This window comes from Salmo salar, chromosome 18 (assembly GCF_965601325.2).
Source record: "Salmo salar chromosome 18, fSalSal1, whole genome shotgun sequence".
Lineage (NCBI taxonomy): Eukaryota > Metazoa > Chordata > Actinopteri > Salmoniformes > Salmonidae > Salmo > Salmo salar.
Window position 1 is genome coordinate 96,858,411 of NC_138308.1, and position 70,658 is coordinate 96,929,068.

The window sequence follows — 70,658 nt, forward strand, 5'->3', positions numbered from 1 at the left end:
TAGTGTGTATTAGAGTGTATTAGTGTATATCAGTGTGTATTAGAGTGTATTAGTTTATATTAGTGTGTATTAGAGTGTATTAGTGTATATTAGTGTGTATTAGTGTGTATTAGTGTGTATTAGTCACGTACATCACCTGTGTGTCTGTCTGTGTTTGTCTACACAGGTACACCTTTGGGTCTCAAACAGTGTACGTTTTAGGATGGGAATTTCATCCAGTACCTTTCAGTACACAACAGCATTATCAAAACAATGACTGTTAACTCTGACGGAGTCCAGGTGTCTGTAGGTACAGAATACTGTCTACTGAATGGTTTTAGGAGCACCACGGAATACAGATATGCTGCCTTCTTTACCCGTCACCCTTTCATCCTTTCTTTCTCTCTTCTTTCTTTCTTTCTTTCTTTCTTTCTTTCTTTCTTTCTTTCTTTCTTTCTTTCTTTCTTTCTTTCTTTCTTTCTTTCTTTCTTTCTTTCTTTCTTTCTTTCTTTCTCTCTCTCTCCCCCACCCCTTGTCTCTCTCTCTCTCTCTCTCTCTCCCCCACCCCTGTCTCTCTCTCGCTCTCTCTCTCACTCCCCCCTACCCCTGTCTCTCTCTCTCTCCCCTACCCCTGTCTCTCTCTCCCCCACCCACTGTCTTTCTCTTACTCCCCCACCCTCTCTCTCTCTGCCACACCGTCTCTCTCTCTTGCTCCCACCCACCCCATCTCTCTCTTTCTCACTCTCTCTCTCTTCCCCACCCCCCTCTCTCTGTCTCCCACACCCCCCCTCTCTCTGTCTCCCACACCCCCTGTATCTTTCTCTCTCTCGTTCCCACCCAACTCTCTATTTCTCTCACCCCGCTCTCTCTTTCTGTCCCCCACCCCCTCTCTCTCCCTACCCCGTCTCTCACTTTCCCTCTCTCTCACTCCCTCACCCCCAGTCTCTCTTTCTCCCCCCACCCCCTGTCTCTCTCTCTCCCCACCCTCTCTCTCTCTCCCCACCCCCTCTCTCTCTCCCCCTCCCCCTGTCTCTCTCTCACTCCTTCACCCCCTGTCTCTCTCTCCCCCACCCCCTTTCTCTCTCTCTCCCCCCTGCATTCTCTGTCTCTCTTTCTCCCCCTCCCCATGTCTCTAACAGCTATCTATCTCTCTCTCTCTGGGACTGGCATACTGGTTATAACTTCCAGCGTGTGGCGATGCAGGGATCTACAGATCTTCACCTGTACAATCAGAGAGCAGGCTGATCACCCGCAGACAAAAACATTAAGATCTATAAGGATAGTTGACTGGTTGGTTGACTGTCTCTCTGCCTGACTGGCTGCCTGAGAGGCGGTGTGCATCATAAACAAAGTCATTAAAGCCTATCATTTCACTTCCCCTAGCTGTGAGAACATCTAACATCTACTTGTTATTTCTCCACTCCATGTGGAAATCACCACAGTGTCGTCCCCCCCCCCCCAATTTGTTAATATCTATTAGCAGCCTGCGTCATTCTACAAGGAGGAAACCTAAAGAACATATTCTGCAATAAGGACAGAAATAGGGGTGGCATTGCCCTCTGGTGGAGGGCCTTTTAACATGTACTATTTTCACACCAATGAGATTGACAGATTGACAGAAATATCTATATGCTCGTCAGACTTCATATCGAATGACTGATTGATCCATTGACCCCATTTGTAAATAGTGACAGTTGTTTCACCCCCCCCCCCCCCCCCCCCCGAAAGTAGATTTGTCTTTCTTGATACACTAAATCCTTGTTATAGTGGTAGGGTACTATATTGTAGTATCATAGCATAGTTGAAAGTGTAGAAGGAGCATGTATCTATATGAAGTTTGTCAAAAATATTATATTGTCATTCTAAAGAGAATAAGTTCCAAGAGGATGTCATGTCTCTATACAAAGCGTTGTTCTTATGCCCCCTCCCTGGTTTAAACTGGTATTGACTTGGTGTCAAGTACACCGTTATCGATTTATGTATTTATTTAACCTTTATTTAACTGGGCAAGTCAGCTAAAGAACAAATTCTTATTTACAGTGACGGCTTTTACAATAACAATAACAATATACTGTTTTGTGAAATGTTGACTATAGTCGCCTGGAAATACAAAGACATCACTAACATAGACAAATAATTATTAGAAAACAACTTTGACATCATGCACTGTCGGAGAAAATATTTATTGTTGATGGGTATTATATGCTAATATATGCACATTTAAGTAGTTATTATTTATAGTGCAGACCAGAGAAAGACCAGAGCCAGTGTGAGCCAGACCTAGCTAGTCACACCCAGGACCAGAGCTAGTGTGAGCCAGACCTAGCTAGCCACGCCCAGGACCAGAGCTAGTGTGAGCCAGACCTAGCTAGCCACACCCAGGACCAGAGCTAGTGTGAGACAGACCTAGCTAGCCACACCCAGGACCAGAGCTAGTGTGAGCCAGACCTAGCTAGCCATGCCCAGGACCAAAGCTAGTGTGAGACAGACCTAGCTAGCCACACCCAGGACCAGAGCTAGTGTGAGCCAGACCCTAGCTAGCCATGCCCAGGACCAAAGCTAGTGTGAGACAGACCTAGCTAGCCACGCCCAGGACCAGAGCTAGTGTGAGCCAGACCTAGCTAGCCACGCCCAGGACCAGAGCTAGTGTGAGCCAAACCTAGCTAGCCACACCCAGGACCAGAGCTAGTGTGAGCCAGACCTCACTAGCCACGCCCAGGACCAGAGCTAGTGTGAGCCAGACCTAGCTAGCCACGCCCAGGACCAGAGCTAGTTTGAGCCAGACCTAGCTAGCCATGCCCAGGACCAGAGCTAGTGTGAGCCAGACCTAGCTAGCCACACCCAGGACCAGAGCTAGTGTGAGCCAGACCTCACTAGCCACGCCCAGGACCAGAGCTAGTGTGAGCCAGACCTAGCTAGCCATGCCCAGGACCAGAGCTAGTGTGAGCCAGACCTTGCTAGCTACACCCAGGACCAGAGCTAGTGTGAGCCAGACCCTAGCTAGCCATGCCCAGGACCAGAGCTAGTGTGAGCCAGACCCTAGATAGCCATGCCCAGGACCAGAGCTAGTGTGAGACAGACCTAGCTAGCCATGCCCAGGACCAGAGCTAGTGTGAGCCAGACCCTAGCCTCTTACAGCTCCTTAAGGATAGGGGGCAGTATTGACCATTTTGGAAAAAATATGTGCCCATATTAAACTGCCTCCTACTCAAACTCAGAAGCTAGGATATGCATATTATTAGTAGATTTGGATAGAAAACACTCTGAAGTTTCTAAAACCGTTTGAATGGTGTCTGTGAGTATAACAGAACTCATATGGCAAGCAAAAACCTGAGAGAAATCCTACCAGGAAGTGGAAATCTGGATGCATGGGCTCTCTTCAAGTCGTTTCCTATTGAATACACAGTGATGTAGCACTTCCTACAGCTTCCACTAGATGTCGACAGTCTTTACAAAGTTGTTTGAAGCTTCTACGATGAACAGAGCCCGAATGACAAGGAGGGGAAGTTGTTGAGGCAGGGGGTGACATCACTTCTTGGAGCGCATTCATGAGGATGGATCCCTCCCGTTCCAAAACCTTTTTCAAGACACAGGAACCATCCGGTTGAAATATTATTGAATCTTCACGTTCTGAAGGCCCTAAAGATTGATGTTTTACAACGTTTGACATGTTTGAACGAACGTAAATACAACTTTTTTTTACTTTTCGTCGCGACATCGTCCACGCGCTTTCTACACTTGGAGTAGCTTACTGGATGCACGAACAACAAGGAGTTATTTGGACATAAATCATGGACTTTATCGAACAAAACAACATTTGTTGTGGACCTGGGATTCCTGGAAGTGCCTTCTGATGAAGATGATCAAAGGTAAGGGGATATTTCTAATGCAATGTATGATTTTAGTTGACTCCAAGATGGCGGCTATCTGTATAGCCTAGTGCATTTTTCTGAGCTCAGTACTCAGATTATTGCAAAGAGTGCTTTCCTCGTGAAGCTTTTTTGAAATCTTTCATAGCGTTTGCATAAAGGAGATGTTCATCTATAATTCTTTGAATGACAATTTAATTTTGTATCAATGTTTATGACAAGTATTTTTGTAAATTGTGGCGCTGATCACCGGCAGTATTTGAGGGAAAATATTTTCTGAACGTCACACGCCGATGTAAAATGCTGTTTTTATATATAAATATGAACTTTATCGAACAAAAAATGCATGTATTGTGTAACATGATGTCCTAGGAGTGTCATCTGATGAAAATCGTCAAAGGTTAGTGCTGCATTTAGCTGTGTTTTGGGTATTTGTGATGCATGCTAGTTGCTAGGAAAATGGCTGTGTGGTTGTTTTTGTCGATGTACTCTCCTAACATAATCTAATGTTTTGCTTTCGCTGTAAAGCCTTTTTGAAATCGGACAACGTGGTTTGATTCAGGAGAAGTGTATCTATAAAATGGTGTAAAATAGTCCTATGTTTGAGAAACAGAAATTATTAGATTTGGTTTTGAATATGGCGCTCTGATTTTTTCGCTGGCTGTTGATCCCGGTTACGGGATCCGTGCGGCAAGAGGCTCTAGCTAGCCATGCCCAGGACCAGAGCTAGTGTGAGCCAGACCTCGCTAGCCACACCCAGGAGCGCCCTTCAGGCAAAATAGCCAGTTTAGTTATTTAGCATGGGGCACGATCCCGAGAAGAAGAATGAAGCTATTGAGCATTATACAACTTATTTAGACCGGGGAAACATTAGACATCTAAATGTTTGGTCAGAAACAGATTCACAAATCATGGGAATTTGCTGCCTTATGAAGACGTTGTCTCGCTTCGAGGCATGTGTTGCTATGCAACGGTTGCCTTGGCAACCCTGCTCTCTCCATGACTAAAACCCGGTGTCAGAAACATGCTAACAAACGTTTGTGCTACGAAACTAAATAAATAATGCACTCTGACCCACAAAACCTATTTGCTAGATTCATGTTAGTGTTTTAGACAAAGCAAGGAATGTGATGTAGTTTTATTGGAATTGCAGCTGTTGTTGGTAAGTATTGAATCTGACAGCTTGTGACATGACTTACTGCATCTATAAAGAAAGCAGTTGAAGGGTGTCACGGCTGTAGGCGTAGCGGGTATATCGTTCCACATTTTATTGTAACAGTGAAACTATGCAAGACATATAAATAAACTAAATAAACACAACAACAAACCGTGACAAAGGGTTGCACCATACACTAACTCAAAACAATCTCCCACAAAACCTAGTGGGAAAAACAACTTAAATATGATCCCCAATTAGAGACGACGATGACCAGCTGCCTCTATTTGGAGATCATCCTCCCCCCTAAAAAATATAGAAATACAGAAACTAGAAACCCCACATAGAAATACAAAACTAGACAAAACCCCCACCATAGAAAAAAGAAACTAGAACCAACATAGACATAAATAAACTAGACAAAACCCCCTGTCATGCCCTGACCCACTCTACCATAGAAAATAAAAGTTTTCTATGGTCAGGACGTGACAATGGGTTACTAAAACAGCTATATTTATTGATTGGTAAAAGCTTTTCCTAATCCTTTGAAAAGCAAAGAAGTAGAGGAACATTTTTGTCTGACTTATTGGGGGAGTGGTCAAAATGGCATTTGCTTGGGAAAAGTTGGAGGAAAAACGTGTTTACTAAAATTGTTGCATTGTTAGATCCGTAGCATATGTTGTTCCGATAACAGATGTGATTAGCAGAGAAATAGATGAAGATGTCTTAATTTTTAACATTTTGTCAAACTTGTTGGGAAAATGGTCAAAATTGATGTTGTTTAAAAAAAGTTTGAGGAAATGTCTTTGATGCGGTTCATTCAACAGCTGTATCGTTTGATTGTTATAAGATATTTTTGTTTTCCCCGAGTTCAGATTTGAAAAGCAGAGGGATATTTCATACACTCTAACTTGCAGTCCTTGTTGTTGGCAAAGAGGTGACATTTTGCTGATTTGTGCCAAAAGTTGAATTGTTGTATTTACAGTGAATGGAATGTTTGAAGTGAGGATGTTACAATGTTGACAACACCAGAGACGGTCTACCATCTTTGCAGACACATGCAAAGCTAGCTAGCATCATACGAAAGTGGCTCACTTTTTAGCCAAGTAAATTTCCATGGCAACAAATCCAGCAGAACTAACCTGCTCTGGGGCAGGCTAACTCAGGGCTAACTCCACTTACCCTGAATTAATTGACTGAGCCATGCCTGACAGATGATATGAGTTGTTGTGGTTGCAGTACTCTCTCCTTCCCTTCCCCCTTTCTGTCTATCCTCCTCTAGAAATACTTTACTGGATTAAATTCTTGTGGGAGTGGACGGCCCAGTCAGAAATGGCAATCTATTCCTTATTTACTGCGCTACTTTAGGGAATAGTGGTGCACTATATAGGGAACAGAGAGAGAGAGAGAGGGGACAGAAAGAGACATAGAGACAGAGAGACACAGAGAGAGACACAGAGAGAGAGAGGATGAGAGAGAGAGAGAGAGAGAGAGAGAGAGAGAGAGAGAGAGAGAGAGAGAGAGAGAGAGAGAGAGACACACCTATGGCCTAGTCAGAAATTGTGACCTCGTCAGAAATAGTGGCCTAGTCAGAAATTGTGACCTCGTCAGAAATAGTGGCAGCCTGATCCTCGATCAGGCAGATCCCAGGTGAGGAGAGTGATTGATTGGCAGCAGGACTAAATATACTGAACAAAAATATAAAACGCATCACGTAAAGTGTTGGTCCCATGTTTCATGAGCTCAAATAAAAGATCCCAGAACTTTTCCATTCGCACAAAAAGCCTATTTCTCAAAAATTGCACACATTTGTTTATGGCCCTGTTAGTGAACATTTCTCCTTTGCCAAGTTAATCCATCAAGAAGATGATTAAACAGCATGATCATTACGTGATCAATGGGACCAATTGAGGAGCTGATTGTGGACTACAGGAAAAGGAGGGACGACCACGTCCCCATTCACATGGACGGGGCTGTAGTGGTGCGGGTCGAGAGCTTTAACCTTTTGGGGATAGGGGGCAGTATTTGTACAGAGATCTCATTCAACTTTCTGGCGCCTTCAGAGAGCCTATGGGAGTCTTAGAAATTGTCACGTTATAGCAGATATCCTGTATTTTCGACAGAAATGCCACAGAAGCACAAGAAATGGTCAGAGAGGGCACTTCCTGTATGGAATCTTCTCAGGTTTTGGCCTGCCATATGAGTTCTGTTATACTCACAGACACTTTAGAGTGTTTTCTATCCAAATCTACCAATTATATGCATATTCTCGTTTCTGGAAAAGAGTAGTAACCAGTTTAAATCGGGTACGTTTTTAATCCGGCCGTGAAAATACTGCCCCCTACCCTAGAGAGGTTAACAAGAAGTGTATCTTTAAAATGGGATAGCGTCCCACATACCCCAGAGAAGTTAACCTGTTATGGCTAGGGGGCAGTATTTTCACGGCTGGATAAAAAACGTACCCGATTTAATCTGATTATTACTCCTGCCCAGAAACTAGAATATGCATATAATTATTAGCTTTGGATAGAAAACACTCCAAAGTTTCTAAAACTGTTTGAATGGTGTCTGTGAGTATAACATAACTCATTTGGCAGGCCAAAACCTGAGAAGATTCTGTACAGGAAGTACCCTGTCTGACCATTTCTTGGCCTTCTTTGTCATCTCTATCCATTACAAAGGATCTCTGCTGTTACGTGACACTTCCTACGGCTCCAATGGGCTCTCAGAGCCCGGGAAAAAGATGAATGACGTAATTCAAAGCCCTGGCTGAAACACATTATCGCGTTTGTCAAGTGGCCGATCAGGGGACAGTGGGTTTAGGCGCGTGCACTGGCCGCCCCCGTCTTTCTGTTTTTCCCTCTATTTACCGAAACGCAGATTCCCGGTCGGAATATTATCGCTTTTTTATGAGAAAAATGGCATAAAAATTGATTTTAAACAGCGGTTGACATGCTTCGAAGTACGGTAATGGAATATTTAGAAATCTTTTGTCACGAATTGCGCCATGCTCGTAACCCTGATTTACCATTTCGGATAGTGTCTAGAACGCACGAACAAAACGCCGCTGTTTGGATATAACGATGGATTATTTGGGACCAAACCAACATTTGTTATTGAAGTAGCAGTCCTGGGAGTGCATTCTGACGAAGACAACAAAGGTAATCAAACTTTTGTAATAGTAAATCGGAGTTTGGTCAGGGCTAAACTTGGTCGGTGTCTAAATGGCTAGGCGTGATGGCTGGGCTATCTACTGAGAATATTGCAAAATGTGCTTTCACCGAAAAGCTATTTTAAAATCGGACATATCGAGTGCATAGAGGAGTTCTGTATCTATAATTCTTAAAATAATTGTTATGTTTTTTGTGAACGTTTATCGTGAGTAATTTAGTAAATTCACCGGATGTTTGCGGGGTGTATGCTAGTTCTGAACGTCACATGCTAATGTAAAAAAGCTGGTTTTTGATATAAATATGAACTTGATTGAACAAAACATGCATGCATTGTATAACATAATGTCTTAGGGTTGTCATCTGATGAAGATCATCAAAGGTCACTGCTGCATTTAGCTGTGGTTTTGTTTTTTGTGACATTATATGCTAGCTTGAAAAATGGGTGTCTGATTATTTCTGGCTGGGTACTCTGCTGACATAATCTAATGTTTTGCTTTCGCTGTAAAGCCTTTTTGAAATCGGACAGTGTGGTTAGATAAAGGAGAGTCTTGTCTTTAAAATGCTGTAAAATAGTAATATGTTTGAAAAATTGAAGTTTTTGTATTTTTGAGGAATTTGTAATTCGCGCCACGCCTATCATTGGATATTGGAGCAGGTGTTCCGCTAGCGGAACGTCTAGATGTAAGAGGTTAACCTCGGGATCGGTGTCCCCCCTGCGGGATGGTTGAGCTAATGTGATTATCATGAGGTTGTAAGTAACAAGAACATTTACCAGGACATAATGTCTTTTTCGGGCAGAAAGCTTAACTTATTGTTAATCAAACTGCACTGTCCAATTTACAGTAGCTGTTACAGTGAAAAAATGCCATGCTATTGTTTGAGGAGAGTGTACAGTTATCTACTTAAATGTATATATTGACCAATTAGGCACATTTGGGCAGACTTTATACAACATTTTGAATAGAAATGCAAAACGTTGCACATACACTGCTGCCATCTAGTAGCCAAAATATAAATTGCGCCTAGAGTCCTAAGTCAGATAATGTTCATTAATACACAAATTAGGCCCATTTGGGAAGTGTTGATACAACATTTTGAACAGAAATGAAATGGTTCATTGGATCAGCTTAAAACTTTGCACATACACTGCTCCCATCTAGCCAAAATCTAAATTCACCTGGGCTGGAATAATACATTATGGACCCTGTTTCGAGACAGATGCATGATAATTGTCCATTCTAAATCAAAACAAATTTCACACATTTAGTACATTTAAAGACAATATTAAATCAAGAATAGTCTGGTGGGTGACACTATTAGCCCATCAGTTGTGAATGATGCACAGTGTAATTCAAGAAACAGCACATACCTTTTTTTTGGCTACTTTTTCAAAACATTGTGCCACACCTCATGTAGCTGAGCCCATAGGCCTATATTTTACCTTTATTTAACTAGGCAAGTCATTTAAAGGGATAGTGCAGTATTTTGGCAATTAAAACCTTTTTCTTCTAACCCAGAGTCAGATTTTTTCTCTGCATGCAATTTGAAGGACTTTGAAGGTAGTTTTTCCAGTGATCACTAACTAGCGTCAGCGCAATGACTAGAAGTCTTTGGGATCTGCTCTCATAGCTAGCAATTGTGCTGAAGCTACAGTAGTTAATGAAAAAACGTCCTTCAAACTAAAGAAAGAGGGCTAAATAGACCAAAATCTCACAATATCCCTTTAATAACACCTTGACCGGTCATCTTTCCTCCTCTCTTCTTCTCACCTAACCTCTCCTCTCTCATATACCTCTCTTCCCTCCTCCTCTCCTCCCCTAACCTCTCCACTCTCATATACCTCTCTCCCCTACTCCTCTCCTCCCCTCTCCCATACCTCTCTCCCCTCCTCCTCTCCTAACAACACAAACCCTGGTCCTACTTTCACTCTCCCTCCTCCAGACCTTCAGCTTTAAACATTTTGTCGACATTTAGAAAGTTTGCATAGAAAAAAGATGTGACAATTGCCTGCTACAGTGAGATTCTGTTGAACTGTCTTGTGTCGATAAAAACAACTGGACGTAATAACTTCACCCCCACCCGCAAAAAGAAACATACCTAGAGTGTGGAATAAACAAGCGGTCTGTGCCAACGTACCGCCATGGTCTGTGCGAATGTATCATCATGGTCCGTGCCATGGTGGAACTTGCATTGTATGTCTGAAATAATTGTATGGTGAAACTTGCATCGAGCCTACCAGAAAAGCAAGGTGAAGCAATTCAGGCATTCTTGAAAGTCACAATAATCCTTGTCCTGAAAATTTTTTTTTTTATATTTGATAATAAAAAAATGCATGCAGTGGGCATAATAAAAGTCAAAATAAAACACTTTGCTTTTATAATTAAAGGATTGAATATTTATAGTTACGTGATAACATCCCGTACCCCAACAAACAACGATTAATCAGACTCATTTTCCACAACAATTTGAACCCCTTTTTGTTCCATTCTTGGACTCTACTGTTGTCCACTCATCTTTCTCGCTAACTGTACTCAACATACTTTCAACTTCAAATGACACTTTTGCTTCCGCCATCTCCACCAAACTCCTCACATAACTCGAGAGGGAGGGGTCTGACTCGATCTGTCCATAAAAAGGAGAGGAGGTAGAGGTAGAACTCAATTTCAGCCAAAGGGAGAGTGTGGTGTCTAATTTCTGCATTACCAAATGAGGGGAGGTACAAACACACCAGTCTCAGTTAAACTACATATTTAATAATTAAGATACTTTTGCAAAAGTACTTTCACCTTCAATAATGCACTCTCTCGAATGAACCAGGAAGGTCCCAACACAATGGCTACTGAGATATTTTATACCCAAGAACCACCTCTTCAACGTACATTGACGAACCACAAATCTTAGGAACAGTTCACAAAGTTTAAGTTTTGTATGAAAATACATCTATAAAACACAGCAGACAGCAACTGCTATCTCAACAGTGTTTATTATATAGACGAGTGTCTGGTCTTCCTAGAACTGTCCCTCCCTGGTACGGTATAGTACAAAACCATTAGCTCATGTCGTCTGGAATGCTTTCTAGGCATTCTTATCAAAATATACCATAAATCTCCTCTGTCAGTGCTATCTCATAGAGGCCCATCCTCAGTAAAACACCTCTTGTTCCCACTCCTGGACAAGCTCACTGAGGGGAGTGACTTGCGCCCAGACAATGTGGAGACAAATAATTGGTTCCCCATTAATCACGCCATCCCTTCACATGGTTTAAGAATAGGTAAAGACACATTCACATATGAAGACAATGTTTCATTCTGTCCTCCTCTCTTGCTGATATTCTGCATAGCAACAGAGACATGTAAAAAACAAGTCTGACCTCTCCCCTCTCTGGGCCCCAAGTGACTGAGCCCCAGCTAAGGGAAATGTGCAACAGTATCTCACATAAGCATATTATACTAATGAAACATCTTAATTATCTGTTACCCAACTAATTCTGATTCATCCACCACAAGAGTTAGAACTCAACTCACAGGCAGGATTTCAGAAGGTGAGATTTCAACGTCTGTTCATCTAATACTGTATGTGACAGTATCCCAAATAGCCCTCAATTGCCTATGAAGTGCACTACTTTTGACCAGAGCCCGTAGTGAATATGTGGCCCTGCATTTGTTTTGAAGGATAATGCTAATTCCACAAACTCCCAATTACCCTCTGGACACGCCCCTCTCCTGCTAACTCACCACACCTGAACTCTCTCTGCAAATCACCAATTCCTATTCCATTCCTTTGGTATAAAAGCAGCTTGTTCTACCTGGGTTTGTTCAGTAGTTGTGGTGTCCCAGTTCCTTTATTGGTCTGTTGTTGTTTGGCTAAAGTAAGTTCCTGCTATTGAAAAATGTATAGGGTTTTAATTTCCTGCGTTGTGGCATAATGTCCTGTTCGTCCTAGCCCAGTATTAGACCTTTAATTTAACTGTAAGGGACTTGTTACAGCTTGTGAGATGAGACATGGTCCAATGATGGTACCTGCTAGCAGAATGAGTCTTACATCTATAATCCTGTAGACTGTTCTGCTCGGTTGCCTTTTGCACTGCGTCTCAGTGAACAACAAACTGAAATGCTGTTTTTACTTTCACCCCCCCCCCCCCATCAAAACCTTAAATGGATTTCATGTTGTGCTCAGCTGTCTAGCTAATCCACCTCACCATATGGGCACCATGCAGGGCCATATTGGAAATAGAAGAAACATGGATGTGCAAAGCCAGAACGCAACATAGGCAGCCAAATTTGGATGGGTAGTGTATAAATTTGATTTAGTTATTGATCAGTGCTGTAAATGGTGACTTATCAGAACCATGTAATGTATTATGGATGGCTCTTCAGAGGTGGGACCCATGCTGCTAGCAGGTACCTCATAGAACCATGTCTAGCAAGCTGTTGCTATGGAATGACCTTATACCTTGATTCATTAATTGGTATAATATTGGGCTGTGGTGTAGCTTACTGGTCAGTCGTATGGTAATGTGGAGTATTCGATCCAGCACCACATGTTATCACAGCCTTTCCTGATGGCCATTTCACCTTACCTACTGGTGTTATAAGCCACTAAGCCTTATCTGCCAGCCTTTAATATTATGCTTTTATTTTTTGTTGGATAATAAAAGAACCAGAATTGAATATGGTTCAATAGCCAAAGCTGCAGGGCATTTCTACATTTGGAATCTAGGCCTCTATTACTCCTGTATGAGTGGAGAGAAATACCTGCCCAGATATTCTCCTCAGCCCTGCTTAGGGAATAGGATGGCATTTAGAAAAGCAGACATATTCCTGTTCTAATCTACTGCATGTGGATGATACCTGGTATTCCTTAGATTAAATTAATGAAGGGCTGTGACTAGTACTGGAATGCATCTAACAAGTGGAATTCTGGGGTACTCTCCTACACACTGAAGTACTCTGAATTGGTTTGGATGGCTTCACTCTGTTTCTCTCAGGAGATTCTCCATGACCATGTTGACTAGTCTTCTGCTTCTTAGTGCTGCCTTTGCTCTGGCAGATGCAAGTAAGAGTCCACTTTTCTTGACTCATTCTGTATTTTCTTGTAGCAGAGATGACTGACTGATCTACAAATAATAGATCTGTCTCCAATAGCCTTTAAAGCCACATGTAACTTCTCACAGCTTCATTGCTAGAGGAAGACTTGTGTCCTTCCGGTTGGACCAAATATGGACCACGCTGCTTCATGTTTGTCAAGACTACAAGGAGCTGGCCTGAAGCAGAGGTATCACGCTTTCCATCTACTGTGAATCTAAAGGGGAAGTTGACTTGAAGTCAACTTTTTTTACATTACCTTAAAGGTGATAACTTAAACCGGCAACACATGGTTCATGTAAAATACTGAACTTCCCCTTAAGATTGTCTAATTGGCATTTTCTATAAGCTTTGAATATTTAATATTGAGTTGTGCCTCCTCTATATTGGAAACCACAGGGCATAGCTTAAGACGGAGGTAAACAAATAGCTTTAAGAGCATATTTTAAAAGGGAATTCGTTGACGGTCAATATTTGGTTGAATCCAGAAGATAAACTGTCACACAGGCTGGCAGACTGAGTAATACATTGTCTTTGTACCTGTCTACTGCTTCCTCTAGCGGCACTGCGTGTCCCTTGGTGATAAACTGGTGTCTGTACCCAACGTTGTGAAGTACCTTGGCGCAAACCTGGCATCTGTACACAGCTTCGCTGAGGAGCAATTTCTACAGATGATGGTCTTGGTCAACACTGGTGGTTTCCCTCTTACCTGGATTGGTGGATTTGATGCAGTTCAGTCTAAGGTGGGACAAGGAAGCCTGCATTACTATATAGAGCAGTTCCTTTATGGGATTGTTTTCATGGGACTCTGTTCTGTCATGTTGTTTCTAGCTTCAACAGTTGTAGACTAGTTATGGTCATTCAATCACATTTATTTATGAAGCCCTTCTTACATCAGTTGATATATCAAAGTGCTGTAAAGAAACCCAGCTTAAAACCCCAAACAGCAAGCAATGCAGGTGTAGAAGCACATTTGTTGCTCATTGGAATGATTGCAAATGTGAGGAGGTGGTGCCTACATTTTTCTTTACAAGCAACAGTTCCAGTCTGAGGGTTTTGATGGTAGCTTAAACTGGTTTGGTATTTCCGGTGATAGAAATACAATACTTTGGTTTTATTCTGAAACCTCACCTTTTTTCCCATCAGGACAGGCTATGGCTCTGGAGCGACGGTTCTAACTTTGATCACCGGAACTTGGCAAAAGGACGGCCCGATGCTGGTGCCAGAGAGACATGTATTCATATGAATTTTGGAGGTACGGTAAGCCCAGTATCATTCACTGATCCAGTCATCAAATTATACCATATTCTAGTTAATTTAACTATTTAATCTCACGTAGACTGTCCTACTGTTGAGTCTGTAAAGCTGAAATATTTCTGTGTTTTGTCTTCAGGTCAACAGCGCTGGAACAATGCTTTATGTGGAAGGAGCTTGCCCTCGGTGTGCTCCCTGAGACTCCTGCCGCTTCGCCAGACTATACATTAAAAGCAGCAATGCTATTCCGTAGTGTCTGCACCCTCAATACTTCATGGTAAAGTCAAATACTTTGAAACTTCATTTAGCAGCAACAGTTACTACACAATTGTTTGCAGCCAATAAAATGTGTACACTATTTGTCTCATGAGTTATTGAACATGAATGATACGTTGTAGTTAGTACTTTTTCTTACTGGTCCCTTGTGGGACTCAAACCCACAACCCCAATGTTGCAAGTGCCATGCTTGACTGTGCCACCGGACATATTTACATTTAAGTCATTTAGCAGACATATAACTGTCATTGTGCCTAATTTTATGTAAATGTAGACCTTGAAATGACGCAGTATGTTTAGGATACTGAAGGTTCAAAAGACATGTTTAACCTGTCATGATGTGCTTTTGATTATAAATACTTCTTAAGTTGTGTGTTAAAGAACTGAGAAGGTCATTAAGCGTCAAGCCTGTGTTATGCCTGTCCTTTGTCACCACTCTAAAAAGAGGTGGTTTTATTCACCTAAGCAAGTCCACTTTGTTGTTTACCATGACAAACTACTCCGGACGGCTCTGGGCAAACTGTGCGCCGTCCTATAGGACTCCAAATCATGGCTGAATGTGCTACAGCCTGGCGCTGAACCAGGTACTGTAATGACTCCTCTTGCATTGATATGCAGTGCCTTTGACTGCTGTGCTGCGCAGGTTCCTGCAGTATCCTTTAGTGTTTCTTCAAATTGTATCTAGGGGGAACCCCTATGTTCAAAGAACCCCTTTTTAAGTATCCTTGAAGAGAAAATAAAATCATGAGGTGAAATGACAGCAGCCCTTCAAGTCCAGTGTTTAATATCTGGGGTGTTGCTGCACTGCAAAACAGGATTTCGGTTATATTCATTAGCGGTGTAGGGAGGTTGAACACTGAACATTTTTATTATACAGATTAACAACAAGCTCACGACAATCATACCTTGGTTTTTCTGGTGACAGATCATTTGCTAATAGTTTTCATACCTTGTCCATAATGTAGAGGCCTACATGGTATTCATTGAGTTACAGGATGGTAAATGTGATCTGCATAACATGCCTCGTCTATAGCTGCAGACAAGGGAGCAGTTCAGTCTTCTGCACGCAATACAGCTAACATTACCTTGCCTCTTATCCGTTGTATTGGGTCCATTTTCTGTTTGACACATTTGAAAATAGATGGTATCATATAAGGGACAAACCTCAACTTGATCTTTCCATTTTTCAGTTAACCTCTATGGGCTAGGTGGGACGTTAGCGTCCCACTCTATTCAACAGCCAGTGGAATCGCGTGGTGCGAAATAGAAAAACCTCAAATGCTATAACTTGAATTTCTCAAACATATGACTATTTTACACCATGTGAAAGAAGACTCGTTAATCCAACCACATTGTCCAATTTCAAAAAGGCTTTACAGCGAAAGCAAAAAAGATTGTCAGGATAGTACCCTGCCAAAAATAATCACACAGCCATTTTCAAAGCAAGCAAGCAAAAACCCAAACCACAGCTAAATGCAGCACTAACCTTTGATCGTCATCAGATGACACTCCTAGGACATTGTTATACAATACATGCATGTTTTGTTCAATCAAGTTCATATTTATATCAAAAACCAGCTTTTTACATTAGCATGTGACGTTCAGAACTAGCATACCCCCCCGCAAACTTCCGGGGAATTTACTAACAATTTACTAAATTACTCACGATAAACATTCACAAAAAGCATAACAATTATTTTAAGAATTATAGATACAGAACTCCGCTATGCACTCGATATGTCCGATTTTAAAATAGCTTTTCAGATGAAGCACATTTTGCAATATTCTGAGTAGATAGCCCGGCATCACAGGGCTAGCTATTTAGACACCCACCAAGTTTAGCCTTCAGCAAAATCACATTTACTATTAGAAAAGTTTGATTACCTTTCCTGTTCTTCGTCAGAATGCACTCCCAGGACTTCTACCTCAATAACAAATGTAGGTTTGGTCCAAAATAATCCATAGTTATGTTCCAACAGCGTCATTTTGTTCGTGCGTTCTAGACATTATCCCAATGGTAAATAACGGTCGTGCGCACGGCGCATTTCGTGACAAAAGATTTCTAAATATTTCATTACCGTACTTCGAAGCATGTCAACCGCTGTTTAAAATCAATTTTTATGCCATTTTTCTCGTAAAAAAGCGATAATATTCCGACCGGGAATCTGCAATTAGGTAAACAGCCGAAGGAAAATATATCACTGGGTCGAATCGGGCACGCGCCTAATTCCATTGTCCTCTGATGGGCCACTTGGCAAAGGCGATAATGTATTTCAGCCTGAGGCTGCCTCGTCATCGTTCAGGTTTTTCCCGGGCTCTGAGAGCCTATTGGAGCCGAAGGAAATGTCACGTTACAGCTAAGATCCTGACTCTTCAATAAACAGAAGCAAGAACAACAACACCTTGTCAGACAGGCCACTTCCTGCATGAAACCTTCTCAGGTTTTTGCCTGCCAAATGAGTTCTGTTATACTCACAGACACCATTCAAACAGTTTTAGAAACTTTAGGGTGTTTTCTATCCAAAGCCAATAATTATATTCATATTCTAGTTACTGGGCAGGAGTAGTAACCAGATTAAATCGGGTACGTTTTTTTATCCGGATGTGAAAATACTGCCCACTAGCCCAAAGAAGTTAATTCCAGTGAAGAACAATCTTACCGGTGCTGCATACAATGACATTGTAGACGATTCTGTGCTTCCAACTTGTGGAATAGGTTTGGGGAAGGCCTTTTCCTGTTTCAGCATGACAATCCCCCCGTGCATGTTTATCGAGATTGGTGTGGAAGAACTCGACTGGCCTGCACAGAGCCCTGACCTCAACCCCATTCAATACTTTTGGGATGAATTGTAACTCCAACTGTGAGCCAGGCCTAATCACCTAAAATCAGTGCCCGACCTCTAATGCGCGTGGCAGAATTGAAGCACGTCCCCCACAGCAATGTTCCAACATCTAGTGCAAAGCCTTCCTAGAAGAGTGGAGGCTGTTATAACAAAAGGAGACCAACTCCATGATTTTGGAATGAGATGTTTGACGAGCAGGTGTCCACAAACTTCTGGTCATGTGGTGTGTGTTTTAGTTATAAAATTGCGTAGTTAGCAAATTATAGGCTGAACATTTCCTTACCCCTCTCAAGTTATTATTTCCCCTTCACCTAGGGCAATGATGTGGATCACCCATACTTTCATGCTAGCTAATACTGTACTAACCATGTTCATTTTCTGGCAAGTTTCCGCCAAGTACCCTAACCATGAATAGATTATAGTCTGGCCCTAAAAGATCAGAAGGAAGCAAATGTAAAAAAACAAGGAGATAAGAATCATCATTCATCAAGTCATCCTACAATTGCAAATACAACATTCACTCATGTAAAGACCAAGAACATATACTTCATTTTACAGGATAGAATGCATGAAGCAAACAATGGAATTATTTAGTGAAATGTGAAGATGTAGATTCAGTAAAGGGGTCTTTCATCCCTCAGTGGCCTGGAACAATTCTTCAGCCTCAGAGTAGCATGGTTCTGATTGTGGACTCTGCTGAACTCCTGTATATATTGGAATGACATGTTGATGTCTATAGAGAATGAAAGCTGCCATATAAAGACAAATCCACAAAGGAAATACTGACAGATTTGATTCCACAGTCCAAGTCCTCCAATCAGAGTTAGGATGCTAATATTTGTAAACTCTTTCAGTTGTGTTGTGGGTGTCACTGAGTAAGCTGATGCCCCATATCATGGACCCAAGAGCCATAGGCATTAAAAAGGCCTTGCCTGTGTACATGACTAACCTCACAACCCCCTTAACGGCTGTCCAACTTTTGTCAGAGTGATTAGAGGGACAGTAGAGTGCTGAGTACCAGGCAGTTAGCAAGTGTGGTAGGCTACTAATGACCATCACCAGCATCAGAGCTTGGAGAAGCCTAACTACTACATGGTCACGTGGAATTTGACTGTCTTCATGTCCTGTAACCGCCGGTGTGGTGGTAATACAGTCCTACTCCTTCCTCTATTTCCCAGAAATGGACTGGTTCAGATAAATTGTTCAGCATATCACACCAACAATAAAGTAAGTAAATCAACAGTTTAATCTCTGGATTCCATCATGCATTTATTTGTATGGAATGTGAATCAGTTCCTGTAGAACAGTAAAGACAACTGTCAGTCTTCTACATCTTTAGTTCCAACACCTTTCATCTACAATTAGACACATGAAGAACCAGCTGCAAAGAAGTAACATTTAGTGAATGATTATATACACACACCTTGGTGGAACAGTTGCTAGCAGTTGCTAGCAGTGCCTGGTGGGGTCTCTGTACCCTGGATCTTCTGTCCGTAGCTGGTCACACACCAACAGTAACCTACCAGAAATAGACATGTTGCATATACAATATATACACATTGAATTATCACATTCAAGTGAATTTCGTGTGCATGTGCGTCACTGTTAACCTGTAGAGCCCGAACATTGCTCAGGGGTGTATTGTCCATTGTCGTCACACGTGGGGACGTAGGCTCCAGGTGGGCCATGTTTAGCGGCATCTCTAGCATCCTCACAGGGTCGTATCATAGCATCTGGACACAGGTAACATACATTGTAATGTGGACATCACATTACAGGAAAATGTACGGACAGAATATACATTTCTGGAATCTCGGGTTGCGTCCCATATGGGCCCTGGTCAGAAGAAGTTCATACGGAATAGGGTTCCGTTTCAGATGCAACCTAAATATTGAAGTTCTGCTACTTGTTTAAAAGCCCTGTGCAGTCAATTCTGTTTCTGTGTTCCATATAACAGCTGATGATACTAAGACTGGAAATTGTATCAGTGTTATTTCCTGATAGTTGCTAAACAAACCTATCGTAAATCCAGTTGAATGATCAAACCATTCATATCAGTATACCTCAGTCCAGCATCTAGACGCCAATATACATCTCTGGAAGTAGAGGAGTGGCAGGTAGCCTAGCAGTTAGAGAGTTGGGCCAGTAGGTCAAGTCAGTGAGCTGACAAGTTCATATATCCGTCTATGTTCCCTTCAGCAAGGCACAACCTTCATTTCTCCAGTGTCAAGGTTGATAATGGCTGACCCCTCATAGGGTGTCCCATGGAGAACCGGTTATGAATATTAACGCATTTCCAATTCACACCTGCGTATTAATACCTACATGTGTGTGAAGTAGGACAGAGCAACACCAACTAATGTTTATATTAAAATGTGGTGAGTAGGTGTGAGCTACGTCACTCTTACCTCCCAGAGCAAAAGCTGTGCTGACAAGCACAATGATGGTCAATATCGCCATGGTGATAGTCTCCTGAGAGAGAGACCAAGAGCGAGATTAGTTGAGCATTTTAAATCTGGAATGGCTGTGGGTACTAGAGGAGAGGTTAAGGAAACCCACTGTTACTGTCAAAACTTAATCAACTGCCAAAGCAGAATTTTCTAAACCCAGTACTGAGGACCCCAAGAACCAAGTACGGGCAACACGGTGCTACTAGTCTTCTGCCAAAACACATGTATCATTTCTTCAACCACACAATAGATTAGCCTGGCACACAGGAATATGCATCCTTCCCAAATGGCTCCTCACTCCTTATGTAGTGAACTACCTTTGATGAGGGCCTACAATGCACTACATAGGGAATGGGAAGCATTATAGATATTGTCAGAGACTACCCATTTACTGCAAAGGTACAGATAAGTCTATGCTCTTAAATTCAGGGGGCCGCTCCACAAAATGGCACAACTATATAGTGCACTACTTTTGACAAGGGCCACATAACATTAAGGTAGAATTTGAGATGCAGATCGTCTATTAAATAACGATGCACTCTCACAAGGGATTCACTGGGTGTCTCTGAGTTACGGTCTACTTCTTCCAACAGGACCTGTCACAGGTGTGACTAGTTGCCTCATTAACCCAATGAGCGGTCCCGTTGTCGGGCCGTTAGTTAGTGGTGTAAAGAACTTATTTAAAAATACTTTAAAGTAGTACTTAAGTCATTTTTTGGGTGTCTCTTTACTATTTATATTTTTGACAACTTTCACTTTACATTATTTTCAATGAGGTACCTGCTAGCAGCATGGGTCCCACCTCTGAAGAGCCATCCATAATGCACTAGATGGTTCTAGTAAGTCACCATTTACAGCACTGATCAATAACTAAATCTAGTTTATACACTACCCATCCAAATATGGCTGCCAATGTTTTGTTCTGGCTTTGCACATCCATGTTTCCTCTACTTCCGTTCTGGCCCAGCACGGTGCCCATATGGTGAGGTGGATTGGCTAGATAACTGAGTACAACATGGAATCCATTTTTGATTTGAAAGTAAAAATAGCATTTCATCGTTTCTAGTTCACTGAGACGCAGTGCAAATGGCAACCAATCAGAACAGTCTACAGGATTATAGATGTAAGACACATTCTGCTAGCAGGTAACATCATTGTATCTTGTCTCATCTCACAAGCTGTAACAATTTCCTTACACTTAAATTAAAGGTTTAATACTGGACTAGCAACACCATAACAATACACAAGTTAGGATGAACAGGATATTATGCCACAATGCAGGAAATGAAAATCATAGAGCCGTTTCAATAGCAGGAACTTACTTTAGCCAACCAACAGGCCCAATAAAGGAACGGGGACACCACAAACTCTGAGCAACCCCAGACAAAACAAGCTGCTTATATACCAAAGGAATGGAAGAGGAATTGGTGATTAGCAGAGTGAGTTCAGGTGTGGTGAGTTAGCAGGAGAGGGGCGTGTCCAGAGGGTAATTGGGAGTTTGTGGAATTAGCATTATCCTTCAAAACAAGTGCAGGGCCACATATTCACTATGGGCTCTGGTCAAAAGTAGTGCACTTCATAGGCAATTGAGGGCTATTCGAGATACGGTCACATACAGTATTAGATGAACAGATGTTGAAATCTCACTTTCTGAAATCCTGCCTGTGAGTTGAGTTCTAAGTCTCCCTCCTCTCCTTTTTAAGGACCCATCCAGTCAGACCCCTCCCTCTCAATTTTTGTGCGGAGGATGGTGGAGATGGCGGAAACAAAAGTGTCGTTTGAAGTTGAAAGCAGATTGAGTACAGTTAGCGAGAATTGAGTCTGATTAGTCGTTGTTTGTTGGGGTACGTGATGTCATCACATAACTATAAAGATTCAACCCTTTAATTATAAAAGCAAAGTGTTTTATTTTAACTTTTATTATGCCCACTGCATGCAATATTTTTTTTATATCCAAACAAACACGTATACAAAACACAGGGCTGAAACTTGAGTACCTCGAATAAATACACGGGACGAGACTCGTAATCATCTATGCACAAAGCTAACACAACAAGGCACAGGTACTCACACGACCAACTACCAATGGACATTGGAACAATAAATCAATTGAGAACAAAGGGCAAACTTATACAATTACTAATCAGGGGAGAATATGGGGACCAGGTGTGAGTAATGACAGTTCAGTTCCTAGAGGCCGGTGACGTAGAACTCCGAAACTGGTGCACAGAAAGAGCAACAGTACCGGAGGGATCCGTGACAGAGAGGTTAAGGAAACCCTGTGTTAGCTGCAAAAATGATGCAACTGCTAAGGCAGCATTTTCTCAACTCGGTCCTGGTCATCCCAGGTATCATCTCTTCAACCACAGACAATAGATTCTCCTAGCACACAGGAACATGGATGCTTCCCAAATGGCTTCTTATCCCCCATGTAGTGCACTACTTTGGACCAGGACCCACAGTGAACTAAATAGAGAATAGCTCAGGGCCACAAAGGTAATATGGACCCTAGTCTAAAGTAGCTCACTACATAGGGAATAGGAGGTCAGTTGGGACACAGACAGGGACAGTATTAGATGAAAAGATGTAAAAATCTCACCTTCTGAAGTCTTCAGTTGTAGCTTCACTTCTTCAGAGATCTTCAAAGGTCTTCACTGGGTCTCTCTCTGTCCTGCCTGTGAGTTGAGTTCTACCTCTCCCTCCTCTCCTTTTTAAGGACCCGTCCAGTCAGACTCCTCCCTCTTTTTTTCTCAATCTCTCTCTCATCCTTCAAACCTCTGCATACTTTCTGTCCAGCCCAACACCTGCTGGACCTGTCCAACATCTACCGGTTTGACAGGGTTGGGGTCAATTCAAAGTGAAGGTATTCAACTTTTGTAACACATTCATGTGTTGCATATTGGGTCACAATATGGTTATGAAGATACTTAATTCTACCTAATTGAAGCTGAGGAAGATGTAGTCTGAAGTGCATTATAATGTCTTGGAAACACAATGACATTTCAGAATGAGATAAATAATGAGCAGGAAAACCTTTTGTCATCGTTGTGATGTCACCAGATAGACTTTAGATGCAACTTTAACTATAAGCTCTGGAATGTTACATTCATTTTAATTAACTGCCAACCCTGCTGTCTGTCTTATTGACCTTTTGCCCCAGAATGTTGGGCATCTGATCGTAGAGCTCCAATGAATAGCACTGTCGTCAAGTGTCAACACCTTGGACAAGCTCATGTTTAAAACACATGAAATCCATTGAGATGATTACAAAAAGGTAGAGTTCTCATTGAAAAACAAATTGTTTAAAATGGCTAAATATTTCAACAGTGCACCAGGGATACTTGCTACTGTGATTCCTGAAATGCAGAGTCTGTTGGGTATTTTTTCAAATACGAAATTATTATTTTGTTTGCTGGCTCAGCTGGTTAGCGAGCTCTGTCTCATTGACAACCCAATGTTGCTGATGGCCAGCTATCTATCCTGTTAAAATAACTTGTTTTGTTAGCTAGGTAATGTTAGCTAGGTCATGTTAGCTAGGTAAGTTAGCCATGTTATGAACACAAGTCTCATCTGCTGTCGACATAAGGATTCCATTTGAGAGCACTAGCTAGTTAGCTCCAAAAGTGGTTGGTAACATTTTGGCTGCATGCTGACAGTGCATTCAGAGCCATTAATTTATATAAATCGACTTGTATTTTTTTCCAGAGTTTCCTGCTCTTTGCATTAAGAAGATATTAATTTCCAACATCTTTCAGACCCTTGAAAAAAAAATAAAAATAAAAAAAAGATGACCGGCACAGCCTGCCCCACCACTCCCAATGATTCTCAACTAGCGGTGGCTAATGTTAGCAGACGTTTGTAGTACGTTTTTACATAATCGTAGTGCAAAAGTATTGTGCAAGAAATACCACAATCTCAGTGTGATTTAATTTCAAACAGTCTGCAAGATGAGAGGTGATAGATCAATGTCTTAAGGCTAAAGTATTGGAAGAGAGATAGGACCAACAGCATTCCTTTGTGAGGAGGAGAGAAGGTGGGAGAGGGTGAATAGCTAGCGTGCCTTTCCTTTGTGAGGGTCAAGCCTCTCTTTCACCAAACCTTGTCATCAAGGTGACTTTCTGTATTTCTGGAAGAACACGACAATGGATGAGTTATGTCCCAAATAGAACCCTGTTCCCTACATAGTGGACTAGTTGTGACCCTATAGGCCCTGGTCAAAAGAAGTGTACTATGTAGGGTATATCTTGCAATAGGATTCTTGTGTAAGATGGTTCTTATTGTACCCCTGTGGCAAAATATGTTGTCTTAAAATTTTTATTTAAAAGAGTCCTACTCCTTCCTTCATTTCCCAGAAATGGATGGGTTCAGATAAATTGTTCAGCATATCAAACCGACAATAAAGATGTCACGTCCTGACCAGTAAAGGGGTTATTTGTTATTGTAGTTTGGTCAGGACGTGGCAGAGGGTATTTGTTTAGAGTGTTTAGGGGTTTATTAGATTATGTGTTTATGTAGAGGGTATTTGTTTAGAGTGTTTCGGGGTTTGGTGGTTTATGTGTCTAAGTAGAGAGGGTATTGGTTTAGAGTGTTTCGGTGTTGTCGGGTTGTGTGTAGGTTAGATCTAGGTGATATAGTTCTATGTGCAGTTTTGATTTGACCTTCAATTAGAGGCAGCTGTTCCTCATTGCCTCTGATTGAAGGTCCTATGTATAGGGGTAATTTAGAATGGGGTATTGTGGGTAGTTGTGGTTGCATAGCTTTGTGTTTAGCCTGCAATCCTGTTTGTCCATACAGTTTCTTGTTTTGTAAAGTGTTTGTGGTTTTTTGTAATAAAACGTAAAAATGAGCACTCAACCCGCTGGTCCACTATCTACGACGGTCGTGATAAAATGGACAGTTTAATCGCTGGATTTCTTCATTTATTTTAATGGAATGTGAATCAGTTCCTGTAGTACAGTAAAGACAACTGTCAGTCTTTTCAACATCTTCTTTCCAACGGTTTTCATCTACGCTCACATCTACAATTACAGACAGAAACAGCATTCAGAATCTGCTGTAAAGATTTAACATTTAGTGAATGTGTGTGTGTACTTAGGTGAAACAGTTGATCTTGGTGGAGTATTAGTACCCTGGATCTTCTGTCCAGTAGCGGTCACACACCAACAGTAACCTACCAGAAATGGACATGTTAAAAACATGTTACTTATAAACTCAGCAAAAAAAAGAAACGTCCTCTCACTGTCAAATGCGTTTATTTTCAGCAAACTCAACATGTGTAAATATTTGTATGAACATAAGATTCAACAACAGAGACATAAACGGAACAAGTTCCACAGACATGTGACTAGCAGAAATGGAATAATGTGTCCCTGAACAAAGGGGGGGGGGGGGGGGGTCAAAATCAAAAGAAACAGTCAGTATCTGGTGTGGCCACCAGCTGCATTAAGAAATGCAGTGCACTCCTCCTCATGTACTGCACCAGATTTGCTCGTTCTTGCTGTGAGATGTTACCCCTCTCTTCCACCAAAGCACTTGCAAGATTCCGGACATTTCTGGGGGGAACGGCCCTAGCCCTCACCCTCCGATCCAACAGGTCCCAGACGTGCTCAATAGGATTGAGACCCGGCTCTTCGCTGGCCATGGCAGAATACTGACATGTGATTGTATCCCAAATAGCCCTCTATTCCCTATGAAATTCACTACTTTTGACCAGAGCCCATAGTGAATATGTTGCCCTGGACAAATGTAGTGCACTTGTTTTAAAGGCTAATGCTAATTCCACAAACTCCCAATTACCCTCTGGACACGCCCCTCTCCTGCTAACTCACCACACCTGAACTCACTCTGCTAATCACCAATTCCTCTTCCGTTCTTCTGGTATAAAAGCAGCTTGTTCTACCTGGGTTTGTTCTGCATTTGTGCTGTCCCAGTTCCTTTACTGGTATTGTTGTTGGTTGGCTAAAGTACGTTCCTGCTATTGAAACATTTAAAGGGTTTTAATTTCCTGCATAGTGGCATAATATCCTGTTCATCCTGGCTTGTGTAGCATTATGGTGTTGCTAGCCCAGTATTAGACCTTAAATTTAACCTCTATGGGCTAGGTGGGACGCTTGCGTCCCACCTACTCAACAGCCAGTGGAATCCCGTGGCGCGTTATTCAAATACCTTAGAAATGCTATTACTTCAATTACTCAAACATATGACTATTTTACAGCATTTTAAAGACAAGACTCTCGTTAATCTAACCACACTGTCCGATTTCAAAAAGGCTTTACAACGAAAGCAAAACATTAGATTATGTCAGCAGAGTACCCAGCCAGAAATAATCAGACACCCATTTTTCAAGCTAGCATATAATGTCACATAAACCCAAACCACAGCTAAATGCAGCAATAACCTTTGATGATCTTCATCAGATGACAATCTTTCGGACATTATTATACAATACATGCATGTTTTGTTCAATCAAGTTCATATTTATATCAAAAACCAGCTTTTTACATTAGCATGTGACTAGCATTCCCACCGAACACTTCTGGTGAATTTACTAAATTACTCACGATAAACGTTCACAAAAAACATAAATTATTTTAAGAATTATAGATACAGAACTCCTTTATGCACTCGCTATGTCCGATTTTAAAATAGCTTTTTGGTGAAAGCACATTTTGCAATATTCTAAGTAGATAGCCCAGCCATCACAGGCTAGCTATTTCGACACCAACCAAGTGTAGCCCTCACCAAACTCCGATTTACTATTAGAAAGTTTGATTACCTTTGGTGTTCTTCGTCAGAATGCACTCCCAGGACTTCTACTTCAATAACAAATGTTGGTTTGGTCCCAAATAATCCATAGTTATATCCAAATAGCGGCGTTTTGTTCGTGCGTTCAAGACACTATCCGAAGGGTAAATAAGGGTCACGCGCCCGACGCGTTTCGTGACAAAAAAATTCTAAATATTTTATTACCATACTTCGAAGCATGTCAAACGCTGTTTAAAATCAATTTATGCCATTTTTCTCATAAAAAAGTGATAATATTCCGACCGGGAATCTGCGTTTAGGTAAACAGACGAAAGAAAATAAAGCATTCGGTCGACTCGGGCACGCGCCTAAGCCCATAGTACTCTGATCGGCCACTTGCCAAAAGCGATAATGTGTTTCAGCCAGAGGCTGCCTCGATATCGTTCAGCTTTTTCCCAGGCTCTGAGAGCCTATGGGAGCCGTAGGAAGTGTCACGTTAGAGCAAAGATGCTCAGTCTTCAATAAAAGAGCCAAGATGAAACACAACTTCTCAGACACACCACTTCCTGCATGGAATCTTCTCAGGTTTTGGCCTGCCATTTGAGTTCTGTTATACTCAGACACCATTCAAACAGTTTTAGAAATTTTAGGGTGTTTTCTATCCAAAGCCAATAATTATACGCATATTCTAGTTACTGGGCAGGAGTAGTAACCAGATTAAATTGGGTACGTTTTTTATCCAGCCGTGAAAATACAGCCCCCTAGCCCTAACAGGTTAAGTGTATACACGTTGTGTAATTTGTTAGATATTACTGCGCTGTCGGAGCTAGAAGCACAAGCATTTTGCTACACCCACAACATCTGCATGTGACCAATAGTTGATCTGCAATTACATTTGCATTGATGTCAGTGATTAGAGGGCAATAAAGTGCTAAGTATAGTAGGCTACTAATGACCATCAGCAGCATCATAGCTTGGAAAAGCCTAATTACCATGACCAAGTGGTCACATGGAATTGACTGCCTTCATGACCACAGGTGTGGTGGTAAGACGGTCACCATAGCCTTATTCCTTCCATTTCCCAGAAATGGTCTGGTTCAGCATATAACACCAACAATAAAGGAAGTGAAGCAACAATTTTAGCTCTGGATTTATTCATATAGAATGTGAATCAACGCCCATAGTACTGTAAAGACAAGCATCAAAGTAATTCCAATGTTTTTGCAAAGTCTTCTCAACGTCTTGGTTCCAATGCCTCTCATCAGCGAGCGCCACTATAATTAAACAAAAAACAAATATTAACACTCAGAACAAGCTGCAAAGAATGAACATTTAGTGAATGAGTGTACCTGCATGCACATTTGACAGAAGCAGTGCCTGGTGGAGTCTCAGTACCCGGGATCTTTTGTCCAGTTCTGGTAACACACCAAGAGGAACCTACCAGAAGTGGACATGTTAAAAAGCTGTTGCATAAGTCTTATTTTGTTAGTCCCCATGAGGTCAAATGCTATTTCCAAGGGGGTTAAGGTTAGAATTACAGGTACGGTTTTTGTGTTAAGGGTAGGGGAAATAGGATTTTAAATGGGACTGAATTGTGTGTCCCCACAAGGTTAGCTGTACAAGACTGGGTGAGCATTAACCTGTAGATCCCCAGTGTTGCTCAGGGGTGTATTCTCCCTGGCAGTCACACGTGGGGACGTAGACTCCAGGCGGGCCATTTATCACAGCATCTCTAGCACGCTCACAAGGGGTCTTGGGTCGTTTCATAGCATCTGGACACACAGGTAACATACATTGTAACGTAGACATAACATTCTGGAAGCTTGGGCTGCATGTGGAATCTTGGGTTGCCTCCCGTGTGGGACCCTACTCAGAAGTAGTTTATACGGAATAGAGTTCCATTTCAGATGCAACCTAGGGACTTCCTGGCTAAAAATGGAAATTCTGCTACTTGTTTAAAGGGCCCACACAGTCAATTCAGTTTCTGTGTTTGTATCATATTGTATAACTGCTGATGAAAAAAAAAAAGACTGTAAAAGTGGGGGTAAATTCTATCAAGAAGTGACACTGATACTTGCTAGACAAGCCAGTCATACATACAGTTGAATGATTAAACCAATCATATCAGAACACCTCAGTCCAGCATCTAGACACCGATATACATCTCTGGAACTAGAGGAGTGGCAGGTAGCCTTGCCGTTAGAGCGTTGGGCCAGTAGTTCATATCAGTGTACTGACAAGTTGATATATCCATCCATGTTCCCTTCAGCAAGGCACAACCTTGATTATTCCAGTGTCAGAGGGTGTCCCATGGAGAACCGGTTATGAAAACATTTCCAAGTCACACCTGCATGTGTGAAATAGGGCAGAGCAACACCCACTAATGTTTATTAAAATGCAGGTGTGAGGTATGTAACTCCTACCTCCCAGAGCAAAAACCGTGCTGACAAGCAGAATGATGGTCAATGTCGCCATGATGATAGGTCTCCTGAGAGGAGAGAGAGAGAGAGAGAGAGGATTAGTTGAGAATTTTAATCAGCTGTGATAGTACTGGAATATTCCAAGTCAGTGGAATGGCTGGTGGAACTAGAGGAGAGGTTAAGGAAACCCTCTGTTAATTACAACACTTAAGCAACTGCTAAGGCAGCCTTTCCTAAATCCAGTCCTGAGGACCCCAAGAACCGAGTATTGGCAACACGGTGCTACTAGTCTCCTGCCAAAACTCAGGTATCAGCTCTTCAACCACATACAATAGATAAGCCTGGCACACAGGAATATGTATCCTTCACAAATGGCTCCTCATTTCTTATGTAGTGAACCATCTTTGACGAGGGCCCATAATGCACTACATAGGGATTGGGAAGCAGCCTAGATCTAGTCAGAGACTACCCATTTACTGCAAAGGTAACTATTAGTCTATGCTCTTAAATGCAGGGGGGTCACTCCACAAAATGGCACCCTATATAGTGCACTACATTTGACCAGGGACACATAAGATTAAGGTGCCATTTGAGATGCAGATAGTCTATTAAATAATGACACAATCTCACCTTCTGCACTCTTCCAAGGGATTCACTGGGAGTGCTCTCTCTCTCTGTTGTCTGTGAGTTATGGTCTACCTCTTCTACCTCTCATTTTAAAGGACCTGTCACAGGTGTGACTAGTTGCCTCATTAACCCAACGAGAGATCCCGATGTCGGGCCATTAGCCGGTGGTGTAAACAACTTAAGTAGAAATACTTTAAAGTAGTACTTAAGTCATTTTTTGGGGGTATCTTTACCTTACTATTTATATTTTTGACAACTTTCACTTCACTACATTCCTAAAGAAAATAATGTACTTTTTACTCCATACATTTTCCCTGACACCCAAAAGTACTCGTTACATTTTGAATGATTAGCAGGACAGAAAAATGGTCCAATTCACGCACTTATCAAGAGAATGTCCATGGTCATCCCTGCTGCCTCTGACCTGTCAGACTCACTAAACACAAATGCTTTGTTTGTAAATTGTGACTGAGTGTTGGAGTATGCCCCTGGCTATCCGTAATTATATTTAAAAAAAACAAGAAAATGGTGCGGTCTGGTTTGCTTAATGTAAGGAATTTGAAATGATTTATACTTTTGCATTGATACTTAAGTATAATTGATGAATTACATTTAATGTTGATACTTCAGTATATTTAAAACCGAATAATTTTAAACCTTTACTCAAGTAATATTTTACTGGGTGACTTTCACTTTTACTTGAGTCATTTTCTTTGAAGGTATCTTCATAGGCAGTAAAGAGAGTAGTAGAGGAAGATGGCTCCAGTATCGAGGGATCCTGAGAGGCTCCCTGTGAGTATGCCGTTGCCAATAGAGAGTGATAGGAATAACATGTGTTTCAGTAAGGTTGGTTTCTTAGCATTCATAGCCATGGTTATCAACTGTACCACAGAAATGGAACATAAATCACAGAAAATAGATGTTGTGGTGGTAGCTGCAGAGAACTCGTTGGGTTATGAGATTTTACAGCAGAAGTGTTACAAGGTGTGATGAACGATAGTGTCCCGTTCTCCCAGGCTGCCGGCCTGCTGTAGGATCAGATAGGGCCAAGTAGTGGAATAGTGGTGAGGTTTTGATGGGTCTAGGATCACACACAAGCACGAGTGCGCGCACACACACACACATACTAAATTCTCCAATTTTAGTTAACCTCGGGATCGGTGTCCCCCATGCGGGACGGTTGAGCTAACGTAGGCTTATGTGATTAGCATGAGGTTGTAAGTAACAAGAACCTTTCCCAGGACATAGACATGTCTTATTCGGTCAGAAAGCTTAACTTCTTGTTAATCAAACTGCACTGTCCAATTTACAGTAGCTATTACAGTGAAAAAATGTCATGCTATTGTTTGAGGAGAGTGTACAGTTATCTACTTGAAAATGTATATATTGATCAATTAGGCACATTCAAGCAGACTTGATACAACATTTTGAATAGAAATGCAAAACTTGCCATCTAGTAGCCAAAATATAAATTGCGCCTAGAGTCCTAAGTCAGATAATCTTCATTAATAAACACGTTTGTTGATGCAACATTTTGAACAGAAATTAAATGGTTCATTGGATCAGCGTAAAACTTTGCACATACACTGCTCCCATCTAGCCAAAATCTAAATTCACCTGGGCAGGAATAATACATTATGGCCCCTGTTTCGAGACAGGTGTATTATAATTGTCCATTCTAAATCAAAACAAATTTCACACATTTAGTACATGTAAAGACAAGATTAAATCAAGAATAGTCTGATGGGTGACAATATTACCCTATAAATTGTGAATGATATATTATCACTTATGCATGATGCCCAGTGTAATTCAAGAAACAGCACATAACTTTTTTGGGCTACTTTTTCAAATCATAGTGTTTTTATACTCATTTTGTTTTTATACTGCTCCAAAAAATAAAGGGAACACTTAAACAACACATCCTAGATCTGAATGAAAGAAATAATCTTATTAAATACTTTTTTCTTTACATAGTTGAATGTACTGACAACAAAATCACACAAAAATAATCAATGGAAATCCAATTTATCAACCCATGGAGGTCTGGATTTGGAGTCACACTCAAAATGAAAGTGGAAAACCACACTACAGGCTGATCCAACTTTGATGTAATGTCCTTAAAACAAGTCAAAATGAGGCTCAGTAGTGTGTGTGGCCTCCACGTGCCTGTATGACCTCCCTACAACGCCTGGGCATGCTCCTGATGAGGTGGCGGATGGTCTGCTGAGGGATCTCCTCCTAGACCTGGACTAGAGCATCCGCCAACTCCTGGACAGTCTGTGGTGCAACGTGGCGTTGGTGGATGGAGCGAGACATGATGTCCCAGATGTGCTCAATTGGATTCAGGTCTGGGGAACGGGCGGGCCAGTCCATAGCATCAATGCCTTCCTCTTGCAGGAACTGCTGACACACTCCAGCCACATGAGGTCTAGCATTGTCTTGCATTAGGAGGAACCCAGGGCCAACCGCACCAGCATATGGTCTCACAAGGGGTCTGAGGATCTCATCTCGGTACCTAATGGCAGTCAGGCTACCTCTGGCGAGCACGTGGAGGGCTGTGCGGCCCCCCAAAGAAATGCCACCCCACACCATGACTGACCCACCGCCAAACCGGTCATGCTGGAGGATGTTGCAGGCATCAGAACGTTCTCCACGGCGTCTCCAGTCTCTGTCACGTGCTCAGTGTGAACCTGCTTTCATCTGTGAAGAGCACAGGGCGCCAGTGGCGAATTTGCCAATCTTGGTGTTCTCTGGCAAATGCCAAACGTCCTGCACGGTGTTGGACTGTAAGCACAACCCCCACCTGTGGACGTCGGGCCCTCATACCACGCTCATGGAGTCTGTTTCTGACCGTTTGAGCAGACACATGCACATTTGTGGCCTGCTGGAGGTCATTTTGCAGGGCTCTGGCAGTGCTTCTCCTGCTCCTCCTTGCACAAAGGCGGAGGTAGCGGTCCTGCTGCTGGGTTGTTGCCCTCCTACGGCCTCCTCCACGTCTCCTGATGTACTGGCCTGTCTCCTGGTAGTGCCTCCATGCTCTGGACACTACGCTGGCAGACACAGCAAACCTTCTTGCCACAGCTCGCATTGATGTGCCATCCTGGATGAGCTGCACTACCTGAGCCACTTGTGTGGGTTGGAAACTCCGTCTCATGCTACCACTAGAGTGGAAGCATTCAAAAGTGACCAAAACATCAGCCAGGAAGCATAGGAACTGAGAAGTGGTCTGTGGTCCCCACCTGCAGAACCACTCCTTTATTGGGGGTGTCTTGCTAATTGCCTATAATTTCCACCTGTTGTCTATTCCATTTGCACAACAGCATGTGAAATTTATTGTCAATCAGTGTTGCTTCCTAAGTGGACAGTTTGATTTCACAGAAGTGTGATTGACTTGGAGTTACATTGTGTTGTTTAAGTGTTCCCTTAATTTTTTTGAGCAGTATATTTTACTAGGCAAGTCAAATAAGAACACATTCTTATTGTCAATGACGGCCTAGGAACAGTGGGTTAACTGCCTTGTTCAGGGGGAGAACGACAGATTTGTACCTTGTCAGCTCGGAGAATCGATCTTACAACCTTTCGTTTACTAGTCCAACGCTCTAACCAATAGGCTATCCTGTCGCCCGATATGTTTTGATAAGGTTTGTGTCACAACGAAAGTGGCCAAATAACTTCTTAAAAATGAAGCACATTAATCCCCTTTACAATGGGTGTAGAGCCTAACTGGAATACATTTGCAGCGCGTGAGTTTCTCATTTAGGGAAAATCATTTTCACTAAAAAATGCAGTTTGATAATAAAAGCAAAATGAAAAGCTGAAAAGTCTTGAGTCAGTAAGTATTCAACCTCTTTGTTACGGCAAACCTAAACAAGTTCAGGAGTAAAGATTTTCTTATAAAGTCACATTATAAGTTGCATGGACTCACTCTGTGTTCAATAATAATGTTTGACATGATTTTTGAATGACTACCTCATCTCTGTACCCCACACATATAATTATCTGTAAGTTCCCTCAGTCGAGCAATGCATTTCATACACACAGATTCAACAGCAAAGAGCAGGGAGTTTTCCAATGCCTTGCAACGAAGGGCACCTATTGATAGATGGGTCAAAATAAAAAAAAGCAGGACATTGCAACATGTGGTCAATTATCCATTTAATTGTGGATTTTGATGTGTGCTTGGGGTTATTGTCTTGCTTGAAGATCCACTTGCGGCCAATGTCAGCATTCTGGCAGAGAGAACTCGTTTTTTTGGGACTATAATGTCCTGGTACTTGGTCAAGTTTATGATGCCGTTGACCTTAAAAAGGGCCACAGAACCAGCAGAAGCAAAATAGCTTCATAAACGTTAAAGATGCAGAACCATATTTTACTGTAGGTATGAGGTACTTCTCTGCACGTGCTTCTGTTTTTCCACACCAAAACCACCACTGATGTTCATAACTAAAGAGCTCTATTTTCATGTCATCTGACCATAGCACTGCCTGGAGTCTTTTGATAAATGGCACTTGGATTGGAACCGGTGCTATTTCCTCCTTAAAGGGATAGTGCAATATTTTGGCAATTATTAAAACCTTTTTCTTCTTACCCAGAGTCAGATTTTGTCTCTGCATGCAATTTGAAGGACTTTGAAGGTAGTTTTTCCATCGATCGCTAACTAGCGTCAGCGCAATGACTAGAAGTCTTTGGGATCTGCTCTCATAGTTAGCAATTGTGCTGAAGCTAGAGTAGTTAATTAAAAAAACTTCCTTCAAACTAAAGAAACAGGGCTAAATTGCCAAAATCTCACAATATCCATTTAACACCTTGACCGGTCATCTTTCCTCCTCTCTTCTCCTCACCTAACATCTCCTCTTTCATATACCTCTCTTCCCTCCTCCTCTCCTCCCCTAACCTCTCCTGTCTCATACACCTCTCTCCCCTCCTTCTCTAACCACTCCTCTCTCCTATACCTCTCTCCCCTCCTCCTCCTCTTCTCCCCTCTCCCATACCTCTCTCCCCTCCTCCTCTCCTAACAACATAAATCCTGGTCCTACTCTCCCTCCTCCAGACCTTCAGCTTTAAACATTTTGTAGACATTTAGAAAGTTTGCATAGAAAAAAGATGTGACAATTGCCTGCTACAGTGAGATTCCGTTGAACTGTCTTGTGTCGATAAAAACAACTGGACGTTATAACTTCAACCCCCCCCCCCAAAAGAAACATACCTAGAGTGTGGAATAAACAAGCGGTCTGTGCCAACGTAGCGCCATGGTCTGTGCCAATGTATCATCATGGTCCGTGCCATGGTGGAACTTGCATTGTATGTCTGAAATAATTGTATGGTGAAACTTGCATCGAGCCTACCAGAAAAGCAAGGTGAAGCAATTCAGGCATTCTTGAAAGTCACAATAATCCTTGTCCTGAAAAAATGATTTTTATTTGATTATAATAAAAAAACTGCATGCAGTGGGCATAATAAAAGTCAAAATAAAACACTGCTTTTATAATTAACGTGTTAGGGCTAGGGGGCAGTATTGACACGGCCGGATAAAAAACGTACCCGATTTAATCTGGTTACTATTCCTGCCCAGTAACTAGAATATGCATATACTTATTGGCTTTGGATAGAAAACACCCTAAAGTTTCTAAAACTGTTTGAATGGTGTCTGTGAGTATAACAGAAATCATATGGCAGGCCAAAACCTGAGAAGATTCCATGCAGGAAGTGGCCTGTCTGAGAAGTTGTGTTTCATCTTGGCTCTTTTTATTGAAGACTGAGGATCTTTGCAATAACGTGACACTTCCTACGGCTCCCATAGGCTCTCAGAGCCCGGGAAAAAGCTGAACGATATCGAGGCAGGCTCTGGCTGAAACACTTTATCGCTATTGGCAAGTGGCCGATCAGAGTACTATGGGCTTAGGCGCGTGCCCGAGTCGACCCGAATGCTTTATTTTCTTTTGTCTGTTTACCTAAACGCAGATTCCCGGTCGGAATATTATCGCTTTTTTATGAGAAAAATGGCATAAAAATTGATTTTAAACAGCGGTTGACATGCTTCGAAGTACAGTAATGGAATATTTAGACATTTTTTGTCACGAATTGCGCCATGCTCGTCACCCTTATTTACCCTTTCGGATAGTGTCTTGAACTCACGAACAAAACGCCGCTGTTTGGATATAACTATGGATTATTTTGAACCAAACCAACATTTGTTATTGATGTAGAAGTCCTGGGAGTGCATTCTGACGAAGACAGCAAAGGTAATAACATTTTTCTTATAGTAAATCTGACTTTGATGAGTGCTAAACTTGCTGGGTGTCTAAATAGCTAGCCCTGTGATGCCGGGCTATCTACTGAGAATATTGCAAAATGTGCTTTCACCGAAAAGCTATTTTAAAATCGGACATATCGAGTGCATAGAGGAGTTCTGTATCTATAATTCTTAAAATAATTGTTATGCTTTTTGTGAACGTTAATGACTGATGTGAAATAATGAACATCCCTTTAAGATGGGTGGTTTCTATACATTTTAAATATTTTAATGTGGAGTCGTGCCTCCTTTATTTTGGAACCCACAGGACATGGCCTGAGGCGGCGATAAACTGTTATCTTTAAGAATGTTTTAAAAGGGAATTAGTTTTGGTGATCAATATTTGGTTGAGAGTCCAGAGGACAAATTGTCAGCAATGCCCACTGACTGATACATGAAATGTCTTTCTTCCCATCTACTGCTTGGCTGTCATTGTAGATAATTTTCTTAATTGACTTGCCTCGTTAAATAAATACTTTCTTCTCTAGCGGCACTGTGTGTCCCTTGGTGATAAACTGGTGTCTGTACCCAATGTTGTGAAGTACCTTGGCGCAAACCTGGCATCTGTGCACAGCTCCGAGGAGGATAAGTTTCTACAGGCGTTGGTCTTGGTCAAGACTGTTGGTTTCCCTCCTACCTGGATTGGCGGATTTTATTCTGTTAAGGTGGGACCATTAAGCACAGTGTTATATAGAGCCATTACTGCAAGGAACTCCGTTCCATCTCATATTGCTCAAGTGAAGAGCAAACCTGGATTCAAAAAATAAACGTGAGGTGTGGCATGTAGGCACCTGTAATTATTTTTCGTAGTTCTGTGTTAGTTGTTTAATGCTATTTTGTGTGGACCCCAGGAAGAGGAGCAGCTGCTTGTTAACAGCTACTGTAATGGGTTCCATACAAAATATCAAGAGTAGCCGTTAAGACCATGGGGCCAATAAAGGCAAGGCTGCTAGTTTGAATCCCAGAGCTCACTCCGTGAAATCTGATGTGCCCTTGAGCAACGCCCTTAACCTAATTGATCCTGTAAGTCCTTCTAGATGAGACTCTACTAAATTACATTTAACTGTCAACTTCAGTAGGAGGCTTTTATACACATGTGAAACGGTTCTAGTTAAGTATAAATGTGATCAATTCCAGACAGTCTTCTTGTAAACATGTGTGTGGTCTTTGAAATGCATTGGGATGATTGCGGATGTGAGGATTAGGCTCCACGTTGTTCGTTACACAAGCAACAGTCCCAGTCGGAGGGTTTTGAAGTAGTGGTAGCTTTAACTGTTTTGTTGTTTCAGGTGGTAGAGGAAGGACTACATTTAGTTTGTATTCTGAAATCCCACTTTCCCCCCTCAGGACAGGCGGTGGTTCTGGAGCGATGGCTCCGACTTTGATCACCAGAACTGGGCAAAAGGAAGGCCTGATGCTGGTGCCAGAGAGGCCTGTATTCATATCAACTTTGGAGGTACAGTAATCCCAGTATCATTCATTGATCCAGTCATCAAATTAAACTTTATTCCCAGTTCATTCAACAATTGAATCTCATGTAGACTTTCCTACTGTTGTGTGTCTGTGTACAGCTGACTATTTTGGTTCTGTGTTTCATCTTCAGGTCAAAAGCGCTGGAACAATGCTTTATGTGGAAGGAGCTTGCCCTCGGTGTGCTCCCTGAGACTCCTGCCGCTTCGCCAGACTATACATTAAAAGCAGCAATGCTATTCCGTAGTGTCTGCATCCTTAATACTTCATGGTAAAGTCAAATATTGTTGCTGCTAAATGAAGTTTCAGTTACTACACAAATGTTGGAGTTGTCTGCAGCCAATAAAATGTGTACACTATTTTGTCTCATGAGTTATTGAACATGAATGATTGATTCGTTGTAGTTAGTACCTTTTCTTACTGGTCACCTGTGGGACTCAACTCACAACCCTGGCAAGTGCCATGCTTGACTGCGCCAAGTTCTTTTGATTATAAATGTTTCTTAAGTTGTGTGTTAAAGAACTGAGAAGGTCATTAAGTGTTATGCCTGTCCTTTGTCACCACTCAGCAGTGCCTTTGACTGCTGTGCCACTCAGGTGCAGGTTCCTGGAGTATCGTTTAGGAGTTCCCCCTAGTTACAATTTGAAGTAACCCTATGTTCAAAGAACCCCTTGTAAGTGATCCTTGGAGAGAAAATAAAATCATGAGGTGACATGCAAGTCCAAAATTTGATATCTGGGGTGTTGCTGTTCTCTATCCATAGCCAGAATGCTCACCGTGCACTGCAGAACAGGATTACCGTTATATTCGAAGTCTGAGCATTTATTATACAGACTCACAAGCACATGACAGAATTCATGCCTTGATTTTTGTGGTGACAGAACTTTTGCTAATAGTTTTCATACCTTGTCCATAACGTGGAGTCCTACATGATATTTGAGTGGAAGGATGGTAAATGTGATCTGAATAACATACCATTTGACATGCCTCATCTGTATACCTGCAGACAAGTGAGCAGTTCAGTCTTCTGCACGCAATACAGCTAACCTTATCTTACCTCATGATTATCCATTGAATTGTGTCCAATCTCTGTTTAAGATGAACACAAAGGAAAATGGTATCAAACTATATTTAGATCATACAAGGGACAAAGCTCACCTTGATCTTTCCATTTTTCAGTTAAGCGCCTGCTACTGTCCATTAAATCAAAATGTTTTGGGCAGGTAGGTTCCTGCAACGCCCCCCCCCACACAGCTAAGGAGGTTCCTTGATGAACCCCACTTTCTATGGGGTTCTTGGACAAACCTTTCTGGGGCTATTTTCAGTGCCAAGAACCGTAAGGTTGTTCAAAGAACTGCGGACCTTAGAACTCTAGTTAAACCCCACATTTTTATTGTACTCTGACTAGGATTCAAAAGGCACTCGCACATCTATTTGCAGGTGCATGGTTTTGAATAAGACGAGGAAGAACACCGAACACTATGCTAGTCTGACTGCTCTAAAGCTGTACGTATCGCCCTCGTCAGAGCTTTCAGTGTTCACAACCTGCACCTCTATGTAGACATTGCTCCAACCACATCCGTTCAATGCATCCAATGGGGTTGGAGTATGAGAGAAAATAAGTGTTACCCAAAAATAACTGTGCGTTTCATGAGTATTCTAATAAAGTGTGAACATAACGTGTCAAACAAGACTAAAATCACAGAGAGGACATAGGTCTATCAAGTAAGTTTCCGGACAAGAATAAAACATGAGTAAACTAAAGTGGCAGCATTAATTCATGTTCACATTTACAACATAAATAGGCATTTCATCATTAAGACCTTTTGGGAATAATGAGGGTGAAAATCCCTAAACATTCTTCAAAAGACACTGATATGACCCCACCATGAAAATATAAAATGGCGGTTGTTTTGCTTTTCACACAAGCCTCACAAGACTCATCTGAAGGTAGACCAGTTTAAATAAAAGACATGTACACCCATCTAATACTGGGTTGGATCCCCCCCATTGCCTCCAGAAAAGCTTGAGTTCTTCAGGGCTTGGAAACATTGCTCATTTGGTATCAAGGGACTTAACGTGTACCAGGGAAACATTACACCTCCGCCACCAGCCTGTACCGTTGACACCAGGCAGGATGTGGCCGTGGACTGATGCTGCTTAGAGATTCATCGGGCCAGGCGATGTTTTCCACTCAATTGTCCAGCTTGCATGATACCTGACATTTTCTTTCATCAACTTGCTGTTTTCGCCCTAAAGTACTGCCACTGATTGGATGTTTTTTGTTTGTCGCAACATTCCCCTTGCTGACAGGTGTATAAAATCGAGCACCCGGCCATGCAATCCCCATAGACAAACATTGGCAGTAGAATTGCCTTACAGAAGAGCTCAGTGACTTTCAATGTGGCACCGTCATAGGAAGCCACCTTTTCAACAAGTTAGTTTGTAAATGTAAGTGCTGTTATTGTGAAGTGGAAAAGTCTAGGACCAACAACGGCTCAGCCACGAAGTGGTAAGTCACACAAGCTCACAGAATTGGACTGTCGAGTGCTGAAGCGCGTAACGCCTAAGTAAAAATCGTCTGTCCTCGGTTGCAACGCTCACTACCGAGTTTAGAACAGCCCGCTAGAAGCAATGTCAGCACAAGAACTGTTTGTCGGGAGCTTCACGAAATGGGTTTCCATGGCCGAGCAGCCGCACACAACCCTAAGATCACCATGCGCAACGGCAAGAGTCGACTGGAGCGGTGTGTATCTCACCGCAATTGGACTCTGGAGCAGTGGAAACGCGTTCTCTGGAGTGATGAGTCACGCGTCACCATCTGGCAGTCCGACGGACACATCTTGATTTGGCAGATGCCAGGAGAATGCTACCTGCCTGAATGCATAGTGCCAACTGTAAAGTTTGGTGGAGGAATAATGGTCTGCTGCAGCATACAATGACATTGTAGACGATTCTGTGCTTCAAACTTTGTGGCATCAGTTTGGGGAAGGCCCTTTCCTGTTTCAGCATGACAGTCCCCCCCCCCGTGCAGGTTTATACATAAATGGTTTGTCGAGATTAGTGTAGAAGAACTTGACTCAACCCCATCGAGTACTTTTGGGATGAATTGGAACGCCAACTACGAGCCAGGCCTAATTGCCTAAAATCAGTGCCCGACCTCACTAATGCTCTTGTGGCTGAATGGAAGCACGTCCCCCACAGCAATGTTCCCGACATCTAGTGCAAAGCCTTCCCAGAAGAGTGGAGGCTGTTATAGCAAAAGGGGACCAACTCCATGATTTTGGAATGAGATGTTTGACGAGCAGTTGCCCACATTGTTCTGGTCATGTGTGTTTTAGTTATAAAATAAACTAGTTAGAAAATTATAGGCTGAACATTTACTTAACCCTCTGAAGTTATTCATTTCACTTCTTGGATGTCCTGTTCATATAGGGAAATGACGTGAATAACCGATACTTTAATGCTAGCTAATACTGTACATTTGTCATTTACATTTATTTTCTTCTCATACTGGCCCCCCGTGGGAATCGAACCCACAACAACCCTGGCGTTGCAAACACCTGTTGCAAACACCATCCTCTACCAACTGAGCCACCATTTTCATACAAGTTACTTCCCTGCCTCCAAATATTGGCATGACGTACCCTAACCATTAATAGATCAGTCTGGCCCTAAAAGATCAGATGGCAGCAAATGACGAAGAGCATGTCATTTATTTTACAGGATGATAGAATGCATGAAGCAAACAACGCAATGATTTAGTGAAATGTGAAGATGTAGATTCAGTAAAAGGGTCTTTCATCCGTCAGTGGCCTGGAACAATTCTTCAGCCTCAGAGTAGCATGGTTCTGATTGTGGACTCTGCTGAACTCCTGTATATATTGGAATGACATGATGTCTATAGAGAATGAAAGCTGCCATATAAAGACAAATCCACAAAGGAAATACTGACAGATTTGATTCCACAGTCCAAGTCCTCCAATCAGAGTTAGGATGCTAATATTTGTCAACTCTTTCAATTGTGTTCTGTGGGTGTCACTGAGTAAGCTGATGCCCCATATCATGGACCCAAGAGCCATAGGCATTAAAAAGGCCTTGCCTGTGTAAACTAACCCCACAACCCCCTTAACGGCTGTCCAACTTTTGTCAGAGTGATTAGAGGGACAATAGAGTGCTGAGTACCAGGCAACTAATGACCATCACCAGCATCAGAGCTTGGAGAAGCCTAATTACTAAATGGTCACGTGGAATTTGACTGCCTTCATTTCTTGTAACTGCCGGTAATACAGTCCTACTCCTTCCTCCATTTCCCAGAAATGGACTGGTTCAGATAATCACACCAACAATAAAGTAAGTAAATCAACAGTTTAATCTCTGGATTTCTTCATGCATTTATATGGGGCGTGAATCAGTTCCTGTCGTACAGTAAAGACAACTGTCCGTCTTTTCAAAGACTTCATTCCAACGCCTTTCATCTACAATTAGACAAAAAACATTAACATCCAGAATCAGCTGCAAAGAAATAACATTTAGTGAATGAGTATGTATATACACACACACCTTGGTGGAACAGTTGCTAGCAGTTGATAGCAGTGCCTGGTGGAGTCTCCGTACCCTGAATCTTCTGTCCAGTAGTGGTCACACACCAACAGTAACCTACCAGAAATAGACATGTTGCACATACAATATTTACTGTAACATTCAACTGAATTGGAGAATTTAGTGTGTGTATATGTGCGTCCGTGTTAACCTGTAGAGCCCGAACATTGCTTAGGGGTGTATCGTCCAGCGGCGTCACACGTGGGGATGTAGGCTCCAATTGGGCCATGTGTCGCGGCATATCTAGCACGCTCACAGGGGGTCATGGGTCGTAACGTAGCATCTGGACACAGGTAACATAGATTGATTGTAATGTGGACATAACATTGCAGCACATGCATGCCGGAATCTTGGGTTGCGTCCCATATGGGCCCTGGTCAGAAGTATTTTATACGGAATATGTTCCATTTCAGATGTAACCTAGGTACTTCCTGGCTAAATACTGAAATTGCGCTACTTGTTTAAAAGCCCTGTGCAGTCAATTCAGTTTCTGTCTTTTGTATAACAGCTGATGAAACTAAGACTGAAAGTGGGGGTAAGTTGTGTCAGTGTTACTTCCTGACAATCCAATCATACATCCAGTTGAATGATCAAACCATTCATATCAGAATACCTCAGTCCAGCATCTAGACACCAATATACATCTCTGGAACAAGAGGAGTGGCAGGTAGCCTAGCGGTTAGAGAGTTGGGCCAGTAACACAAAGGTTCCTAGTTTTAATTAATCCCTGAATGTCAAGTTAAAATATCTGTCTATGTGCCCTTGAGCAAGACAACCTTCTCTCCAGTGTCACGGTTGATAATGGCTGCCCAAGGGACAACTGGTTATGAAACAAAACATGAATACGTACGTGTGTGAATAGGACAGATCAACACCCACTAACGTTTTTATTCAAATGTTGGTGAGTAAGTGTGAGGTACATCACTCTTACCTCCCAGAGCAAAAGCTGTGCTAACAAGCAGAATGATGGTCAATATCGCCATGGTGATAGTCTCCTGAGAGGGCGAGAGAGAGAGAGAGAGCGAACAAGAGCGAGATTAGTTGAGCATTTTAAATCATCTGGAATGGCTGTGGGTACTAGAGGAGAGGTTGAGGAAACCCTGTGTTAAGTACAAAACTTATGCAACAATTGCTAAACCCAGTCCTGAGGACCCCAACAAGCGAGTATCGGCAACACGGCGCGCTACGATTCTTCCACTAAAATTCAGGTATCATCTAATCTATTGTATGTGGTTGAAGAGCCTGGCACACAGGAATATGAATCCTTCCCAAATGGCTCCTCATTCCTTATGTAGTGAACCACCTTTGACGAGGGCCCACAGTGCACTACGCAGTGAAGGGGAAGCAGACTAGATCTTGACAGAGACTTCTATTCACTACAAAGGTAACTATTAGTCTATGCTCTTAAATTCAGGGGGGTCATATATAGTGCACTACACTTGACCAGGGCCACATAAGATTAACGTGCCATTTGAGAGGCAGCAAGTCTACTAAATAATATCACAAGCTCACCTTCTGCACTCTTCCAAGGGATTCACTGGTTGTCTCTCTGTTGTCTGTGAGTTATGGTCTACCTCTTCCACCTCTCCTTTTAAAGGATCTGTCACAGGTGTGACTAGTTGCCTCATTAACCCAACAAGAGATCCCGATGTCGGCCATTAGCTGGTGGTGTAAAGTACTTATGTAAAAATTCTTTAAAGTACTACTTAAGTAGTATTTTGGGGTATCTTTACTTTACTACTTCTATTTATTTCAACTTTCACTTCACTACATTCCTAAAGAAAATAATGTACTTTTTACTCCATACATTTTCCCCGACACCCAAAAGTACTCGTTAGATTTTGAATGATTAGCAGGACAGAAAAAATGGTCTAATTCACACACTTATCAAGAGAACATCCCTGGTCATCCCTACTGCCTCTGATCTAACAGACTCACTAAACACAAATGCTTCCTTTGCAAATTATGTCTGAGAGTTGGTGTGACACTGGCTATCCGTAATCAAATAAAAAAACAAGAAAATGGTGCCGTCTGGTTTGCTTAATATAATGAATTTGAAATGATTTATACTTTTACTTTTGAACTTAAGTATATTTTATCAATTACATTTCATGTTGATACTTCAGTATATTTGCTGAAACTTTTAAAACTTTACTCAAGTAATATTTACTGGGTGATTTACACTTTTACTTGAGTCATTTTCTCTGAAGGAATCTTCATAGGCAGTGAAGAGAGTAGTAGAGGAAGATGGGTCCAGTTTCAAGGGATCCTGAGAGGCTCCCTGTGAGTATGCCGAGGCCAATAGAGAGTGATAGGAATAACATGTGTTTCAGTAAGGTTGGTTTCTTAGCATTCATAGCCATGGTTATCAACTGTACCGCAGAAATGGAACATAAATCACTGAAAATATATGTTGTGGCGGTAGCTGCAGATAACTCGTTGGGTTATGAGATTTTACCGCAGAAGAGTTATAAGGTGTGATGAATGATAGTGTCCCGTTTTCCCAGGCTGCCGGCCTGCTGTAGGACAAAGCCCATGCGGTAGAACTCAGCTCACGTAGACTTGCATCCTAGCCCATGTAGACTTGCATCTTCAGAGCGTAGCTGGATTGTGCGTCACATGCAATCAATCGAATCAATCAAATTGATTGATAAAGCCCATCTTACGTCAGCTGATGTCACAAAGTGCTGTACAGAAACCCAGCCTAAAACCCCAAACAGCAAGCATTGCAGGTGTAGAAGCACGGTGGATAGGAAAAACTCCCTAGAAAGGCCAGAACCTAGGAAGAAACCTAGAGAGGAACCAGGCTATGAGGGGTGGCCAGTCCTCTTCTGGCTGTGCCAGGTGGAGATTATAACAGAACATGGCTAAGATGTTCAAATGTTCATAGATGACCAGCAGGGTCAAATAATAATAATCACAGTTGTCGTCGATCATTCAGAGTATCTCTATCGCTCCTGCTGTCTCTAGAGAGTTGAAAACAGCAGGTCTGGGACAGGTAGCACGTCCGGTGAACAGGTCAGGGCTCGATAGCCGCAGCAGAACAGTTGAAACTGGAGCATCAGCATGGCCAGGTGGACTGGGGACCACCCATATCTTGTTGTTGGGGACCACCACCCATAAAAAAACAGTTTCTGGCTAAAGAGACAAGACTAACAAGGGAAATCCATGAACTAATAGTACAGGTAGATAGCAATAAAAAAATATACTACAGAGGTACAAAATAAGTTAGAGAAAAAACAAATCGAACATGTGGAACTTATTCAAGAACAATCTAATGTAATCTATTACAAAAATAAAGCAAAGTGTATGGAATATGGAGAAAAATGCAGCAATTATTCCTGAATCTCCCATACAGGAACGCTAACAAAAATGATTTGCATAAAATCGTTACTGAAGACGGAGTCATCTATGATTCTCCCAATGATATTTTAGAAGAGGAAGCTAATTATTTTCGGCAGATGTTCACTTTTCCGTCTCATCCTTTCCCACTGAATGAAGATTGTACATTTACATTTAAATTTGAACATTTAGCAGATGCTCTTATCCAGAGCGACTTACAGTAGTGAATGCATGCATTTCGTACATTTCATACATTTTTTTTCCCGTATTATGGTAAGCAATTCTTTCCAAATAATATAAAAACTGGAAAATTAACAAATGTACAGAAAGATCAGTGCGAAGACCAAATTACAGAAGAAAAACGTTTTGAAACTATTAAATCCTTTCAGTCTGGGAAAATCCCAGGGCTTGATGGCATACCGGTAGAGGTATATCAAGTGTTTTTTTTATATACTAAAAGCTCCATTGTTAGATTTGTTTTAAGTCCGCAAGCTAGATCTCTGCAATGTGTCATTGAAGATCTAGATAACTTTTCTGTACTCTCTGGACATAAACCTAATTATGATAAGTGTTCAATATTATGTATTGAATCCTTCAAAAATTTGACTTTTACATTATCCTGCAGTTTACCCATAAAATGGGCTGATGGTGAAGTAGACATACTCAGTATTCATATCACAAAAGATATAAATAAGCTCTACACAATGAATTTCAAAATAGAATGTGCCCATCTATATAATGAATATGAATTGGGTGGGTTGAGATTATTCAACATAAAAGCACTAAACCTCTCTCTAAAAGCTTCACCCATTCAAAGGTTTTACTTGAACCCTATATGGTTCTCAAGTAGATTACTAAGAAAAGCTCATCCATTGTTTAAAAATGGCCATTTTGCCTTTGTGCAGATTGCCATGTCTCATTTTCGATTAATTGAAAATGATACTTTTTTCAAAGTATCTCTCTTTTTCAAACAAGCATTGCAGAGCTGGCTACAATTTCTATGTCACCCCCCTGAAAAGATAAAACAAATATTACAACACATATTATGGCTGAAGTCAAATGTGCTGGTTGATAAAATACCTGTATTTATGGGAAATATGTTTGAACAGGGTATTTTGTTCATAAATGATATTGTAAATTGGAATGGTAGAATTATGGCCTTCATGGAGTTATCAGAACTGTAAGGAAAGGTCTGCTCAATCCAAGAGTACAACCAATTGATTACAGCATTACCCCAAAAATGGAGGAGGCAAGTGGCAGCGGGAGGAGGTAGGGAACTGGTCTGTCTGCCCAACATAAAGGATCAAAATTTGCGGAGGAATAAAAATAGCATAAATAGGAAAGTATACCAGTTTCATTTGAGGACCAGGATGTTGACAACTGCGCCATACAGATTGCAAAATAGTTGGGAAGAGATTTGAGGTGATACATAAAACGCAAGATTCAAGACTTCGTGCTTTTCAGCTAAAATGATTATATAGAATTCTTGCTACCAACAAAATGCTGAATATTTGGGTAATAAAATCATCGAAGCTCTGCAGATTTTGTTGTGAGGATACAGAATCAATAGACCATTTGTTTTGGTATTGCCCTCAGGTAGCCTGTTTCTGGTCTCAGGTTCAGGAATGGCTGAAAATGCAGTCAATTACTAATATACTAAAACTCTTAGTAAAAGTATTTATCTTCAACTCGCAATCTGTGGATTCTATTCGATTACATAGATTGATATTGTACGTTAAACATCACAGCATAGTTGAAAGATATGTGTTGCGTGGAAACCCGAAGTGGGTGGCCAGCAGAGATACATGGGATGGGCTGAGGGAAGCTGAGGGTTGGTATGTGGAATTGGAGACAAGTGGGAGTGGAGTTGCTGTGTGGGAGATAGAATGATGGTCAAAGATAAAAGTCCAAATAAAACATTTAAAAAAGTACATTTGAATGACACTAAGTGGCAGTGTTTTTACAACAAATGCCGGTTTGCCTGAGGCTGATGCCGTGCAAGTGTTTGTGAACATGCATATACACACACTCTCATTCAAATAAACACATACATGTAATAGTGCCAGACATGCACACAAACATTTACAGTTGGCGTTGCTGTTATGATTTAATTGTCCTTGATATCCTTTGTTTTAAATTGCGTTGTTGTTTGCTGTTTTCTTCTGTCTTTTCCTTTTTTCTCTCTTTAGTTCATTCTCATGGTTGTTGGTGCATTGGGGGGTTCTTGGGGGTGGGGAATGGAATTAATTGTATTTTTTATTATTTTTCTTCCTGGGGGGGCTGTGGGAGGGGTCTCGAATGGTTGAGGGACAGCTATTGGGGAACTGTGGGGGGGATCTTGGAGAGTTCGGGATCAAGTTTTTGGCCTGGTGGTAGATCGGCCAACATTACATTTACATTTTAGTCATTTAGCAGACACTCTTATCCAGAGCGACTTACAGTAGTGAATACATACATTTCATGCATTTTTTTTGTTGTACTGGGAATCGAACCCACAACCCTGGCATTGCACACACCATGCTCTACCAACTGAGCCACAGGGAGGGCTCAACATGGCCTTGAGCAGAGAATTGACCCTGGATGCTTCTGTGTGTCGCTCTGAATGGGAATCTGTTGGCTGACTGGGATGATGTAGTTATTGAGCGGCCTCACTGCAAGTATATTGTGTTTCGAATATTCAATAAAGTAAAAAAAAATTATGAATAAAATATTTTAATAAAAAAGGACTCAGCCAATGCAGTACGACTCAGCCCACGCAGTATTTATTATGGATCCCCATTAGCTGCTGCCAAGGCAGAAGCTACTCATCCTGGGGTTCAGCAAAATCAAGGCAGTTATACATTTTAAAGACATTACCATACATTCATAACAGATTTCACAACATATTAAGTGTGTGCCCTCAGGCCTCTACCACATATCTATAACACAAAATCCAAGCGTACATGGGTGTAGTGTGTATGTTATCGTGTGTTTGTATGCATGTTGCTTCAGTGTATTTTTTTCCGTTTTTTAAAATCTAATCTTACTGCTGGCATGATTTTCTTGATGTGGAATAAAGTTCCATGTAGTACTGTGCACCTCCCATAGTCTGTTCCGGAAAGTAGTATCTTGGCAGCAATTCGAACATGAAGGCCTGATTCACGCAGTCTCCTCCGAACAGTTGATGTTGAGGTGTCTTACTTGAACTCTGTGAAACACATATTCTAAGACTGGTATCTCTATTGAACATATCCTCTGCAAGAGAGGTAACTCTGGGTCTTCCTTTCCTGTGGTGAGCCTCATGAGTCATCGTAGCTCTTGGTTTTTGAGACTAAGAACTTTTAACGTTTCTTTAAGTGCAATGTTCCGCATTGACTGACCTTCCTGTCTTAAAGTAATGGGCTGTTTCTCTTTGCATTGAGCTGTTCTTGCCATAATATGGACTTGGGCTTAAAATAACAAATAGGGCTATTTTCTGTATACCACCCCTACCTTGTCACAACTGATCGGCTCTTACGCATTGAGGAAAGAAATTCCACAAATTAAGTCACACCCGTTAATTGAAATGCATTCCATGAATCTGGTTGAGAGAATGCCAAGAGTGTACAAAGCTGTCAAGGCAAAGGGTGGCTACTTTGAAGAATCTCAATATATTTTGGTTTAAGATGTGATTCCATGTGTTATGTCATAGTTGAAAATATTAGATGAAAACCCTGGAATGAGTAGGTGTGTTCAAACTTTTGACTGGTACTGCAAATATAGTAGATCTAACCTATAGAAAGCTGATGGGATCCGCTTTCTAATAGAAGCCATGAGGCAGTTCTCAGACAATTGCATAGGTTATAGAAATGTTGCGCAACATGAGCTCATGAAATGTTTTACATTTGCATTGATGTCAGAGTGATTAGAGGGACAATAGAGTGCTGAGTACCAGGCAACTAATGACCATCACCAGCATCAGAGCTTGGAGAAGCCTAATTACTAAATGGTCACGTGGAATTTGACTGCCTTCATTTCTTGTAACTGCCGGTAATACAGTCCTACTCCTTCCTCCATTTCCCAGAAATGGACTGGTTCAGATAATCACACCAACAATAAAGTAAGTAAATCAACAGTTTAATCTCTGGATTTCTTCATGCATTTATATGGGGCGTGAATCAGTTCCTGTCGTACAGTAAAGACAACTGTCCGCCTTTTCAAAGACTTCATTCCAACGCCTTTCATCTACAATTAGACAAAAAACATTAACATCCAGAATCAGCTGCAAAGAAATAACATTTAGTGAATGAGTATGTATATACACACACACCTTGGTGGAACAGTTGCTAGCAGTTGATAGCAGTGCCTGGTGGAGTCTCCGTACCCTGAATCTTCTGTCCAGTAGTGGTCACACACCAACAGTAACCTACCAGAAATAGACATGTTGCACATACAATATTTACTGTAACATTCAACTGAATTGGAGAATTTAGTGTGTGTATATGTGCGTCCGTGTTAACCTGTAGAGCCCGAACATTGCTTAGGGGTGTATCGTCCAGCGGCGTCACACGTGGGGATGTAGGCTCCAATTGGGCCATGTGTCGCGGCATATCTAGCACGCTCACAGGGGGTCATGGGTCGTAACGTAGCATCTGGACACAGGTAACATAGATTGATTGTAATGTGGACATAACATTGCAGCACATGCATGCCGGAATCTTGGGTTGCGTCCCATATGGGCCCTGGTCAGAAGTATTTTATACGGAATATGTTCCATTTCAGATGTAACCTAGGTACTTCCTGGCTAAATACTGAAATTGCGCTACTTGTTTAAAAGCCCTGTGCAGTCAATTCAGTTTCTGTCTTTTGTATAACAGCTGATGAAACTAAGACTGAAAGTGGGGGTAAGTTGTGTCAGTGTTACTTCCTGACAATCCAATCATACATCCAGTTGAATGATCAAACCATTCATATCAGAATACCTCAGTCCAGCATCTAGACACCAATATACATCTCTGGAACAAGAGGAGTGGCAGGTAGCCTAGCGGTTAGAGAGTTGGGCCAGTAACACAAAGGTTCCTAGTTTTAATTAATCCCTGAATGTCAAGTTAAAATATCTGTCTATGTGCCCTTGAGCAAGACAACCTTCTCTCCAGTGTCACGGTTGATAATGGCTGCCCAAGGGACAACTGGTTATGAAACAAAACATGAATACGTACGTGTGTGAATAGGACAGATCAACACCCACTAACGTTTTTATTCAAATGTTGGTGAGTAAGTGTGAGGTACATCACTCTTACCTCCCAGAGCAAAAGCTGTGCTAACAAGCAGAATGATGGTCAATATCGCCATGGTGATAGTCTCCTGAGAGGGCGAGAGAGAGAGAGAGCGAACAAGAGCGAGATTAGTTGAGCATTTTAAATCATCTGGAATGGCTGTGGGTACTAGAGGAGAGGTTGAGGAAACCCTGTGTTAAGTACAAAACTTATGCAACAATTGCTAAACCCAGTCCTGAGGACCCCAACAAGCGAGTATCGGCAACACGGCGCGCTACGATTCTTCCACTAAAATTCAGGTATCATCTAATCTATTGTATGTGGTTGAAGAGCCTGGCACACAGGAATATGAATCCTTCCCAAATGGCTCCTCATTCCTTATGTAGTGAACCACCTTTGACGAGGGCCCACAGTGCACTACGCAGTGAAGGGGAAGCAGACTAGATCTTGACAGAGACTTCTATTCACTACAAAGGTAACTATTAGTCTATGCTCTTAAATTCAGGGGGGTCATATATAGTGCACTACACTTGACCAGGGCCACATAAGATTAACGTGCCATTTGAGAGGCAGCAAGTCTACTAAATAATATCACAAGCTCACCTTCTGCACTCTTCCAAGGGATTCACTGGTTGTCTCTCTGTTGTCTGTGAGTTATGGTCTACCTCTTCCACCTCTCCTTTTAAAGGATCTGTCACAGGTGTGACTAGTTGCCTCATTAACCCAACAAGAGATCCCGATGTCGGCCATTAGCTGGTGGTGTAAAGTACTTATGTAAAAATTCTTTAAAGTACTACTTAAGTAGTATTTTGGGGTATCTTTACTTTACTACTTCTATTTATTTCAACTTTCACTTCACTACATTCCTAAAGAAAATAATGTACTTTTTACTCCATACATTTTCCCCGACACCCAAAAGTACTCGTTAGATTTTGAATGATTAGCAGGACAGAAAAAATGGTCTAATTCACACACTTATCAAGAGAACATCCCTGGTCATCCCTACTGCCTCTGATCTAACAGACTCACTAAACACAAATGCTTCCTTTGCAAATTATGTCTGAGAGTTGGTGTGACACTGGCTATCCGTAATCAAATAAAAAAACAAGAAAATGGTGCCGTCTGGTTTGCTTAATATAATGAATTTGAAATGATTTATACTTTTACTTTTGAACTTAAGTATATTTTATCAATTACATTTCATGTTGATACTTCAGTATATTTGCTGAAACTTTTAAAACTTTACTCAAGTAATATTTACTGGGTGATTTACACTTTTACTTGAGTCATTTTCTCTGAAGGAATCTTCATAGGCAGTGAAGAGAGTAGTAGAGGAAGATGGGTCCAGTTTCAAGGGATCCTGAGAGGCTCCCTGTGAGTATGCCGAGGCCAATAGAGAGTGATAGGAATAACATGTGTTTCAGTAAGGTTGGTTTCTTAGCATTCATAGCCATGGTTATCAACTGTACCGCAGAAATGGAACATAAATCACTGAAAATATATGTTGTGGCGGTAGCTGCAGATAACTCGTTGGGTTATGAGATTTTACCGCAGAAGAGTTATAAGGTGTGATGAATGATAGTGTCCCGTTTTCCCAGGCTGCCGGCCTGCTGTAGGACAAAGCCCATGCGGTAGAACTCAGCTCACGTAGACTTGCATCCTAGCCCATGTAGACTTGCATCTTCAGAGCGTAGCTGGATTGTGCGTCACATGCAATCAATCGAATCAATCAAATTGATTGATAAAGCCCATCTTACGTCAGCTGATGTCACAAAGTGCTGTACAGAAACCCAGCCTAAAACCCCAAACAGCAAGCATTGCAGGTGTAGAAGCACGGTGGATAGGAAAAACTCCCTAGAAAGGCCAGAACCTAGGAAGAAACCTAGAGAGGAACCAGGCTATGAGGGGTGGCCAGTCCTCTTCTGGCTGTGCCAGGTGGAGATTATAACAGAACATGGCTAAGATGTTCAAATGTTCATAGATGACCAGCAGGGTCAAATAATAATAATCACAGTTGTCGTCGATCATTCAGAGTATCTCTATCGCTCCTGCTGTCTCTAGAGAGTTGAAAACAGCAGGTCTGGGACAGGTAGCACGTCCGGTGAACAGGTCAGGGCTCGATAGCCGCAGCAGAACAGTTGAAACTGGAGCATCAGCATGGCCAGGTGGACTGGGGACCACCCATATCTTGTTGTTGGGGACCACCACCCATAAAAAAACAGTTTCTGGCTAAAGAGACAAGACTAACAAGGGAAATCCATGAACTAATAGTACAGGTAGATAGCAATAAAAAAATATACTACAGAGGTACAAAATAAGTTAGAGAAAAAACAAATCGAACATGTGGAACTTATTCAAGAACAATCTAATGTAATCTATTACAAAAATAAAGCAAAGTGTATGGAATATGGAGAAAAATGCAGCAATTATTCCTGAATCTCCCATACAGGAACGCTAACAAAAATGATTTGCATAAAATCGTTACTGAAGACGGAGTCATCTATGATTCTCCCAATGATATTTTAGAAGAGGAAGCTAATTATTTTCGGCAGATGTTCACTTTTCCGTCTCATCCTTTCCCACTGAATGAAGATTGTACATTTACATTTAAATTTGAACATTTAGCAGATGCTCTTATCCAGAGCGACTTACAGTAGTGAATGCATGCATTTCGTACATTTCATACATTTTTTTTCCCGTATTATGGTAAGCAATTCTTTCCAAATAATATAAAAACTGGAAAATTAACAAATGTACAGAAAGATCAGTGCGAAGACCAAATTACAGAAGAAAAACGTTTTGAAACTATTAAATCCTTTCAGTCTGGGAAAATCCCAGGGCTTGATGGCATACCGGTAGAGGTATATCAAGTGTTTTTTTTATATACTAAAAGCTCCATTGTTAGATTTGTTTTAACCTGTTAGGGCTAGGGGGCAGTATTGACACGGCTGGATAAAAAACATACCCGATTTAATCTGGTTACCACTCCTACCCAGTAACTAGAATATGCATATACTTATTACATATGGATAGAAAACACCCTAAAGTTTGTAAAACTGTTTGAATGGTGTCTGTGAGTATAACAGAACTCAAATGGCAGGTCAAAACCTGAGAGATTCCTTTACAGGAAGTGGCCTGTCTGACCATTTCTTGAACTTCTTTTCCATCTCTATCTTTTACTAAGGATCTCTGCTCTAACGTGACACTTCCCACGTCTTCCATAGGCGCTCAGAGCCCGGGAAAAAACAGAATGTCGTCATTCCAGCCCCAGGCTGAAACACATTATCGCCTTTCTCAAGTGGCCGATCAAGGGACTCTGGGCTTATGCGCGTGACCCGACCGCCCCCGCCTTTGTGATTTTTTCCTCTGTTTGCCGAAAAGGAGATTCCCTGTCGGAATATTATCGCTTTTCTACGAGAAAAATGGCGTAAAAATTGATTTTAAACAGCGGTTGACATGCTTCGAAGTACGGTAATGGAATATTTAGAATTTTATTGTCACGAATTGCGCCATGCGCGCGACACTTCTTTACCATTTCGGATAGTGTCTGGAACGCACGAACAAAACGCCGCTATTCGGATATAACGATGGATTATTTTGGACCAAACCAACATTTGTTATTGAAGTAGCAGACCTGGGAGTGCATTCTGACGAAGACAACAAAAGGTAATCAAACTTTTATAATAGTAAATATGATTATGGTGAGTGCTAAACTTGCCGGGTGTCTAAATAGCGAGCCCGTGATGCCTGGGCTATGTACTTAGAATATTGCAAAATGTGCTTTCACCAAAAAGCTATTTTAAAATCGGACATATCGAGTGCATAGAGGAGGTCTGTATCTATAATTCTTAAAATAATTGTTATGCTTTTTGTGAACGTTTATCGTGAGTAATTTAGTAAAATGTTAGCGAATTCCCCGGAAGTTTGCGGGGGGTATGCTAGTTCTGAACGTCACATGCTAAGCTGGTTTTTGATATAAATATGAACTTGATTGAACAAAACATGCATGTATTGTATAACATAATGTCCTAGGGTTGTCATCTGATGAAGATCATCAAAGGTGAGTGCTGCATTTAGCTGTCTTCTGGGTTTTTGTGACATTATATGCTAGCTTGAAAAATGGGTGTCTGATTATTTCTGGCTTGGTACTCTGCTGACATAATCTAATGTTTTGCTTTCGTTGTAAAGCCTTTTTGAAATCGGACAGTGTGGTTAGATTAACGAGAGTCTTGTCTTTAAATAGCTGTAAAATAGTCATATGTTTGAGAAATTGAAGTAATAGGATTTTTAAGGTTTTGAAAATCGCGCCACAGGCTTCAAGTGGCTGTTACGTAGGTGGGACGAATTCGTCCCGCCTAGCCCATAGAGGTTAAGTCCGCAAGCTAGATCTCTGCAATGTGTCATTGAAGATCTAGATAACTTTTCTGTACTCTCTGGACATAAACCTAATTATGATAAGTGTTCAATATTATGTATTGAATCCTTCAAAAATTTGACTTTTACATTATCCTGCAGTTTACCCATAAAATGGGCTGATGGTGAAGTAGACATACTCAGTATTCATATCACAAAAGATATAAATAAGCTCTACACAATGAATTTCAAAATAGAATGTGCCCATCTATATAATGAATATGAATTGGGTGGGTTGAGATTATTCAACATAAAAGCACTAAACCTCTCTCTAAAAGCTTCACCCATTCAAAGGTTTTACTTGAACCCTATATGGTTCTCAAGTAGATTACTAAGAAAAGCTCATCCATTGTTTAAAAATGGCCATTTTGCCTTTGTGCAGATTGCCATGTCTCATTTTCGATTAATTGAAAATGATACTTTTTTCAAAGTATCTCTCTTTTTCAAACAAGCATTGCAGAGCTGGCTACAATTTCTATGTCACCCCCCTGAAAAGATAAAACAAATATTACAACACATATTATGGCTGAAGTCAAATGTGCTGGTTGATAAAATACCTGTATTTATGGGAAATATGTTTGAACAGGGTATTTTGTTCATAAATGATATTGTAAATTGGAATGGTAGAATTATGGCCTTCATGGAGTTATCAGAACTGTAAGGAAAGGTCTGCTCAATCCAAGAGTACAACCAATTGATTACAGCATTACCCCAAAAATGGAGGAGGCAAGTGGCAGCGGGAGGAGGTAGGGAACTGGTCTGTCTGCCCAACATAAAGGATCAAAATTTGCGGAGGAATAAAAATAGCATAAATAGGAAAGTATACCAGTTTCATTTGAGGACCAGGATGTTGACAACTGCGCCATACAGATTGCAAAATAGTTGGGAAGAGATTTGAGGTGATACATAAAACGCAAGATTCAAGACTTCGTGCTTTTCAGCTAAAATGATTATATAGAATTCTTGCTACCAACAAAATGCTGAATATTTGGGTAATAAAATCATCGAAGCTCTGCAGATTTTGTTGTGAGGATACAGAATCAATAGACCATTTGTTTTGGTATTGCCCTCAGGTAGCCTGTTTCTGGTCTCAGGTTCAGGAATGGCTGAAAATGCAGTCAATTACTAATATACTAAAACTCTTAGTAAAAGTATTTATCTTCAACTCGCAATCTGTGGATTCTATTCGATTACATAGATTGATATTGTACGTTAAACATCACAGCATAGTTGAAAGATATGTGTTGCGTGGAAACCCGAAGTGGGTGGCCAGCAGAGATACATGGGATGGGCTGAGGGAAGCTGAGGGTTGGTATGTGGAATTGGAGACAAGTGGGAGTGGAGTTGCTGTGTGGGAGATAGAATGATGGTCAAAGATAAAAGTCCAAATAAAACATTTAAAAAAGTACATTTGAATGACACTAAGTGGCAGTGTTTTTACAACAAATGCCGGTTTGCCTGAGGCTGATGCCGTGCAAGTGTTTGTGAACATGCATATACACACACTCTCATTCAAATAAACACATACATGTAATAGTGCCAGACATGCACACAAACATTTACAGTTGGCGTTGCTGTTATGATTTAATTGTCCTTGATATCCTTTGTTTTAAATTGCGTTGTTGTTTGCTGTTTTCTTCTGTCTTTTCCTTTTTTCTCTCTTTAGTTCATTCTCATGGTTGTTGGTGCATTGGGGGGTTCTTGGGGGTGGGGAATGGAATTAATTGTATTTTTTATTATTTTTCTTCCTGGGGGGGCTGTGGGAGGGGTCTCGAATGGTTGAGGGACAGCTATTGGGGAACTGTGGGGGGGATCTTGGAGAGTTCGGGATCAAGTTTTTGGCCTGGTGGTAGATCGGCCAACATTACATTTACATTTTAGTCATTTAGCAGACACTCTTATCCAGAGCGACTTACAGTAGTGAATACATACATTTCATTTCATGCATTTTTTTTGTTGTACTGGGAATCGAACCCACAACCCTGGCATTGCACACACCATGCTCTACCAACTGAGCCACAGGGAGGGCTCAACATGGCCTTGAGCAGAGAATTGACCCTGGATGCTTCTGTGTGTCGCTCTGAATGGGAATCTGTTGGCTGACTGGGATGATGTAGTTATTGAGCGGCTTCACTGCAAGTATATTGTGTTTCGAATATTCAATAAAGTAAAAAAAATTTATGAATAAAATATTTTAATAAAAAAGGACTCAGCCAATGCAGTACGACTCAGCCCACGCAGTATTTATGGATCCCCATTAGCTGCTGCCAAGGCAGAAGCTACTCATCCTGGGGTTCAGCAAAATCAAGGCAGTTATACATTTTAAAGACATTACCATACATTCATAACAGATTTCACAACATATTAAGTGTGTGCCCTCAGGCCTCTACCACATATCTATAACACAAAATCCAAGCGTACATGGGTGTAGTGTGTATGTTATCGTGTGTTTGTATGCATGTGTTGCTTCAGTGTATTTTTTTCCGTTTTTTAAAATCTAATCTTACTGCTGGCATGATTTTCTTGATGTGGAATAGAGTTCCATGTAGTACTGTGCACCTCCCATAGTCTGTTCCGGAAAGTAGTATCTTGGCAGCAATTCGAACATGAAGGCCTGATTCACGCAGTCTCCTCCGAACAGTTGATGTTGAGGTGTCTTACTTGAACTCTGTGAAACACATATTCTAAGACTGGTATCTCTATTGAACATATCCTCTGCAAGAGAGGTAACTCTGGGTCTTCCTTTCCTGTGGTGAGCCTCATGAGTCATCGTAGCTCTTGGTTTTTGAGACTAAGAACTTTTAACGTTTCTTTAAGTGCAATGTTCCGCATTGACTGACCTTCCTGTCTTAAAGTAATGGGCTGTTTCTCTTTGCATTGAGCTGTTCTTGCCATAATATGGACTTGGGCTTAAAATAACAAATAGGGCTATTTTCTGTATACCACCCCTACCTTGTCACAACTGATCGGCTCTTACGCATTGAGGAAAGAAATTCCACAAATTAAGTCACACCCGTTAATTGAAATGCATTCCATGAATCTGGTTGAGAGAATGCCAAGAGTGTACAAAGCTGTCAAGGCAAAGGGTGGCTACTTTGAAGAATCTCAATATATTTTGGTTTAAGATGTGATTCCATGTGTTATGTCATAGTTGAAAATATTAGATGAAAACCCTGGAATGAGTAGGTGTGTTCAAACTTTTGACTGGTACTGCAAATATAGTAGATCTAACCTATAGAAAGCTGACGGGATCCTCTTTCTAATAGAAGCCATGAGGCAGTTCTCAGACAATTGCATAGGTTATAGAAATGTTGCGCAACATGAGCTCATGAAATGTTTTACATTTGCATTGATGTCAGAGTGATTAGAGGGACAATAGAGTGCTGAGTACCAGGCAACTAATGACCATCACCAGCATCAGAGCTTGGAGAAGCCTAATTACTAAATGGTCACGTGGAATTTGACTGCCTTCATTTCTTGTAACTGCCGGTAATACAGTCCTACTCCTTCCTCCATTTCCCAGAAATGGACTGGTTCAGATAATCACACCAACAATAAAGTAAGTAAATCAACAGTTTAATCTCTGGATTTCTTCATGCATTTATATGGGGCGTGAATCAGTTCCTGTCGTACAGTAAAGACAACTGTCCGTCTTTTCAAAGACTTCATTCCAACGCCTTTCATCTACAATTAGACAAAAAACATTAACATCCAGAATCAGCTGCAAAGAAATAACATTTAGTGAATGAGTATGTATATACACACACACCTTGGTGGAACAGTTGCTAGCAGTTGATAGCAGTGCCTGGTGGAGTCTCCGTACCCTGAATCTTCTGTCCAGTAGTGGTCACACACCAACAGTAACCTACCAGAAATAGACATGTTGCACATACAATATTTACTGTAACATTCAACTGAATTGGAGAATTTAGTGTGTGTATATGTGCGTCCGTGTTAACCTGTAGAGCCCGAACATTGCTTAGGGGTGTATCGTCCAGCGGCGTCACACGTGGGGATGTAGGCTCCAATTGGGCCATGTGTCGCGGCATATCTAGCACGCTCACAGGGGGTCATGGGTCGTAACGTAGCATCTGGACACAGGTAACATAGATTGATTGTAATGTGGACATAACATTGCAGCACATGCATGCCGGAATCTTGGGTTGCGTCCCATATGGGCCCTGGTCAGAAGTATTTTATACGGAATATGTTCCATTTCAGATGTAACCTAGGTACTTCCTGGCTAAATACTGAAATTGCGCTACTTGTTTAAAAGCCCTGTGCAGTCAATTCAGTTTCTGTCTTTTGTATAACAGCTGATGAAACTAAGACTGAAAGTGGGGGTAAGTTGTGTCAGTGTTACTTCCTGACAATCCAATCATACATCCAGTTGAATGATCAAACCATTCATATCAGAATACCTCAGTCCAGCATCTAGACACCAATATACATCTCTGGAACAAGAGGAGTGGCAGGTAGCCTAGCGGTTAGAGAGTTGGGCCAGTAACACAAAGGTTCCTAGTTTTAATTAATCCCTGAATGTCAAGTTAAAATATCTGTCTATGTGCCCTTGAGCAAGACAACCTTCTCTCCAGTGTCACGGTTGATAATGGCTGCCCAAGGGACAACTGGTTATGAAACAAAACATGAATACGTACGTGTGTGAATAGGACAGATCAACACCCACTAACGTTTTTATTAAAATGTTGGTGAGTAAGTGTGAGGTACATCACTCTTACCTCCCAGAGCAAAAGCTGTGCTAACAAGCAGAATGATGGTCAATATCGCCATGGTGATAGTCTCCTGAGAGGGCGAGAGAGAGAGAGAGCGAACAAGAGCGAGATTAGTTGAGCATTTTAAATCATCTGGAATGGCTGTGGGTACTAGAGGAGAGGTTGAGGAAACCCTGTGTTAAGTACAAAACTTATGCAACAATTGCTAAACCCAGTCCTGAGGACCCCAACAAGCGAGTATCGGCAACACGGCGCGCTACGATTCTTCCACTAAAATTCAGGTATCATCTAATCTATTGTATGTGGTTGAAGAGCCTGGCACACAGGAATATGAATCCTTCCCAAATGGCTCCTCATTCCTTATGTAGTGAACCACCTTTGACGAGGGCCCACAGTGCACTACGCAGGGAAGGGGAAGCAGACTAGATCTTGACAGAGACTTCTATTCACTACAAAGGTAACTATTAGTCTATGCTCTTAAATTCAGGGGGGTCATATATAGTGCACTACACTTGACCAGGGCCACATAAGATTAACGTGCCATTTGAGAGGCAGCAAGTCTACTAAATAATATCACAAGCTCACCTTCTGCACTCTTCCAAGGGATTCACTGGTTGTCTCTCTGTTGTCTGTGAGTTATGGTCTACCTCTTCCACCTCTCCTTTTAAAGGATCTGTCACAGGTGTGACTAGTTGCCTCATTAACCCAACAAGAGATCCCGATGTCGGCCATTAGCTGGTGGTGTAAAGTACTTATGTAAAAATTCTTTAAAGTACTACTTAAGTAGTATTTTGGGGTATCTTTACTTTACTACTTCTATTTATTTCAACTTTCACTTCACTACATTCCTAAAGAAAATAATGTACTTTTTACTCCATACATTTTCCCCGACACCCAAAAGTACTCGTTAGATTTTGAATGATTAGCAGGACAGAAAAAATGGTCTAATTCACACACTTATCAAGAGAACATCCCTGGTCATCCCTACTGCCTCTGATCTAACAGACTCACTAAACACAAATGCTTCCTTTGCAAATTATGTCTGAGAGTTGGTGTGACACTGGCTATCCGTAATCAAATAAAAAAACAAGAAAATGGTGCCGTCTGGTTTGCTTAATATAATGAATTTGAAATGATTTATACTTTTACTTTTGAACTTAAGTATATTTTATCAATTACATTTCATGTTGATACTTCAGTATATTTGCTGAAACTTTTAAAACTTTACTCAAGTAATATTTACTGGGTGATTTACACTTTTACTTGAGTCATTTTCTCTGAAGGAATCTTCATAGGCAGTGAAGAGAGTAGTAGAGGAAGATGGGTCCAGTTTCAAGGGATCCTGAGAGGCTCCCTGTGAGTATGCCGAGGCCAATAGAGAGTGATAGGAATAACATGTGTTTCAGTAAGGTTGGTTTCTTAGCATTCATAGCCATGGTTATCAACTGTACCGCAGAAATGGAACATAAATCACTGAAAATATATGTTGTGGCGGTAGCTGCAGATAACTCGTTGGGTTATGAGATTTTACCGCAGAAGAGTTATAAGGTGTGATGAATGATAGTGTCCCGTTTTCCCAGGCTGCCGGCCTGCTGTAGGACAAAGCCCATGCGGTAGAACTCAGCTCACGTAGACTTGCATCCTAGCCCATGTAGACTTGCATCTTCAGAGCGTAGCTGGATTGTGCGTCACATGCAATCAATCGAATCAATCAAATTGATTGATAAAGCCCATCTTACGTCAGCTGATGTCACAAAGTGCTGTACAGAAACCCAGCCTAAAACCCCAAACAGCAAGCATTGCAGGTGTAGAAGCACGGTGGATAGGAAAAACTCCCTAGAAAGGCCAGAACCTAGGAAGAAACCTAGAGAGGAACCAGGCTATGAGGGGTGGCCAGTCCTCTTCTGGCTGTGCCAGGTGGAGATTATAACAGAACATGGCTAAGATGTTCAAATGTTCATAGATGACCAGCAGGGTCAAATAATAATAATCACAGTTGTCGTCGATCATTCAGAGTATCTCTATCGCTCCTGCTGTCTCTAGAGAGTTGAAAACAGCAGGTCTGGGACAGGTAGCACGTCCGGTGAACAGGTCAGGGCTCGATAGCCGCAGCAGAACAGTTGAAACTGGAGCATCAGCATGGCCAGGTGGACTGGGGACCACCCATATCTTGTTGTTGGGGACCACCACCCATAAAAAAACAGTTTCTGGCTAAAGAGACAAGACTAACAAGGGAAATCCATGAACTAATAGTACAGGTAGATAGCAATAAAAAAATATACTACAGAGGTACAAAATAAGTTAGAGAAAAAACAAATCGAACATGTGGAACTTATTCAAGAACAATCTAATGTAATCTATTACAAAAATAAAGCAAAGTGTATGGAATATGGAGAAAAATGCAGCAATTATTCCTGAATCTCCCATACAGGAACGCTAACAAAAATGATTTGCATAAAATCGTTACTGAAGACGGAGTCATCTATGATTCTCCCAATGATATTTTAGAAGAGGAAGCTAATTATTTTCGGCAGATGTTCACTTTTCCGTCTCATCCTTTCCCACTGAATGAAGATTGTACATTTACATTTAAATTTGAACATTTAGCAGATGCTCTTATCCAGAGCGACTTACAGTAGTGAATGCATGCATTTCGTACATTTCATACATTTTTTTTCCCGTATTATGGTAAGCAATTCTTTCCAAATAATATAAAAACTGGAAAATTAACAAATGTACAGAAAGATCAGTGCGAAGACCAAATTACAGAAGAAAAACGTTTTGAAACTATTAAATCCTTTCAGTCTGGGAAAATCCCAGGGCTTGATGGCATACCGGTAGAGGTATATCAAGTGTTTTTTTTATATACTAAAAGCTCCATTGTTAGATTTGTTTTAACCTGTTAGGGCTAGGGGGCAGTATTGACACGGCTGGATAAAAAACATACCCGATTTAATCTGGTTACCACTCCTACCCAGTAACTAGAATATGCATATACTTATTACATATGGATAGAAAACACCCTAAAGTTTGTAAAACTGTTTGAATGGTGTCTGTGAGTATAACAGAACTCAAATGGCAGGTCAAAACCTGAGAGATTCCTTTACAGGAAGTGGCCTGTCTGACCATTTCTTGAACTTCTTTTCCATCTCTATCTTTTACTAAGGATCTCTGCTCTAACGTGACACTTCCCACGTCTTCCATAGGCGCTCAGAGCCCGGGAAAAAACAGAATGTCGTCATTCCAGCCCCAGGCTGAAACACATTATCGCCTTTCTCAAGTGGCCGATCAAGGGACTCTGGGCTTATGCGCGTGACCCGACCGCCCCCGCCTTTGTGATTTTTTCCTCTGTTTGCCGAAAAGGAGATTCCCTGTCGGAATATTATCGCTTTTCTACGAGAAAAATGGCGTAAAAATTGATTTTAAACAGCGGTTGACATGCTTCGAAGTACGGTAATGGAATATTTAGAATTTTATTGTCACGAATTGCGCCATGCGCGCGACACTTCTTTACCATTTCGGATAGTGTCTGGAACGCACGAACAAAACGCCGCTATTCGGATATAACGATGGATTATTTTGGACCAAACCAACATTTGTTATTGAAGTAGCAGACCTGGGAGTGCATTCTGACGAAGACAACAAAAGGTAATCAAACTTTTATAATAGTAAATATGATTATGGTGAGTGCTAAACTTGCCGGGTGTCTAAATAGCGAGCCCGTGATGCCTGGGCTATGTACTTAGAATATTGCAAAATGTGCTTTCACCAAAAAGCTATTTTAAAATCGGACATATCGAGTGCATAGAGGAGGTCTGTATCTATAATTCTTAAAATAATTGTTATGCTTTTTGTGAACGTTTATCGTGAGTAATTTAGTAAAATGTTAGCGAATTCCCCGGAAGTTTGCGGGGGGTATGCTAGTTCTGAACGTCACATGCTAAGCTGGTTTTTGATATAAATATGAACTTGATTGAACAAAACATGCATGTATTGTATAACATAATGTCCTAGGGTTGTCATCTGATGAAGATCATCAAAGGTGAGTGCTGCATTTAGCTGTCTTCTGGGTTTTTGTGACATTATATGCTAGCTTGAAAAATGGGTGTCTGATTATTTCTGGCTTGGTACTCTGCTGACATAATCTAATGTTTTGCTTTCGTTGTAAAGCCTTTTTGAAATCGGACAGTGTGGTTAGATTAACGAGAGTCTTGTCTTTAAATAGCTGTAAAATAGTCATATGTTTGAGAAATTGAAGTAATAGGATTTTTAAGGTTTTGAAAATCGCGCCACAGGCTTCAAGTGGCTGTTACGTAGGTGGGACGAATTCGTCCCGCCTAGCCCATAGAGGTTAAGTCCGCAAGCTAGATCTCTGCAATGTGTCATTGAAGATCTAGATAACTTTTCTGTACTCTCTGGACATAAACCTAATTATGATAAGTGTTCAATATTATGTATTGAATCCTTCAAAAATTTGACTTTTACATTATCCTGCAGTTTACCCATAAAATGGGCTGATGGTGAAGTAGACATACTCAGTATTCATATCACAAAAGATATAAATAAGCTCTACACAATGAATTTCAAAATAGAATGTGCCCATCTATATAATGAATATGAATTGGGTGGGTTGAGATTATTCAACATAAAAGCACTAAACCTCTCTCTAAAAGCTTCACCCATTCAAAGGTTTTACTTGAACCCTATATGGTTCTCAAGTAGATTACTAAGAAAAGCTCATCCATTGTTTAAAAATGGCCATTTTGCCTTTGTGCAGATTGCCATGTCTCATTTTCGATTAATTGAAAATGATACTTTTTTCAAAGTATCTCTCTTTTTCAAACAAGCATTGCAGAGCTGGCTACAATTTCTATGTCACCCCCCTGAAAAGATAAAACAAATATTACAACACATATTATGGCTGAAGTCAAATGTGCTGGTTGATAAAATACCTGTATTTATGGGAAATATGTTTGAACAGGGTATTTTGTTCATAAATGATATTGTAAATTGGAATGGTATAGTTATGTCCTTCATGGAGTTATCAGAATTGTAAGGAAAGGTCTGCTCAATCCAAGAGTACAACCAATTGATTACAGCATTACCCCAAAAATGGAGGAGGCAAGTGGCAGCGGGAGGAGGTAGGGAACTGGTCTGTCTGCCCAACATAAAGGATCAAAATTTGCGGAGGAATAAAAATAGCATAAATAGGAAAGTATACCAGTTTCATTTGAGGACCAGGATGTTGACAACTGCGCCATACAGATTGCAAAATAGTTGGGAAGAGATTTGAGGTGATACATAAAACGCAAGATTCAAGACTTCGTGCTTTTCAGCTAAAATGATTATATAGAATTCTTGCTACCAACAAAATGCTGAATATTTGGGTAATAAAATCATCGAAGCTCTGCAGATTTTGTTGTGAGGATACAGAATCAATAGACCATTTGTTTTGGTATTGCCCTCAGGTAGCCTGTTTCTGGTCTCAGGTTCAGGAATGGCTGAAAATGCAGTCAATTACTAATATACTAAAACTCTTAGTAAAAGTATTTATCTTCAACTCGCAATCTGTGGATTCTATTCGATTACATAGATTGATATTGTACGTTAAACATCACAGCATAGTTGAAAGATATGTGTTGCGTGGAAACCCGAAGTGGGTGGCCAGCAGAGATACATGGGATGGGCTGAGGGAAGCTGAGGGTTGGTATGTGGAATTGGAGACAAGTGGGAGTGGAGTTGCTGTGTGGGAGATAGAATGATGGTCAAAGATAAAAGTCCAAATAAAACATTTAAAAAAGTACATTTGAATGACACTAAGTGGCAGTGTTTTTACAACAAATGCCGGTTTGCCTGAGGCTGATGCCGTGCAAGTGTTTGTGAACATGCATATACACACACTCTCATTCAAATAAACACATACATGTAATAGTGCCAGACATGCACACAAACATTTACAGTTGGCGTTGCTGTTATGATTTAATTGTCCTTGATATCCTTTGTTTTAAATTGCGTTGTTGTTTGCTGTTTTCTTCTGTCTTTTCCTTTTTTCTCTCTTTAGTTCATTCTCATGGTTGTTGGTGCATTGGGGGGTTCTTGGGGGTGGGGAATGGAATTAATTGTATTTTTTATTATTTTTCTTCCTGGGGGGGCTGTGGGAGGGGTCTCGAATGGTTGAGGGACAGCTATTGGGGAACTGTGGGGGGGATCTTGGAGAGTTCGGGATCAAGTTTTTGGCCTGGTGGTAGATCGGCCAACATTACATTTACATTTTAGTCATTTAGCAGACACTCTTATCCAGAGCGACTTACAGTAGTGAATACATACATTTCATTTCATGCATTTTTTTTGTTGTACTGGGAATCGAACCCACAACCCTGGCATTGCACACACCATGCTCTACCAACTGAGCCACAGGGAGGGCTCAACATGGCCTTGAGCAGAGAATTGACCCTGGATGCTTCTGTGTGTCGCTCTGAATGGGAATCTGTTGGCTGACTGGGATGATGTAGTTATTGAGCGGCTTCACTGCAAGTATATTGTGTTTCGAATATTCAATAAAGTAAAAAAAATTTATGAATAAAATATTTTAATAAAAAAGGACTCAGCCAATGCAGTACGACTCAGCCCACGCAGTATTTATTATGGATCCCCATTAGCTGCTGCCAAGGCAGAAGCTACTCATCCTGGGGTTCAGCAAAATCAAGGCAGTTATACATTTTAAAGACATTACCATACATTCATAACAGATTTCACAACATATTAAGTGTGTGCCCTCAGGCCTCTACCACATATCTATAACACAAAATCCAAGCGTACATGGGTGTAGTGTGTATGTTATCGTGTGTTTGTATGCATGTGTTGCTTCAGTGTATTTTTTTCCGTTTTTTAAAATCTAATCTTACTGCTGGCATGATTTTCTTGATGTGGAATAGAGTTCCATGTAGTACTGTGCACCTCCCATAGTCTGTTCCGGAAAGTAGTATCTTGGCAGCAATTCGAACATGAAGGCCTGATTCACGCAGTCTCCTCCGAACAGTTGATGTTGAGGTGTCTTACTTGAACTCTGTGAAACACATATTCTAAGACTGGTATCTCTATTGAACATATCCTCTGCAAGAGAGGTAACTCTGGGTCTTCCTTTCCTGTGGTGAGCCTCATGAGTCATCGTAGCTCTTGGTTTTTGAGACTAAGAACTTTTAACGTTTCTTTAAGTGCAATGTTCCGCATTGACTGACCTTCCTGTCTTAAAGTAATGGGCTGTTTCTCTTTGCATTGAGCTGTTCTTGCCATAATATGGACTTGGGCTTAAAATAACAAATAGGGCTATTTTCTGTATACCACCCCTACCTTGTCACAACTGATCGGCTCTTACGCATTGAGGAAAGAAATTCCACAAATTAAGTCACACCCGTTAATTGAAATGCATTCCATGAATCTGGTTGAGAGAATGCCAAGAGTGTACAAAGCTGTCAAGGCAAAGGGTGGCTACTTTGAAGAATCTCAATATATTTTGGTTTAAGATGTGATTCCATGTGTTATGTCATAGTTGAAAATATTAGATGAAAACCCTGGAATGAGTAGGTGTGTTCAAACTTTTGACTGGTACTGCAAATATAGTAGATCTAACCTATAGAAAGCTGACGGGATCCTCTTTCTAATAGAAGCCATGAGGCAGTTCTCAGACAATTGCATAGGTTATAGAAATGTTGCGCAACATGAGCTCATGAAATGTTTTACATTTGCATTGATGTCAGAGTGATTAGAGGGACAATAGAGTGCTGAGTACCAGGCAACTAATGACCATCACCAGCATCAGAGCTTGGAGAAGCCTAATTACTAAATGGTCACGTGGAATTTGACTGCCTTCATTTCTTGTAACTGCCGGTAATACAGTCCTACTCCTTCCTCCATTTCCCAGAAATGGACTGGTTCAGATAATCACACCAACAATAAAGTAAGTAAATCAACAGTTTAATCTCTGGATTTCTTCATGCATTTATATGGGGCGTGAATCAGTTCCTGTCGTACAGTAAAGACAACTGTCCGTCTTTTCAAAGACTTCATTCCAACGCCTTTCATCTACAATTAGACAAAAAACATTAACATCCAGAATCAGCTGCAAAGAAATAACATTTAGTGAATGAGTATGTATATACACACACACCTTGGTGGAACAGTTGCTAGCAGTTGATAGCAGTGCCTGGTGGAGTCTCCGTACCCTGAATCTTCTGTCCAGTAGTGGTCACACACCAACAGTAACCTACCAGAAATAGACATGTTGCACATACAATATTTACTGTAACATTCAACTGAATTGGAGAATTTAGTGTGTGTATATGTGCGTCCGTGTTAACCTGTAGAGCCCGAACATTGCTTAGGGGTGTATCGTCCAGCGGCGTCACACGTGGGGATGTAGGCTCCAATTGGGCCATGTGTCGCGGCATATCTAGCACGCTCACAGGGGGTCATGGGTCGTAACGTAGCATCTGGACACAGGTAACATAGATTGATTGTAATGTGGACATAACATTGCAGCACATGCATGCCGGAATCTTGGGTTGCGTCCCATATGGGCCCTGGTCAGAAGTATTTTATACGGAATATGTTCCATTTCAGATGTAACCTAGGTACTTCCTGGCTAAATACTGAAATTGCGCTACTTGTTTAAAAGCCCTGTGCAGTCAATTCAGTTTCTGTCTTTTGTATAACAGCTGATGAAACTAAGACTGAAAGTGGGGGTAAGTTGTGTCAGTGTTACTTCCTGACAATCCAATCATACATCCAGTTGAATGATCAAACCATTCATATCAGAATACCTCAGTCCAGCATCTAGACACCAATATACATCTCTGGAACAAGAGGAGTGGCAGGTAGCCTAGCGGTTAGAGAGTTGGGCCAGTAACACAAAGGTTCCTAGTTTTAATTAATCCCTGAATGTCAAGTTAAAATATCTGTCTATGTGCCCTTGAGCAAGACAACCTTCTCTCCAGTGTCACGGTTGATAATGGCTGCCCAAGGGACAACTGGTTATGAAACAAAACATGAATACGTACGTGTGTGAATAGGACAGATCAACACCCACTAACGTTTTTATTAAAATGTTGGTGAGTAAGTGTGAGGTACATCACTCTTACCTCCCAGAGCAAAAGCTGTGCTAACAAGCAGAATGATGGTCAATATCGCCATGGTGATAGTCTCCTGAGAGGGCGAGAGAGAGAGAGAGCGAACAAGAGCGAGATTAGTTGAGCATTTTAAATCATCTGGAATGGCTGTGGGTACTAGAGGAGAGGTTGAGGAAACCCTGTGTTAAGTACAAAACTTATGCAACAATTGCTAAACCCAGTCCTGAGGACCCCAACAAGCGAGTATCGGCAACACGGCGCGCTACGATTCTTCCACTAAAATTCAGGTATCATCTAATCTATTGTATGTGGTTGAAGAGCCTGGCACACAGGAATATGAATCCTTCCCAAATGGCTCCTCATTCCTTATGTAGTGAACCACCTTTGACGAGGGCCCACAGTGCACTACGCAGGGAAGGGGAAGCAGACTAGATCTTGACAGAGACTTCTATTCACTACAAAGGTAACTATTAGTCTATGCTCTTAAATTCAGGGGGGTCATATATAGTGCACTACACTTGACCAGGGCCACATAAGATTAACGTGCCATTTGAGAGGCAGCAAGTCTACTAAATAATATCACAAGCTCACCTTCTGCACTCTTCCAAGGGATTCACTGGTTGTCTCTCTGTTGTCTGTGAGTTATGGTCTACCTCTTCCACCTCTCCTTTTAAAGGATCTGTCACAGGTGTGACTAGTTGCCTCATTAACCCAACAAGAGATCCCGATGTCGGCCATTAGCTGGTGGTGTAAAGTACTTATGTAAAAATTCTTTAAAGTACTACTTAAGTAGTATTTTGGGGTATCTTTACTTTACTACTTCTATTTATTTCAACTTTAACTTCACTACATTCCTAAAGAAAATAATGTACTTTTTACTCCATACATTTTCCCCGACACCCAAAAGTACTCGTTAGATTTTGAATGATTAGCAGGACAGAAAAAATGGTCTAATTCACACACTTATCAAGAGAACATCCCTGGTCATCCCTACTGCCTCTGATCTAACAGACTCACTAAACACAAATGCTTCCTTTGCAAATTATGTCTGAGAGTTGGTGTGACACTGGCTATCCGTAATCAAATAAAAAAACAAGAAAATGGTGCCGTCTGGTTTGCTTAATATAATGAATTTGAAATGATTTATACTTTTACTTTTGAACTTAAGTATATTTTATCAATTACATTTCATGTTGATACTTCAGTATATTTGCTGAAACTTTTAAAACTTTACTCAAGTAATATTTACTGGGTGATTTACACTTTTACTTGAGTCATTTTCTCTGAAGGAATCTTCATAGGCAGTGAAGAGAGTAGTAGAGGAAGATGGGTCCAGTTTCAAGGGATCCTGAGAGGCTCCCTGTGAGTATGCCGAGGCCAATAGAGAGTGATAGGAATAACATGTGTTTCAGTAAGGTTGGTTTCTTAGCATTCATAGCCATGGTTATCAACTGTACCGCAGAAATGGAACATAAATCACTGAAAATATATGTTGTGGCGGTAGCTGCAGATAACTCGTTGGGTTATGAGATTTTACCGCAGAAGAGTTATAAGGTGTGATGAATGATA

General features: G+C 41.3%; 5 protein-coding genes, 1 long non-coding RNA gene and 1 pseudogene across 8 annotated transcripts; 2 read left to right on the top strand and 5 right to left on the bottom strand.

Annotated features, from left to right (window-relative positions):
• The first annotated feature begins 11,992 nt into the window (after positions 1-11,992).
• Positions 11,993-14,875, top strand: LOC123728773 (ladderlectin). Its single transcript, XM_045701681.2, has 6 exons — positions 11,993-12,045; positions 13,165-13,232; positions 13,351-13,451; positions 13,822-14,004; positions 14,408-14,516; positions 14,655-14,875. Exons 2-6 carry the CDS (start codon positions 13,175-13,177, stop codon positions 14,744-14,746), a joined length of 543 nt encoding a protein of 180 aa, XP_045557637.1. The 5' UTR covers positions 11,993-12,045; positions 13,165-13,174; the 3' UTR covers positions 14,747-14,875.
• A 3,235-nt stretch (positions 14,876-18,110) lies between these two features.
• LOC106592640 (equistatin) lies at positions 18,111-22,768 on the bottom strand. 3 transcript variants are annotated; one of them, XM_082965373.1, is made up of 5 exons: positions 22,684-22,768; positions 20,043-20,106; positions 19,245-19,367; positions 19,058-19,153; positions 18,111-18,338 (listed from the first exon to the last, which is right to left on the bottom strand). In XM_082965373.1, the coding sequence occupies exons 2-4, from the start codon at positions 20,092-20,094 to the stop codon at positions 19,074-19,076; spliced, it is 255 nt and encodes an 84-aa protein (XP_082821499.1). In that variant the 5' UTR covers positions 20,095-20,106; positions 22,684-22,768; the 3' UTR covers positions 18,111-18,338; positions 19,058-19,073. The 3 variants fall into 3 exon arrangements, with proteins under 3 accessions (XP_082821499.1, XP_082821498.1, XP_082821500.1); XM_082965372.1 differs by lacking the exon at positions 18,111-18,338 and adding an exon at positions 18,887-18,930; XM_082965374.1 differs by lacking the exons at positions 18,111-18,338; positions 22,684-22,768 and adding exons at positions 18,887-18,930; positions 21,407-21,490.
• Positions 22,769-27,965: 5,197 nt separating this feature from the next.
• On the bottom strand, positions 27,966-29,905 carry LOC106597483 (equistatin-like). Its single transcript, XM_045701698.2, has 5 exons — positions 29,879-29,905; positions 29,252-29,316; positions 28,469-28,600; positions 28,178-28,265; positions 27,966-28,102 (listed from the first exon to the last, which is right to left on the bottom strand). Exons 2-5 carry the CDS (start codon positions 29,301-29,303, stop codon positions 28,090-28,092), a joined length of 285 nt encoding a protein of 94 aa, XP_045557654.1. The 5' UTR covers positions 29,304-29,316; positions 29,879-29,905; the 3' UTR covers positions 27,966-28,089.
• A 6,715-nt stretch (positions 29,906-36,620) lies between these two features.
• Positions 36,621-38,820, top strand: LOC145861810 (uncharacterized). The gene is made up of 3 exons (XR_014381505.1): positions 36,621-36,835; positions 37,518-37,626; positions 37,774-38,820. It is a non-coding gene; the product is annotated as an uncharacterized LOC145861810 (long non-coding RNA).
• Positions 38,821-41,337: 2,517 nt separating this feature from the next.
• LOC145861811 (saxiphilin-like) lies at positions 41,338-50,894 on the bottom strand (annotated as a pseudogene).
• Positions 50,895-58,791: 7,897 nt separating this feature from the next.
• Positions 58,792-60,586, bottom strand: LOC106598451 (equistatin-like). The gene is made up of 5 exons (XM_045712739.2): positions 60,550-60,586; positions 59,971-60,034; positions 59,191-59,322; positions 59,001-59,096; positions 58,792-58,915 (listed from the first exon to the last, which is right to left on the bottom strand). The coding sequence occupies exons 2-4, from the start codon at positions 60,020-60,022 to the stop codon at positions 59,017-59,019; spliced, it is 264 nt and encodes an 87-aa protein (XP_045568695.1). The 5' UTR covers positions 60,023-60,034; positions 60,550-60,586; the 3' UTR covers positions 58,792-58,915; positions 59,001-59,016.
• Positions 60,587-67,922: 7,336 nt separating this feature from the next.
• Positions 67,923-69,717, bottom strand: LOC145861657 (equistatin-like). Its single transcript, XM_082964502.1, has 5 exons — positions 69,681-69,717; positions 69,102-69,165; positions 68,322-68,453; positions 68,132-68,227; positions 67,923-68,046 (listed from the first exon to the last, which is right to left on the bottom strand). Exons 2-4 carry the CDS (start codon positions 69,151-69,153, stop codon positions 68,148-68,150), a joined length of 264 nt encoding a protein of 87 aa, XP_082820628.1. The 5' UTR covers positions 69,154-69,165; positions 69,681-69,717; the 3' UTR covers positions 67,923-68,046; positions 68,132-68,147.
• Between the last annotated feature and the right edge of the window lie 941 nt (positions 69,718-70,658).

What these genes read in the sequence shown, in the direction of transcription:
- LOC123728773 (XM_045701681.2), top strand. Translation starts at nt 13,175, where the DNA reads ATGACCATGTTGACTAGTCTTCTGCTTCTTAGTGCTGCCTTTGCTCTG. An exon ending in TTGATGCAGTTCAGTCTAAG is followed by an intron (nt 14,005 to 14,407) that starts GTGGGACAAGGA and finishes TTTTCCCATCAG; the next exon opens with GACAGGCTATGGCTCTGGAG. An exon ending in TATTCATATGAATTTTGGAG is followed by an intron (nt 14,517 to 14,654) that starts GTACGGTAAGCC and finishes TTTTGTCTTCAG; the next exon opens with GTCAACAGCGCTGGAACAAT.
- LOC106592640 (XM_082965373.1), bottom strand. Translation starts at nt 20,094, where the DNA reads ATGGCGATATTGACCATCATTGTGCTTGTCAGCACAGCTTTTGCTCTG. An exon ending in CACAGCTTTTGCTCTGGGAG is followed by an intron (nt 19,368 to 20,042) that starts GTAAGAGTGACG and finishes ACCTGTGTCCAG; the next exon opens with ATGCTATGATACGACCCTGT. An exon ending in GCAATGTTCGGGCTCTACAG is followed by an intron (nt 19,154 to 19,244) that starts GTTAACAGTGAC and finishes TATTTCTGGTAG; the next exon opens with GTTACTGTTGGTGTGTGACC.
- LOC106597483 (XM_045701698.2), bottom strand. Translation starts at nt 29,303, where the DNA reads ATGGCGACATTGACCATCATTCTGCTTGTCAGCACGGTTTTTGCTCTG. An exon ending in CACGGTTTTTGCTCTGGGAG is followed by an intron (nt 28,601 to 29,251) that starts GTAGGAGTTACA and finishes CTGTGTGTCCAG; the next exon opens with ATGCTATGAAACGACCCAAG. An exon ending in GCAACACTGGGGATCTACAG is followed by an intron (nt 28,266 to 28,468) that starts GTTAATGCTCAC and finishes CACTTCTGGTAG; the next exon opens with GTTCCTCTTGGTGTGTTACC.
- LOC106598451 (XM_045712739.2), bottom strand. Translation starts at nt 60,022, where the DNA reads ATGGCGATATTGACCATCATTCTGCTTGTTAGCACAGCTTTTGCTCTG. An exon ending in CACAGCTTTTGCTCTGGGAG is followed by an intron (nt 59,323 to 59,970) that starts GTAAGAGTGATG and finishes ACCTGTGTCCAG; the next exon opens with ATGCTACGTTACGACCCATG. An exon ending in GCAATGTTCGGGCTCTACAG is followed by an intron (nt 59,097 to 59,190) that starts GTTAACACGGAC and finishes TATTTCTGGTAG; the next exon opens with GTTACTGTTGGTGTGTGACC.
- LOC145861657 (XM_082964502.1), bottom strand. Translation starts at nt 69,153, where the DNA reads ATGGCGATATTGACCATCATTCTGCTTGTTAGCACAGCTTTTGCTCTG. An exon ending in CACAGCTTTTGCTCTGGGAG is followed by an intron (nt 68,454 to 69,101) that starts GTAAGAGTGATG and finishes ACCTGTGTCCAG; the next exon opens with ATGCTACGTTACGACCCATG. An exon ending in GCAATGTTCGGGCTCTACAG is followed by an intron (nt 68,228 to 68,321) that starts GTTAACACGGAC and finishes TATTTCTGGTAG; the next exon opens with GTTACTGTTGGTGTGTGACC.